Source organism: Lycium barbarum, chromosome 12 (genome assembly GCF_019175385.1).
Source record: "Lycium barbarum isolate Lr01 chromosome 12, ASM1917538v2, whole genome shotgun sequence".
In the NCBI taxonomy this organism is placed as follows: Eukaryota; Viridiplantae; Streptophyta; class Magnoliopsida; order Solanales; family Solanaceae; genus Lycium; species Lycium barbarum.
Genome location: NC_083348.1, coordinates 47,063,533 through 47,135,621, shown reverse-complemented (window position 1 = coordinate 47,135,621; position 72,089 = coordinate 47,063,533). Strand labels below are relative to the sequence as shown.

The 72,089-nt window shown below is 39.4% G+C and overlaps 1 protein-coding gene across 1 annotated transcript; it reads left to right on the top strand.

Moving 5' to 3' along the window:
- Positions 1–23,842: 23,842 nt before the first annotated feature.
- On the top strand, positions 23,843–47,200 carry LOC132624248 (TMV resistance protein N-like). Its single transcript, XM_060339053.1, has 5 exons — positions 23,843–23,897; positions 24,460–24,535; positions 25,735–25,924; positions 25,982–26,217; positions 46,393–47,200. Exons 1-5 carry the CDS (start codon positions 23,843–23,845, stop codon positions 47,198–47,200), a joined length of 1,365 nt encoding a protein of 454 aa, XP_060195036.1.
- Positions 47,201–72,089: the final 24,889 nt, after the last annotated feature.

Genomic DNA, 72,089 nt, shown 5'->3' with positions numbered 1-72,089 from the left:
ATAAAAAATCAAATACTGAGAGTTCAGAAAGGACAGTCACAGATGTCAGGGAGAGTGCAAGCAAAAAGAAGGATCCGGATGGCAAGAAGCAGGGTACAGAAGAACAAGAAGTATCTCAAACATCTGAGATACAAGCGAATGCCAATGTAAATGTTGAACTACAGGAGAAACTACCAATGAAACATCAAGTGGACAAAGTGATTCAAATACCTGAAGAGCCACCTGATGGAAGCAATAAGGGAGTGGAGAACAAGGGAGTGGGGGATGTTGCATCCTCTACACCCAATGTAGAACAAACCCAAAGTAATGGTCAGGAAGAAATCAATACACAACTAGAAGGGGGCATAGGGAAGGAAGAGAAGAACAACACTTTTGAAGTTGAAATTAAAGGAGATACCATAGACTCTACCTTATCAAATGTGCATGCTTTGAAGATTCCGGGGGATAGCAAGTCAGATGATGATGAAGTGGCCAATACCTGAAATTCAATAAATAGTGAGTTGGATAAGAATGTTGGTAACATATCACCAATAGAAGGTGTAAAAGTAAGGAAAGAGGGAAGATATGGCAAGCAAAACAAAGATAAAAGTGTTCCACCTAAAGCAACTGGTGGGGTACTGACAAGGAAAGCTTATGCTAAAGGTAGTGTGCAATGAATATCTCACTTATATGGAACATAAGGTCTGTAAATTCGCAACAGGCCATTGAAAGAGTAGTTCTTATGCACAGACAGAAGCAGTTCAATTATATTGCATTGATGGAACCTTTTTTAACACTACAGACACATTGACATGTATAAATTATGGCTGGGGATGGGAAAAGCTTGGCATAACATAAATGGCAAAATTTGGGTTTTTGTTCATGAGGATTTCCAGTTAGAAGTTACAAGGAATATTGATCAGCTCCTATCATTAAAGTTACCTCAAATTGACTCCAATGAAGAAAGCATAATTACTATGATTTATACTAGTACTGAAAGGGCAAATAGAGTCAGTTTATGGGATGACTTATATGATATATCAGTCAACATGAATGCTCCATGGATGGTGGGAGGAGATTTCTATGTGATTCTAGATGAAGCAGAAAAATATGGGGGTTTTCCAGTATATTTTCCTGAGGTGGAGGATTTTGCTCACTACTTGAACATCTGTCAATTAGAAGATATGGGTTTCATGGGAAGTATTTTCACATCGTGGAATGGTAGATCTGATGATGCATGCATTTTTAAGAGGATGGATAGATGTGTAGGGAATCAGGAATTCCAAGATGCCTTCCCAAACTTTGAACTGGAATACCTAATAAAACAAGGATCTGACCATTCCCTATTGTTATTATCCTATAAAACTGATACTAGAGTTGTCATGAAACCTTTTAGGTTTCTGAATTTCTGGATTGAGCATGAAAGTTTTTTGGAGACTGTTAAAGAAAATTGGAAGGGCTGGTACAGTCATGATCCTTTCTTCAACTTTCACAACAAGATGAAGCAAGTTAGTAAAGCTTTGACCAAATGGAGTAAAGACACATATGGGAATATTTTCAAACAAGTTGCCACTTTGGAAGAAGTTATAAAAGTGCATGAGGCTGAGTTTGAACAAAATCCATCACAGAGCAACAGAGCATGATTGCAGCAGGTCCAGGCTGAACTAATTAAATTCTATGCCCTTGAAGAACAATTCTGGAAGCAAAAGGCAGGATTACAATGGTTCAATGATGGGGATAGGAATACTAAATTTTTTCACGTTCATGTAAATAGAAAAAGGAAGATGTTGCAGATTAGGAGGATACAGAATCAACAGGGGATATGGTTAGAGCAAGAGCCTAATATTATTTAGGAGGCCATACGATTCTATGGGGCACAATTCACAGAGGAACAGATTCCAAGTGATTTTGCATTACTGGATCATATTCCTAATGTTATTTCATTAGAAGAAAATGAGAGGATCAATGAAATGCCTGAAGAAAAAGAAGTTAAAGGGGCAGTTTTTGGCTTGAATTCAGATATTGTAGAGGGACCTAATGGTTTTACTTTGAAATTCTTTCAATCATGTTGGGATATAATTGCAGAAGATATGGTGAGAATGGTGAAAGCTTTCTTTTATGGACATGAATTGCCCAGATACATTACATGTACAAATTTGGTTCTTATTCCAAAGAAGAAGGAGATCAACCAATTTTCAGAGCTAAGGCCTATCAGTCTTAGTAATTTCACTTGTAAGATATTTTCCAGGATCATTCATGAAAGATTGGTTCAGTTGCTTCCAAGATTAATATCTCCTCAACAAGCTGGCTTTGTAAAAGGTAGGAGTATTATGGAGAATGTCCTTCTAGTACAGGAGATAGTACATGATATGAGACTCAGGGGTAGACCAGCAAATGTTGTGATAAAGCTAGACATGACAAAGGCATATGATAGGGTCTCATATTTCTAACCAAGGTGTTAAGGAAAATGGGTTTTAGAGAAGTACTAATTGATATGGTTCACAGAATCATTTCCAATATTTGGTACTCCATTCTAATTAATGGTTAGCCTTGTGGTTTTTTCAAATCATCGAGAGGTATAAAACAAGGGGATCCCCTATCTCCAACTTTTTTCATACTGGCATCTGAATATATGTCCAGGGCTTTGAATGCTTTACACTCCAAAGAAAGGTTTAGGGGATTTGGTATGCCTAAGTGGAGTAATTATATTAATCATCTGGCATATGCTGATGATGCCATTATTTTCTCATCTACAGAGGAGGACTCACTAAGACTTATAATGGATACACTTACATCTTATGAAGCAGTAAGTGGACAAAAAATTAATAAAGGAAAGAGTGCAGTTTTTCTTCATCATAATGTGACTCAGGATGTTGAAGAAAAGGTATTCGACATAACCAGAATACCTAGGGAAGATTTCCCCTTTACGTAGGTCACGACCCAACCGAAGGGCTATATGACGGGCACCCGGTGCTAACCCATCCGGGCACCTCTTGTCGTACATCCACATTTACCTCTAGGTGGGCTACATAACATAATCATAATCTCTATCGGTCATTCATGCTAATCTTAGTGGGCAACGATACATTCATAACATCATTAACAACTATACCATATCAATGTACATAAGCCGACGAGGCTATCAAAATAATATACAAAATATAATCCAACAAGGCTTCAAGACATCTAACCATATCCAATTGTCTAAGAGCCTCTAAGATGAGTAGGTAACATAATATAGGCGGGACAGGACCCCGCCGTGCCCATGTATGTACACAAAAGAATAATACCAAAAGCTGTAGCTCCGGATGAAATAGAGCTCCTCTGTGTAGTCCCTGAATAAGAAAGCTACGTATCAAGCCTGTCTCCCTGGGCACCTGCGGGCATGACACAGCGTCCACAAACAAAAGGACATCAGTACGAATAATGTACTGAGTATGTAAAGCATAATCAACATCATAATAGAAGCATAAGAGACAGCATGAGAATTAGCATAAGATGGGAGATAGTGGAGCCATCATCATAATTACTTACTTGGCTTTCATAGGAACCTTCCATTTCTAATGCCTACTCGTGTACACACATATATACATATACATATGTCTACATCCGTATCCATATTCGTATCCGTATTCATATACATATTCATATCCATAGCATACCCGACCATGGAGGTTCGGTGGTTTCACATACCCGGCCATGACAATGCTCGGTGATTATACATACCTGACCCTACCAAGGCTCAGTGTCATCCGTACCCATCTGCAGTGTTGTGTGCGCAATAGGTATCATACCTGGCCATATAAGCTCGGTGTTACATAATAGTCATACATACTTAGACACGTATACTTAAGAGTCCATAAGTATCATCAACATCATTACCATTATCATTTTTGTTATGTCTATCCTTGGAGGATCAACTATCATATAAAGGATTCAATGGAATAGTGAAAGTATCGAGGATCATGAGCTTTAGTAGCGTTAGAGATAGAATCATTTGGAGGGCATTGTAGAACTCATGAAAGGATATACATATAGCCAAGAAACCATGGCTTATTGAAAGAAGGGATAGCCTTACATACCTCTTTGTCTTCTTAACTATCTAACGTTCACCGTTAAAGCTTGAATAATCTACATTTAGAAGGATTCATACCATGGTTAACCCTTAATGATACTCTAAAATTCAAACTAGAATAATTCATAATCTAAGGAAAATTGGGAAGCATTTCCCCGATACTTCCACCATATCACAAAACAACTCCCAACAGCCACAATAACATCCATAATATGCTCACATTACACTAAGCCTTCAATAGTCACCCCCATGTTCAACTCATACTAGCAATTTCATACCCATTTTAGCATATTTACATATGATGCCTCTTCATTAACATTATTACCTCAAATAACAAGATCATATCCATATTATACTAGTAATCATGACTCAAGTTAGCTCACTACTTTAAAACATCACCAAAGTTACATTTAGACTTCCTTTTCTACTTACTTCTTCTACCCAAGTCTTTCAACCTCTCCATAGTCCAAATAACATGAAATGATTATAAAACTTACCTTTGATTGTGTAGGAATAACCTTTGGATGGAAATACTTCACTTGAAGAAAAACCCTAGCTTCAATCCATAAAGTTTTCTTGACTTTAGCAACCCCTAAGAGCTTCCTTATACTTGATTCCCTTGGATTAATGATATGAGCCTTTGATTCCCCTTTAATTCTTGTATATGAAATGTGTGGAATGTTCTAGAGCCTTGGAGAGACGTGGAGAAGTGTGGAAAATGAAAATAATGAAGTGGGATCACATTTATATACTTGAAAATAACTCAGCCCATCGGGTGTTATACGGTCCGTATAAGTTACCGTGGTTCACCATCATGGAAACATCTTCCTATTGGGTGTTATACGGACCGTATAAGCGGTCGTATAACCCCACCTCTCGAAAATTGTTTCTGTTGTTCGTTTGATCTCCAATCCTTATGGAACCTTCTTGAGACTTGTTTAACACATCATTACCAATCTAAGGAGAGTTACAACTCTTCTTTAAGACATCATTAAGTGAACATTAGCTCGGTACTTTACGGAATTTTTCCAAAACACAACATATACTTTGCCCTTCTTAAGGAACTTTCTCCCCTTACTTCCAACATCTTTGAAATATTAACTAGGATCGTTAAATAACCTTTCTTACTTATAGAAACATCGTATTCATCTCCCCCTGCATTAGTCTATCTATCATATGATGACATGAATATGTTTTTTCCGAGGTGTAACATTCTTCCCCCCTTAAGAACATGCGTCCTCGAATGTTAGGTTCTCGGGGATTCTATAAAAATTTTAAAAGAGTTTCCCCTATAATATGGCACTACCATCCTACGCAGCAACCCAAAATACATCGCCTCACTGGGCTACAACAACAACGACAAACACCATGGCCACACACGACCAAGAAAACATCAAGAAAAGCATTACATACTTGAGGATAATGGCATCTCTGCCTGAGTCTCCTCTGAGGGTTAAAAAAAAATTGGGTATCGGAATTTCATGTCTTCTTCAGCTTCCCAAGTCATTTCATCTCTATTATTATTCTTCCATAAAACTTTAACTGAAGCTACCTCTTTGGTTCTGAGCTTTCGTACTTGCCTATCTAAAATGGCAATGGGGACTTCCTCATAAGACAATTGTTTGGTGACTTGGACATCATCTATTGGTACAATTCTAGAAGGATCTCTAATGCACTTACGAACCATCGATAGCTGAAAAACTGGGTAAACTGACTCCAAATCAGGAGGTAGATCCAATTTGTAAGCCACTTTGCCTACCTTGCGCATAATCTCATAAGGTCCAATGTACCGGGAACTAAGCTTCCCCTTTTTGTCAAATCTCATAACACCCTTCATTGGCGATACCTTTATGAACACCCAATCTTTCACTTGGAACTCTAAGTGTCTTTGACGATTATCTGCATAGGACTTTTGACGACTCTGAGCTGTTAATAATCGATCATGTATAAGCTTGACTTTCTCTATAGCTTGTTGGACCAAGTCTAGCCCTATCAATTTGGTCTCTCCTACTTCGAACCACCTAATTGGGTATCTACACTTTCGCCCATATAAAGCCTCATACGGAGCCATTTGGGTGCTAGAATGATAACTATTATTATAAGCAAATTCAATAAGTGGTAAATGATCATCCCAATTACCTCCAAAATCCAATATACTTGCCCGTAGCATATCCTCAAGAGTCTGGATGGTACGTTCAGCTTGCCTATCTGTCTGTGGGTGAAATGTCGTGCTAAGGCTCACATAAGTCCCCAAACCTTCTTGGAAGGATTTCCAAAAATTAGCGGTAAACTGAGTCCCTCTATCGGAGATAATAGATACTGGGACACCGTGAAGTCGCACTATCTCTTTAACATAAAGCTTTGCATAATCTTCTGCTACATATGTAGTTCTGACCGGTAAGAAATGAGATGACTTCGTAAGTCTATCCACAATCACCCATGTAGAATCATACTTACGTCGGGAACGGGGTAAGCCTATAATAAAGTCCATGTTAATTACTTCCCATTTCCAAGTTGGAATTTCTATAGCTTGCAACAATCCGCCCGGCTTTTGGTGCTCGATTTTCACTTGCTGACAGTTGGGACATTGAGCTACAAATTCCACTATATCATTCTTCATCCCATTCCACCAATATATAAATTTAAGATCATGATACATTTTCGTTGCTCCGGGGTGGACAGAATAACGAGAACAATGGGCTTCTTTCAATATTTTTATGCGTAGTCCTGCAACATCGGGAACACATAACCTGCCTCGGCATCAGAGAACTCCATCTCCAGAAATCTCAAATGATGACTTCTTCTTCTAAGGGAGTGTATTTCTATAATGAATTAGCATGGGATCTTCATATTGTCGTTCTTTCACTTCCACTACTAACGACAAAACCGCTGAATTTTGAATGACAACTCCCATACTACCTGAGTCCACTACTCGAACTCCTAGGCTAGCTAACTGTTGGAGATCACGAGCGATCTCTCTTTTCTCTGGCTGCACATCGCATAAACTTCTCATGGATCTATGACTAAGAGCATCAGCCACAACATTTGCCTTTCCAGGATGATACAGGATGTCAACATCATAGTCTTTCAATAATTCCAACCACCGCCGTTGCAGCAAATTCAATTCTTTCTGCTTGAAGATATACTAAAATCCCTTATGATCTGTACAAATATCCACATGGACACCATACATGTTACACCTCGAAAAATTTCCCGTTGGTACGCAAGTAAACGAACTAGTGATATGTGCGAGGAGTGTGAGTGTATAATGTTTCATGAGCAATGTGCGTATATGGACGAGAATGATTAGAATGAAAAGTCGAGAAATGTGAAAAGTTGAAAGTTGGCAAAACTGCCCAGTGGTCGTAAAGTGCAAAATACGAAACGTAAAATGGAATACGGTCCGTAAATTGGCAGTCATAAATTTCCATGCAAGGTTTCAACTTTCTTCCCAGTTGAGAAGTGGTAAAATACGACCAGGAGGACGGACCGTAAAGTGATTTACGGCCCATAAACCATGGTCGTAAATCACCATGCATGCAGCTGAAGTTTCTGGTTCTGCTTAGGGTTAACGACGACCACGAGGGACGGTCCGTAAACTGGAATACGGACCGTAAACCTCCATGGACGACCACTGTACACCTCAGCACAGATTTTAATTCATTAAATATGAGGACCAAGACTTGATTTATTTCATTTCTACATTACACCACTTCTCTCTAGAATCATCTCTCTACATTTATTTCATAAGTTTTAAAGGATTATGAGTCACCAACAACATAAACAAGTGAACAAAGTGTAAGCAAGCCATTAAATACCATTCAAGTCAAGAAATGCAAATGGAGAAAAACTAGGGTTTTTGTCAAAGTGAAGTATTATCAACCAAAGCTTGTCCTTTCATCATCTAAGGTAAGATTCATGATATTTATATGTTGGTTAACATATTGGGGAGTTGAAATACTTGGATGGTAGAAGTATATACTAAAATGGTCAATGGAGGGTAAAATGAGGAATGTGGGTAATGTGAATGACTAATGGCTATTGTTATTATATTAATGAAGGTAGAAACTTGAGCATCGAAGGAGTACGCGCAAGTGTAGAATAGTTCGACGAAGAGGTATGTAAGGCTAACCCTTCTTTCATAAGGCATGGTTCCTTGGCCAAACTCTTAAATCCTCTATATGAGTATGTTGTATTCAAGTGATTGACACTCCGAGCTCATAAGCTGACGATCCTCGATACGTGCTACGATTGTACTACGCACCCCATTTGACGAGTAAGCATAAGATAGAGATGTAGCGAAAATGATGATGATAGTGATGATGATGATAATAACAATGATGCTAAAGGTGTCTACGGGCTATTATATTTACATGTGCCTATGAAGGGCTATAATGACACCCCGAGCTTATAACGCCGGGTAGGATATATGTATATGAATATGTATAAAGTATGTATACGATTACGAAAAGCGCGCACACATCTGCAGATGGTACGGATAACCCTGAAGCCTTGGTAGGGCCAGGTATAAGTAACCTTGAGCCTTGGTTGGCCAAGTATGTATGAAACACCAATCCTATGAGGTCGGGTATGCTATGTAAAGGCTATGTATATGAAATGACTATGTATATAATATGAATATGAATGTGATAAGACTATGTATAAGAATACGAATAAGGACATGTATACGAATATGAGCACAAGTATGGTATGAGTACTATTATGGAATACGGATGATGACGTAAGTGTACTAATACGTATTAAAAATTGAAAGTCCTACGAAAGGCAGGTAAGTACTATGACGATGATATTATTGTCTCCCCTCCTATGCTATTTCATATGTTGTTCATAATGCTTGTATATCGATATTGATCATGCTTTACATACTCAGTACATTCTTCGTACTGACGTCCTTTTGTTTGTGGACGCTGCGTCACAAGGAGACAGACTTGATCCATAGCTGCCTATTCGGAGGTTTCATAGAGAGCTCCATTTCCTTCGGAGCCATATCTATTGGGTACTCATTCTTTTGTGTATATAATTATGGGCATAGCGGGGTCCTGTCCCACTAATGTGATATGTTATACTCTTAGAGGCTCGTAGACATGTGTGTGTGTGTGTGTGGGTAGATGTGTTTGGCCTTGTCGGCTTATGTTTTGTATATCATTTTGTCGGCCACGTCGGCCCATGTACAGTGATGTGACATAGATGCCTATGATGATATAAATGTGTTGTTGTCCAAATGGAACTAGTTGACGAATGAATGGAAATGCATGTATAATTATTTGGCTTACCTAGATGAAATCCTAAGAGTAAGCTAAGAGGGCGCCCGGGTGAGCTAGAACCGGGTGCTCGTCGCGGCCCCGAGTCGGGTCGTGACAAAAGTGGTATCAAAGCAGTTCAGTCCTAGGGTGTGTCTACGAGCCGTGTCTAGTAGAGTCTTGGTTATGGGTGTGTTGCGCGCCACACTTATAAACAAGAAGCTGCGGACATTTTAGGAATAAATGACCTTCTTTCTTCATAAGAATCGTGTGATAGAGCTATGGTGTAGGAAGTTCTTGCTCCTAAATCGTGTGTTGTGTATTTCAGAGATGCCTAAAAAGGGAAAGGCTACGGCAGCCCAAAAGGGCAAGACGGTGGCAGAGAAGCGGGCTAAGAAAGCACCGCCATCGGTAGTAGAGGAAAGTGAGTCCTAGAGTGCGGCTCAATCTCAGTCCTCCCAGATAGTGCCTATTACTGAGGAGCGTGAGGGAGCCTCAGCCCCCGCTCCAGCATCTCCAGCTCCTCCACCGAATGCTTCTGGCCAAGATGTGAAAGAGACCATTAATTTGTTGACCCAGTTGGTTGCTGCCCAGGCTCAGAGGCAAAGTTCAGGGTATGGTGATAGGGCTGTTAGTGCAAGGGCCCGTGATTTCATTACTTTGAACCCTCCGGAATTATTTTGGTCAAAGCCGGAGGAGGATCCCAGGACTTTATTGATGGAATGCTAAGGACGCTACGGTTGATACATGCTTCAGACACCGAGTTAGTGGAGTTAGCGTCATATAGATTGAGAGATGTCTCGATTCAGTGGTATATGGTATGGATGGCTTCACGGGGAGCAAATGCACCTCCCGGTATGGCAAGAGTTTGTTAATGCTTTTCTCCGTCACTATATGCCTCCAGAAGTTCGGCGAGCAAGGGCCGATAAATTCTTAAATTTGAGGCAAGGTAGTATGAGTGCCCTAGAGTATAGCCTCTGCTTTAACTCCTTGGCTAGGTATGCTTCGGCCATGGTGGCAGATATGGGCGACAGGGTACACCGATTCGTAAAGGGCCTAGGGCCACACTTGATGGATAAATGCTTGACTGCGTCCCTTCAGGACGGTATGGATATTGCACGCATTCAGGCGCATGCTCAGAACTTAGAAGAAAACCTACAGCAGCGGAGAAGTGAGCGCGAGCAAGATAGGGGTCATAGCAAGAGGGCCAGATCTTCGGGCCCAATAAGTGAGTCCAGAGGCGGACACAGGCAACAGTTCCCTAGACATTCGGGCTATTCCATGACCAGTGCACCTCCACGGTTTTCAGGCCAGAGCCTTGATAGATCTACTCATCCTGGGCCGAGTCAGAGTTATTCGGGGTCCCAGTTTAGAGGTGATTCAGGCCAGTCAAGGCCACCTATACCACGATGTTCCTAGTGTAGGAAGTCGCATTGGGGTCAATGTCGATTGGGTTCAGATGGTTGCTATTCATGTGGTCGACCGGGCCATATTATGTGTGATTTCCCCTCAGTACATGGTAGAGGTAGGACCCAACCATCAGGGTCGGTAGCCGGATCTTCGGCATCTGTACGCCCTACGGGGCCAGGTTCACATGCGCCAGTCGGCCATCGTAGAGGTAGAGGCAGAGCTCCCAGTACTAGCGGTCCTCAGGACCATATTTATGCTTTGGCTGGACGCCAAGATTTTGAGTCTTCTCCTGACATGGTCACAGGTATATTATCGGTATTCTCTCATGATGTATATGCTTTGATTGATCCGGGCTCTACATTATCATATGTTACTCCATATATTACGGGTCGATTTATAATTGAGCCGGAGTCTATCAAACCTTTTGAGGTGTCTACACCCGTGGGTGAATCGGTAATAGCTAGCCGAGTATATAGGAATTGTGTGATTGTGATTTGTGATCGTCGTACTATGATTGATTTGCATGAGCTAGAAATGGTGGATTTTGATGTTATTATGGGCATGGACTGGTTGTCTTCTTGTTATGCCAATGTTGATTGCCGGATGAAGGTGGTTCGTTTCCAGTTTCCGGGAGAACTAGTCTTAGAATGGAAAGGGAATGCGGCATCACCAAAAGGTAAGTTTATTTCCTATCTAAAGGCAAGGAAAATGATCACAAAAGGGTGCATTTATCATCTAGTACGAGTTCAAGATGTAGAAGCTGAGTCGCCGACTCTACAGTCCGTTCCAGTGGTGAACGAATTTCCGGATGTGTTATCGGAAGAGCTTCTAGGCCTTCCTCCCGAACGGGAAATTGATTTTACCATTGATGTGTTGCTAGGCACCATACCTATATCTATTCCTCCATATAGAATGGCACCCGCGGAATTGAAAGAGTTGAAGGAGAAATTGAGGGACTTGCTTGATAAAGGCTTCATTAGGCCTAGTTCATCCCCATGGGGAGCACCCGTATTGTTCGTCTGAAAGAAAGATGGCTCCTTGAGAATGTGCATTTATTATCGGCAATTGAATAAAGTGACGATTAAAAACAAGTATCCTGTTCCGAGGATCGATGATTTATTTGATCAATTGCAAGGTGCCAAATGGTTTTCAAACATTGATTTGAGGTCCGGGTACCACCAAGTATGAGTTAGGGAGAAAGATATCCCTAAGACAGCTTTCAGAACAAGATATGGCCATTTCGAGTTCCGAGTACTGTCGTTTGGGTTAACTAATGCACCGGCAGCATTTATGGACTTAATGAATAATGTATTCAGACCTTTTTCTGGATCTATTCGTGATTGTATTCATCGACGATATCCTGGTGTATTCTAGATCCGAGGCAGATCATGTGGAGCATCTGCGTATTGTCCTTGGGGTTCTGCGAGCTCGAGAGTTGTTTGCAAAATTCTCCAAGTGTGAGTTTTGGTTGAACACAGTATCATTTCTGGGCCATATTGTTGCAGCTGATGGTATTCGGGTGGATAGCCAAAAGATTGGGGCCGTGAAGACTTGGCCAAGTCCCACGACTCCTACGGAGGTTCATAGCTTTTTAGGCTTAGCAGGTTATGACAGAAGATTTGTTGAGGGTTTCTCTTCTATTTCTGCACCGCTCACAAAGTTGACTCAGAAGTTAACTAAGTTTCAATAGACAGATGCCTGCGAGCGTAGCTTCCAAGAGTTGAAAGATAGATTGAATTCTGCCCCAGTCTTGACACTTCCAGAGGGATATGAAGGGTATGTTGTTTATTGCGATGCTTCAGGCGTCGGGCTAGGTTGTGTACTGATGCAACACGGTAAGGTGATTGCGTACGCTTCTAGGCAATTGCGGAAACATGAACAGAATTACCCGACCCATGATTTAGAATTAGCCGCAGTGGTCCATGTATTAAAGATATGGCGACATTATTTATATGGTGTCCATGTGGAAGTTTATACAGATCATAAGAGCCTTTAGTATATCTTCAAGCAGAAAGAGTTGAATTTGCGGCAACGACGATGGTTGGAGTTGCTAAAGGATTATGATGTTGATATCTTGTATCACCCCGGAAAGGCTAACGTTGTGGCTGACGCTCTTAGCCGCAAATCCATGGGAAGTCTAAGTGATGTACGACCAGAAAAGAAAGAGATGGCCCGTGAGCTTCAACAGTTAGCTAGCCTGGAGTCCGAGTAGTGGACTCAGGTAGCAGCGGAGCTACTATTCAGAATTCAGCAGTTCCATCGCTAATAGCGGAAGTAAAAGAGCGACAATATGAGGATCCCATGCTAATGCAGTACAGAGATACACTCTCTCAAAAAGAGGGGTCATCATTTGATATTTCGGGAGACGGAGTTCTCCGATGTCGAGGCAGGTTATGTGTTCCCGATGTGGTAGGCCTACGTCACCAAATATTGAGGGAAGCTCATTGTTCCCGTTACTCCGTACACCCCGGAGCGACGAAAATGTATCATGATCTTAATTCTATATACTGGTGGAATGGAATGAAGAAAGATATAGCGGAATTCGTAGCTCAGTGTCCTAATTGCCAACAAGTGAAGATTGAATACCAAAAGCCGGGTGGATTATTGCAAGCTATAGAAATCCCAACTAGGAAGTGGGAAGTGATTAATATAGATTTCATTACAGGGTTACCCCATTCTCGACATAAGCATGATTCCATATGGGTGATTGTGGATAGACTCACAAAGTCAGCTCATTTCTAACCGGTCAGGATGACCTATGTGGCATAAGATTATGCGAAGCTTTATCTTAAAGAGATAGTGAAACTCCATGGCATTCCAGTATCTATTATCTCCGATAGAGGGACTCAGTTTACAGCTATGTTTTTGGGATCGTTCCAAGAGGGTCTAGGGACCCAAGTGCGCCTAAGAATGGCATTTCACCCACAGACCGATGGGCAAGCTGAACGCACTATTCAGATTCTCGAGGATATGTTACGAGCATGTATGATAGACCTTGGAGGAAATTAGGATGACCATTTGCCACTCATTGAGTTTGCTTACAATAACAGTTATCATTCTAGCATTCAAATGGCACCGTATGAGGCTTTATATGGGCGGAAGTGTAGATCCCCGATTGGGTGGTTTGAAACTGGAGAGGCTAAGTTCATAGGGCCATATTTGGTCCAGCAAGCTATAGAGAAAGTCAAGCTCATACAAGATCGGTTGTTAGCGGCTCAAAGTCGCCAGAAGTCCTATGCGGAGAATCGTCGAAGGGACTTAGAGTTCCAAGTTAAGGATTGGGTATTCTTGAAAGTGTCGCCAATGAAAGGCGTTATGAGATTTGGAAAAAAGGGGAAGCTTAGTCCCCGGTATATTGGACCATATGAGATTGTTCGCAAAATAGGCAAAGTGGCCTATGAGTTAGATCTACCTCCGAAATTGGAGTCAGTCCATCCAGTATTTCATGTCTCGATGCTTCGAAAATGTGTTGGAGATCCCACTAGGATTGTCCCGGTAAATGATGTGCAAATGACAGAGAAATTGACTTATGAAGAGGTACCCATTGCCATATTAGACAGGCAAGTACGGAGGCTTAGGAACAAGGAAGTGGCCTCAATTAATGTTCTGTGGAGGAATAGCAATCGAGAGGAGATGACATGGGAAGCAGAAGAAAGTATACGATCTAAATACCCACATTTATTTCAGCCCGTGGAAGAAGCCCAAGATGAGACGTCAAGATCATAAGGTATGTATATTTCCTTTTATGCTTTTGGGTCATGTGTGGCCAAAATTCTTATGTTGTTACGTTGTGGACCTGTGTGGCATCGATATTATGGGTTGTTGTGGCAGGATGGTAGCGCCATATCATAAAGGGAACTCTGGCGAAATTTTTGTAGAATTCCCCGAGACTTTAACATTCTAGGACGAATGTTCCTAAGGGGGGAAGAATGTTACACCTCAAAAAGTTTCCCGTTGGTACGCAAGTAAATGAACTAGTGATGTGTGCGAGGAGTGCGAGTGTATAATGTTTCATGAGCAATGTGCGTATATGGACGAGAATGATTAGAATGAAAAGTCGAGAAATGTGAAAAGTTGAAAGTTGGCAAAACTGCCCAGTGGTCGTAAAGTGCAAAATATGGACCGTAAAATGGAATACGGTCCGTAAACTGGCAGTCGTAAATTGCCATGCAAGGTTTCAACTTTCTGCCCAGTTGAGAAGTGGTAAAATACTACCAGGAGGACGGACCGTAAAGTGATTTACGGCCCGTAAACCATGGTCGTAAATCACCATGCATGCAGCCGAAGTTTCTGGTTCTGCTTAGGGTTAAAGACTACCACGAGGGACGGTCCGTAAACTGGAATACGGACCGTAAACCTCCATGGACGACCACTGTACACCTCAGCACAGATTTTCAATTCATTAAATATGAGGTCCAAGACTTGATTTATTTCATTTCTACATTACACCACTTCTCTCTAGAATCATCTCTCTACATTTATTTCATAAGTTTTCAAGGATTATGAGTCACCAACAACATAAACAAGTGAACCAAGTGTAAGCAAGTCATTAAATACCATTCAAGTCAAGAACTGCAAATGGAGAAAAACTAGGGTTTTGCTCAAAGTGAAGTATTATCAACCAAAGCTTGTCCCTACATCATCTAAGGTAAGATTCATGATATTTATATGTTGGTTAACATATTGGGGAGTTGAAATACTTGGATGGTAGAAGTATATACTAAAATGGTCAATGGAGGGTAAAATGAGGAATGTGGGTAATGTGAATGACTAATGGCTATTGTTATTATATTAATGAAGGTAGAAACTTGAGCATCGAAGGAGTACGCGCAAGTGTAGAATAGTTCGACGAAGAGGTATGTAAAGCTAAACCTTCTATCATAAGGCATGGTTCCTTGGCCAAACTCTTAAATCCTCTATATGAGTATGTTCTATTCAAGTGATTGACACTCCGAGCTCATAAGCTCACGATCCTCGATACGTGCTACGATTGTACTACGCACCCCATTTGACGAGTAAGCATAAGATAGAGATGTAGCGAAAATGATAATGATAGTGATGACGATGATAATAATAATGCTGCTAAAGGTGCCTACGGGCTATTATATTTACATGTGCCTATGAAGGGCTATAATGACACCCCGAGCTTATAACGCCGGGTAGGATATATGTATATGAATATGTATAAAGTATGTATACGATTACGAAAAGCGCGCACACATCTGCAGATGGTACGGATAACCATGAAGCCTTGGTAGGGCCAGGTATGAGTAACCTTGAGCCTTGGTTGGCCAAGTATGTATGAAACACCGATCCTATGAGGTCGGGTATGCTATGTAAAGGCTATGTATATGAAATGACTATGTATATAATATGAATATGAATGTGATAAGACTATGTATAAGAATACGAATAAGGACATGTATACGAATATGAGCACAAGTATGGTACGAGTACTATTATGGAATACGGATGATGACGTAGGTGTACTAATACGTATGAAAAATGGAAAGTCCTACGAAAGGCAGGTAAGTACTATGACGATGATATTATTGTCTCCCCTCCTATGCTATTTCATATGTTGTTCATTATGCTTGTATATCGATGTTGATCATGCTTTACATACTCAGTACATTCTTCGTACTGACGTCCTTTTGTTTGTGAACGCTGCGTCATGCCCGCAGGTGCACAGGGAGACGGACTTAATCCATAGCTGCCTATTCGGAGATTTCATAGAGAGCTCCATTTCCTTCGGAGCCATATATTTTGGGTACTCATTCTTTTGTGTATATAATTATGGGCATAGCGGGGTCCTGTCCCACTAATGTGATATGCTATACTCTTAGAGGCTCGTAGACATGTGTGTGTGTGGGGGGGTAGATGTGTTTGGCCTTGTCGTCTTATGTTTTGTATATCATTTTGTCGGCCACGTCGGCCCATGTACAGTGATGTGACATAGATGCCTACGATGATATAAATGTGCTATTGTCCAAATGGGACTAGTTGACGAATGAATGGAAATGCATGTATAATTATGTGGCTCACCTAGATGAAAGCCTAAGAGTAAGCTAAGAGGGCGCCCGGGTGGGCTAGCACCGGGTGCTCGTCGCTGTCCCGAGTCGGGTCGTGACAATACAAATAATGTCTCCACATCTTTAATGCATGAATCACTGCAGCCAATTCAAGATCATGGGTTGGATAATTCTTCCATGTTTTCATAACTGTCTTGAAGCATACGCAATCACCCTACCATGTTGCATCAACACACAGCCTAGCCCAACGCCTGAAGCGTTGTAACAACATAACCTCCCAATCCCTCTAGAAGTGTCAGGACTTGGGAAGAAGTTAATCTATCCTTTAGCTCTTCGAAACTACGTTCACAAGCATCTGTCTATTGAAACTTAGCTGCTTTCTGGGTTAACTTCGTGAGCGGTGCAGAAATAGAAGAAAAGCCTTCTACAAACCTCCTGTAATAACCTGATAAGCCCAAAAACCTACGAACCTCCGTAGGTGTTATGGGCCTTAGCCAAGTTTTCACGGCCTCAATCTTCTGGGTATCTACCCGAATACCATCGACTGAAATAATATGCCCCAGAAAGGTCACTGAGTTCAACTAAAACTCACACTTAGAAAATTTGGCAAATAATTCTCGAGTTTGAAGAACTCTAAGAACGGTATGCAAATGATCCGTGTGTTCTGCCTCGGACTTAGAATACACCAAGATATCGTCGATGAATACAATCACAAATAAATCTAGGAAGGGCCTGAACACATTGTTCGTCAAATCCATAAATACCGCCGGTGCATTAGTTAGCCCAAACCACATTACCCGGAATTCAAAATGGTCGTATCTTGTTCTGAAGGCTGTCTTAGGAATATCTTTCACCCTAACTCGCACCTGATGATACCCGAATCTAAAATCTATGTTTGAAAATCATTTGGCGCCTTGTAATTGATCAAATAAATCATCAATCCTCGGAAGGGGATATTTGTTCTTGATCGTCACCTTATTCAGTTGTTGATAGTCAATACACATTCGCAAGGAGCCATCTTTCTTTCGTACAAACAACACTGGTGCTCCCCACGGGGATGAACTAGGCCTAATAAAGCCTTTCTCAAGCAAGTCCTTCAATATCTCCTTCAACTCTTTCAACTCTACGAGAGCCATTCTATAAGGAGGGATAGATATGGGATTTGTATTCGGTAGCACATCTATAGCAAAATCAATCTCCCGCTCCGGAGGGAGGCCTGGAAGCTCTTCCGGGAACACATCCGGAAACTCATTCACTACGGGGACAGACTGAAGAGTTGGCGATTTAGCTTCTACATCTTGAACCCGAACTAGATGGTAAACACACCCTTTTGTGATCATTTTCCTTGCCTTGAGATAGGAAATAAACCTACCTTTTGGTGACGCAGTATTCCATTTCCATTCTAAAACTGATTCTCACAGAAACTGGAAGTGAACCATTTTCATTCTACAATCAACATTGGCATAGTAAGAAGCCAGCCAATCCATGCCCATGATAACATCAAAATCCACCATTTTTAACTCATGTAAGTCAACCATAGTACAATGGTCACAAATCACAACTACACAATTTCTTTATACCCGACTAGCTATTACCGGTTCACCAACAGGTCTAGATACCTAAAAAGGTTTGATCGACTCCGGTTTGACCCTAAATCGACCCGTAATGTATGGAGTAACATATGACAATGTGGAACCTAGATCTATCAAAGCATAAACAGCATGAGAAAACACCAATAATATACCTGTGACAACATCAGGAGAAGACTCTAGATCTTGGCATCCAGCCAAAGCATAAATATTGTGCTGAGGATCGCTAGAACTGGGGGCTCTCCCCCTACCTCTACCATGGCTGACTGGCGCATGTGAACCTGGCCCCGTAGGGCGTATAGATGATGAAGACCCAGCTATCGATCCTGAAGGCTGGGTCCTATCTCTACCACCAACCGAGGGGCAATCGCACATAATATGGCCTAGACAACCACATGCATAGCAAACCTCTGAGCCTAGTCGACACTGACCCCAATGTAACTTCCCAAACTGGGAACATCGTAGCACGGGTGGCCTTGCATGACCCGAATCACCCCTGAACTGAGAACCTGAAGCCCTGAAACTCTGACTCAATCTAGAATAAGTAGGTCTATCAAATCTCTGGCCTGTAAACCATGGAGGCACACTAGTCATAGCATGGCCTGAATGCCTAGAAATTTACTGTCTCGGCCTGCCTCTATACTCACTCGTCGGACCCGAAGATCTATCCCTCTTGTTATACCCTCTATCATGCTTACGCTCACTTCTTTGTTGTTGTTGGATTTTTTTTCAAATTCTAGGTGCGGGCTTGAATGCGTGAAATATCCATATTGTCCTGAAAGGACGCAGTCAAGCACCTATCCATCAAATGTGGCCCTAGGCCTCTCACAAATCGGTGCACTAGGTCACCCATATCCGCTACCATGGCCGAAGCATACCTAGCCAAAGAATTGAAGCGGAGACTATATTCCAAAGCACTCATACTCCCTTGCCTAAGATTCAGGAATTTATTAGCTCTAGCCTGCCGAACCTCTGGAGGCAAGTAATATTGGAGGAAGGCATCCACAAATTCTTGCCATACTGGAGAGGTGCATTGGCTCCACATGAAGCCATCCAAACTGTATACCAATGAACCGCAACATCCCTCAATCTATAGGATGCTAACTCCACCGATTTAACGTCTTAAGCATGCATTAACCGAAGTGTCCTCAACATTCCACCAATAAAATTCTGAGGGTCCTCATCCGGCATTAACCCGAAGAATTTTGGAGGGTTTAAGCTAATAAAATAACGGGCCCTTACACTAACAACCCTTTCACCTTGCCTTGTACCTTGCCGCTGATTCTAGGACTCACTTTCCTCTACAACTGTGACTTTATTAGCTTGAACCAGCGCTCCTCAGAAAAAGGCACTGAATGAGAGGATTGAGATTGAGCCGCATTCTGGCACTCACTTTCCTCTATAACCGTTGGCAGTGCTCTTTCAGCCCGCTTTCCTGCCACTGTCTTGCCCTTTTGGGCTGCCGTAGCCTTTCTCTTTACAGGTAACTCTGAAATACACAATACACAGTTAAGGAAAGAGAAATCCTTATATCATGCCTCTATCGCATGATCTTATGAAGAAAGAAGGTCATTCATTCTTAAAATACCCGCAGCCTTCTGTTTATAAGCGTGGCGCGCAACACACCCATAAACAAAACACTACTGGACACAGCTCATAGGCACAACCTAGGATAGAACTGCTCTGATACCACTTTTGTCACGACCCAACAGGAGGGCTATAATGGGCACCCGGTGCTAACCCATCCGGGCACCTCTTGTCGTACATCCACATTTACCTCTAGGTGGGCTGCATAACTTAATCATAATCTCTATCGGTCATTCATGCGAATCTTAGTGGGCAACGATACATTCATGACATCATTAACAGCTATACCCTTATAATTGTACATAAGCTGACAAGGCTATCAAAATAATATATAAAATATAAGCCGACAAGGCTTCAAGACATCTAACCATATCCAACTATCTACGAACCTCTAAGATAAGTAGGTAACATCATATAGGTGGGACAGGACCCCGCCGTGCCCATGTATGTACACAAAAGAATAATACCAAAAGCTGTAGCTCCAGATGAAATGGAGCTCCTCTATGTAGTCCCTGAATAAGAAAGCTACGGATCAAGCCTGTCTCCCTGGCCACCTGTGGGCATGACGCAGCGTCCACAAACAAAAGGACATCAGTACGAATAATATACTGAGTATGTAAAGCACAATCAACATCATAATAGGAGCATCAGAGACAACATGAGAATTAGCATAAAATGGGAGATAGTGGAGCCATCATCATAATTACTTACTTGTCTTTCATAGGGACTTTCCATTTCTAATGCCTGCTCGTGTACACACATATATACATATACATATGTCTACATTCGTATCCATATTCGTATCCGTATTCGTATACATATTCATATCAATAGCATACCCGACCATGGAGGTTCGGTGGTTTCACATGCCCGGCCATGACAAGGCTCGGTGATTATACATACCTAGCCCTACCAAGGCTCAGTGTTATCCGTACCCATCTGCAGTGGTGTGCGCGCAATAGGTATCAGACCGGCCATATAAGCTCGGTGTTACATAACAGTCATACATACTTAGACATGTATACTTAAGAGTCCATAAGTATCATCAACATCATTATCATTATCGTTTTTGTTATGCCTATCCTTGGAGGATCAACTATCATATAAAGGATTCAATGGAATCGTGAAAGTATCGAAGATCATGAACTTTAGTAGCGTTAGAGATAGAATCATTTGGAGGTCATTATAGAACTCATGAAAGGATATATATATATATATATATATATATATATAGTCAAGAAACCATGCCTTATTGAAACAAGGGTTAGCCTTACATACCTCTTTGTCTTCTTAACTATCTAACGTTCACCGTTAAAGCTTGAATAATCTACATTTAGAAGGATTCATACCATGGTTAACCCTTAATGCTACTCTTAAATTCAAACTAGAATAATTCATAGTCTAAGGAAAATTGGGCAGCATTTCCCCTATACTTCCACCATATCACAAAACAACTCCCAACAACCACAATAACATCCATAATACACTCATAATATCCAATCAAGCAATCACATTACACTAAGCCTTCAATATTCACCCCCATTTCAACTCATACTAGCAAATTCATACCCATTTTAGCACATTTACATATGATGCTTCTTCATTAACAATACTACCTCCCATAACAAAATCATATCCATATTATACTAGTAATCGTGACACAAGTTAGCTCACTACTTAAAAACATCACCAAAGTTACATTTAGACTTCCTTCTTCTACCCAAGTCATTCAACCTCTCCATAGTCCAAATAACATGAAATGATTATAAAACTTACCTTTGATTGCGTAGGAATAACCTTTGGATTGAAATACTTCACTTGAAGAAAAACACTAGCTTCAATCCATAAAGTTTTCTTGACTCTACGAACCCCTAAGAGCTTCCTTATACTTGATTCCCTTGGATTAATGATATGATCCTTTGATTCCCCTTGGATTCTTGTATATGAAATGTGTGGAATGTTCTAGAGCCTTGGAGAGAAGTGGAGAAGTGTGGAAAATGAAAATAATGAAGTGGGATCACATTTATATACTTGAAAATAACTCAGCCCGTCGGGTGTTATACGGTCCGTGTAAGTGACTGTGGTTCACCATCATGGAAAACATCTTCCTATTGGGTGTTATACGGACCCTTATACGGACCGTATAATGTTATATGGACTGTATAAGCGGTCGTATAACCACACCTCTCGAAAATTGTTTCCGTCGGTCGTTCGATCTCCAATCCTTATGGAACCTTCTTGACACTTGTTTAACACATCATTACCAATCTAAGGAGAGTTACAACTCTTCTTTAAGATATCATTAAGTCAACATTAGCTCGGTACTTTACGAAATTTTTCCAAAACACAACATATACTTTGCCCTTCTTAAGGAACTTTCTCCCCTTACTTCCAACATCTTTGAAATCTTAACTAGGATCGTTAAATAACCTTTCTTACTTATAGAAACATCGTATTCATCTCACCCTACATTAGTCTGTCTATCATATGACGACATGAATTTTTTTTCGAGGTGTAACAACTTATCTAGGAGTACCTATTTATTACGGGAGAAGATTGATTTCACACTATAAGGAGATTATAGATAAGTTTTTTAACAGACTTAACTCTTGGACAGGGAAGCTTTTATCTATTGGGGGAAGGGTTACTCTTATCCAGCATGTATTACAGAGTATGCCTATTCATATTTTATCTGCTTGTGACCCCCCTGCTGGAGTGTTTGTTCAAATTCACAGAATGTTTGCTAAATTCCTTTGGAGTAATTTAGTTGGCAACTCTAGCAAACATTGGGTGTCTTGGACTACTCTATGTTACCCTCAGGAAGACGGAGGTTTAGGTTTCAGAAGTGTTCAAGATGTTTCTAAGGCACTCTTCTCCAAATTGTGGTGGAATTTCAGGACAAAACAATCATTATGGAAGATGTATATCAGCAACAAATACCTAAAGAAGGATCATGCAGTGACTGTACAGTAGAAAAGAGGAACTTATATTTGGAAGAAAATGCTCCAATGCAGAGATATAGGGGAAAACGAAATTTTGTGGCAAGTGAAACAAGGTGATTCTTACTTCTGGCTAGATAATTAGACAGGATTAGGGGCACTATGTCAAATACTACCTCCTGGTTTCAATATGGATAGAACAGTGGTATTAATCAAAGAATTGAAGAGTGATGAAGGATGGGATGAAGAAAGGTTGAGAGAGATCTTGCTTGGTACTATTGTAGAACATATTATGCAGAGAATAAGGCCTCCTATAGGTACTGAACATGATAAGCATTTTTGGAAGCCAGATACTAGAGGGAAATTTTATGTGAAGACTGCTTTTCAACTAATCAACCAGAGAGGGGAACAAAGTATGCTTGACAGAAAATTCTAGATTAAAGGTTTGCCAGTGAAGATTTCTTTCTTCATATGTAGACTGTGGCAAGCCAAGGTGCCACTGGATGATGTGGTGAGGAAATGGGGTATTCAATTTCTATCTAGATGTTATTGTTGTGAAGACCCAAAGGTGGAGACTATCTCACATGTTTTCTTACTTTCTCCTACTGCTCAGTATATATGGAAGTGTTTTTGCAGGCCAATGGGCATAAACATAAAAAACTTATAATTGAGCCAAGTAATTAATCAGTGGTGGGATACTCCAGTAAACAGTCATGTAAAGTATATCTTTCAGGAAAGACCTTCAATTATTGTCTGGGAACTTTGGAAAAGGAGAAATGCAATTAAACATGGGGGAAAGATGTCTAAGGTGAAAGTTATGTATCAAATTATGCATACTATTATCATGTTTATGAAAGTGAGAAGGGGAAATATTAATTATGCCTCTTACAATTGGAATACACTGGTACAATCATTACAGAGGTACATTCCTAGAACATAGGTAATCGAGCTGAATTGGAGACCACCAGAAATGGGATGGATCAAATGCAATACAGATGGTGCAGCTAGAGGTAATCCTGGAAGAGGTTCTTAGGGTTTTGTGTGAGGAATGAGAATGGGGACCTGATCGCTGCAAAGGCTAAAGAGTTAACCAATTCTGGATGCACTAATACACAGGTCGAGGCTACTGCTATTTTACAGGCTATAAGATATGTAGGGGAGAAATAATTTCAGCAAGTGATTTTAGAAACTGATTCTTTACTGCTGATGAATTGTATTCTTAAAATCTGGGAAGTACCTTGGCTAATTATTAATGAGGTGTAAGAGATTTGGAAGAGAATGAGAAATATGACAATCAGACTTACCCATATCCTAAGAGAAGGAGACCAGTTGGCAAATCATCTTGCCAATTTAGCTCTACATGATGGAGAAGTAAATACTGAGTCGTTTCAGGAATTGGGATGCAAAGGAAGAAGGCTAATTAATAGTGATAAACTGAATCTGCCTTATTTGAGATTAAGATCATGTAGGAGATAGGTGGATGCGAGAAAGGAGGGAAGAACAATATTGTTTTTCATGTTCAAATGCCCTTAGGGCAGGAGAACAAGGAAAACAAGTTTTTAACTAATCTTGTTTACTTTTTTGCAGGACAACAACATAAACTAAGCAGGAGGTGTTTCCCAACAATTTCCAGGAATCTACTGAAGATCACTATCTTACTGATGTATTGTAGAATCATTCATGAAGGCTATAGAAGAGAAACTTTCACTTGGTTCAGCTCAATAAAAGTGATTCAATGTGTGGTATTAGCATCTTATGATGCTCATTCCGTTGAATCACTAATATTGAGCTATCATATGAAGGTTTTCTCGGATACTGGGTCAAAACAGTGCCACATTATTGTCCTAAATTTCTATAAACATCAACACAAAGGAAACAAGCAGCTAATGAGGGAGTATCAACTAAGAACAACATCTAGCTCACAACATCAAACACAAAAGCAAAACATAAGCAGAATCATAGCTAAACAACACCAGCTCAAATGGAATCACAATTGTTACAATGGCAGAGACACATATGGTTTGCACCGGAAAACATATGTATTTGGGGTTATAGTGAGTAGAAGGGTGATTGATCAAGGTGTGGTATCAACATCTTTGGGTGCTCATTCTATTACTCAAAGACCTTTCTATTTCAGTATAAGCTCAAATCATGTGCGTCTATTCAACAAAACATGCCACAGATCAAGAAGGGGAAAACAACAACAAAGAGAAATAAATGATGATGGAAACTACATACCACAAGGAAATCAACGACTAAGAATGATGCATCTTCGATTCAGGACGAAAAGTGCAAATTACAGCTACAACGGAGCAGCAACATAAAAGATCTGAAGTAAAAAGGTCACCAAATCAATAGAGGAAAGTAGAGGAACGGAAGAAAAATCAAGATTCTAAGAAAAGGCACCTTCGATCAATGAAAAATGATGACAAATTCCAGAGCGATCTTGGTCAGTGAAGCTCAATATTTGAAGAAGAGGGATCGTCACCTGAACTTTACTTTCCTATTTCATATTTTATTCTGGATCTTTCTTTCCTTTTGCTGCTTTACTTTAGTATTTGTTGAACTTATTTCCATTGAGATATTATTAATAAAATAAATAAGTGGGGACACTTCACTGTTCATGCTTTTAAAAAAACATTTAATATAATCCACCACCTCTTAAAGCACAGGACAATCAAAACAATTAATTAATTGTCCTAAAATTTAATATCATTTTCAATAGACCTCTGTCGTTGACATGACCTGACTCCGATCTCCAACTATTTGACTTGGAAACAATTATGCAGAGAAACTCACAATTTACCCAAGCTGATTTACCCTTCGATTCACTCCAACTTGTTTTTACATATTTATCTCCAGCTACATGTCAATGGAGCAACCTTTGAATCAATCATCTTCAACCCATCAAGTGTTGTTGAGTTTTAGAGCACAAGACACTTGCCTGGCTTTCACTGATCACCTTTACAGTGCATTAGTTCAAGCTGGCATTCAAACACTCAAAGACACAACAAGAATAGAGCAAATCCACAAAGCAAGTCGAGAATCGAAGGTTTCACAGATTGTCTTATCCCAAGGATATGCCTTGTCTCAATCATGTCTTGACTAGCTTGATGTGATTAGGAAGCATAAGGAGAAATTGGATCGTACAGTTGTACCAGTGTTCTATGATGTGGATCCTTCTCATGTTAGGAAACACAAGGGAAGGATTGGGGAAGCATTAGCTTTGCATGAAAAAGACTTGAAACTAGAAAGCAGTGGAAGGGAAAGGGTTGAAAGATGGAGAGAAGCACTTGCTAAAGTTGCTGACTTGGGGGGAATGGTCTTAGAGAATCAAGATGATGGGTATATTGATCTTAGAGAATCAAGATGAGGGGTATATTTCTTTCTTCTTCTTGGTCAGATCTTGCTCTTCTTTTTTTCTCTTTTTACTATTTTAATTTTGCTCTTTCTGGAACCCCTTAAACAAGGAAAGAGAAATCCCAGGAAACACTATAAAGTCAAAAATTGAAGTTGAGAAAAGTATGTTATACAAAACATCTATGAGATGACACCTTTATTTTTTTATTTGGTTCAATACTTCGGTTAAATTGTTAGAGAGGACACCTCTTCTAAAAATATTTAGAACTTACTGGTCTGACTAATTAGGATTCATATTGCATAGAGCCCATTAAGTGAGAACTCCCTACCAAGAGGTTATCCATTACCAGGCCTCAAACTCGAAACCTCTCCTTACGGAGGGAGGAATCGCATCCATCCAATACATTCCTTTGGTGGGAGAAGACCAGAGGCTGATCTCGTGAAGGAGCTATGTGTTCATCATTTGAGAAACTTTCTTTTACTATGTTCTAGAATGATTTTTATTAGTATTAATTATAAAGTTTATTTGTTTCTTGGGGGAAAATCAAGATTTTCGCAGTTTTTGTCCTTAATGGTCTTTCACATAAATTTTTGTGTTTATCTCTTTTTTATGTTGTTGTTATTTTCCAAATATTATTCATGTTTTTGTTTCGGTTAAGAAGATGCTTATATAACTTAAGTAATCTCCGAATTGTAACTATTACAATAGGGGATTCTCCCTTTTAAGGAAAATTCTAATAATTCAAATAACAAAGTTAATCAATAGGAGGAGGGCAAAACCATAGTAGGTTTGGCTTAGATTCTATATATGTGTTAATAAAAACCATTAAATAAGTACAAAAAATAGAATTTGGACCCAATAAATTTGAGGGATGTAGTAGAATTTCGAATCCGAACTCACAAAGTTAAAATCCTGGATCCACCTCAGTAGAAGACACCTTTGTTAGTTATAAAAGGTTTCCAACCAATGGCGGATCTAGAATTTATAAGTCGTGGGTGCTCCACTAATTTTAGTATAAGTTGATAGTGCTAATAAAAATCAAACATGGGTGCTCATAGTACTTTATAGAGTTTTTAAAGGATTATTTATGCAAAAATAAACTAATTTGGCCAAACTCTAGGTCCACCACTACTTGCAACATGCACCTACATGTGACCATTTCATCTAATAGTTTGAATTATTAGATATATATGAGACAATTTATCAATTTAATGCGGGTCTCAAAGCACCCTAGACGTGCAGCTAAAGTCTCCTGACCAAACATGTGGAAACATTTTTATTGATGGGCGGGGTGAGAGTTGAACGAGGATGATCTCTATGTGCTTTGGTGCTATATTGAATTATGTGAACCACCTCATCTACGATCTTAATGTTAGGGAAGGAACTCTCTTATTTGCTAGTTTAACGTTAAAACCAAAGAGAAAAATGGGAAGAATAAATAGTATGAGCAATTGGAACACTCTTTCAGAAGCCTTCTATTTATTACTATTATTTATGTAATCTCATTTTCCTTATATTGACATTTTATGAACATATGCTTTATACATCTCGATTATCATAGTAATGGCTGCACAACCTCTTTGATGATAAATTAACTGTATGTTTGACAATTCATGTATGCTATATATGTTTCAATCAAGATGTGCTTAGCTGAACCATATTGATGATTTCCCTATTACCTTCTGCTCTGATCGAAAAGAGTATATTGCATAATAAGGAACCTAGCTGAGTCATCATTCGTGGACTGAAGTATTTTATATGCAATTCAGTTCTACCTCACTTTTCTTGTTTATTGTCATTGAAATGTACAAGCATGAGTCGAAATCTATTTGAAAGATTGTTAATTGTCACACCCCAACCTTACTAGGGTGTGATGGGCACCCGACCCCATACTCGGAGCCGAGCGAACCCGCTGACTCTTATTACATACTTAATCTCTTTAGATTCTTACACCAATAAGAAATGAAAAACATAGTTAAGCCTCCAGAATCTTTCTTTTGTTGTTCTCAAGTCAAACAAAATTTGTGGTTACGTGGAGTCTATAACATAAAATATAAAGACACATCGGCTGGTGAAGCTGCTTTCAAGATTGACATACTACACCCACGACTCTGTCGGCAAAGTCTCTAACTTCGAACAAACATCATAGCATAGTACTCTGACCCGGCAGCACTCCAGAGCAAATGGAGCTTGCCAACTCCGCTGGAACATCTTCTATAATAGATTCTACTCATCTGGGTGTACCTGCGCGGCATGAAACGCATCCCCCGAAGAAAGGGGGTCAGTACGAGCAATGTACTGAGTATGTAAGGCATGAATAGTAACATAGCAAGAGATGTAATTATGAATAATAACAGAATGTAGATATAGAGCATATCATGGGGTAAAAGAGTAACCTGTACGTCTGAGTGCCTTTTAGGCGGGTACCATGCATGCTTAGTGCTGCGGAACATGTAGCCCAATTCATATATATATCATACTTTACTTTCTTTGAAAACATTTATTTTTCATATATATAGAAAATAGAAAATATCATATTGCCGAGGCGTCGGTAACCGATCCATTTAACCACATATATCCCGCGTCCGGGCATCCCGCGTCCGGGCATCCCGCGTCCGGGATGATATCATGTCATATAATACCAACTGATCAGGTGGATACGCGTATATAACGCTCTGGCCCTCTTTCCCATATACATATACATGTATCATGTTCATATATCAGCGTCTATAGCGCTCTGGCTCTTTTTCCCATATACATATACATGCATCATGTTCATATATCAGCGTCTATAGCGCTCTGGCCCTTTTTCCCATATTCCCCATATACATATACATATATCATATACATACATCATATAAGCAGCATGCAGGACAGCCCAAGAAATGCTATAAGTCTATCGGAGTGACGTAAGGTCGGTAACCTCCGATTATATTATGGAATAATCATCATGGATTTGTCTCACCTTGTGTCACACCCTAATCTCACTAGGGTGTGATGGTCACCCGACCCTTATTTAGGGCCGAGCGAACCCTCTGACTCTTCGTACACACATAATCGCTTTTGACTTTTAAATCAAATCAGGATGAAACACATAGTAAAGCCTTCAGAAATATTCTTTCTCATTGTTCTCAAATCAAACAAAATTTGTAATCATATAGAATTTATCACATAACACAGAATGACATGTCGGCTGATGGAGCCGCTTATAAAACTGACATCCTATACCCACGACTCTGTCTGCAAAGTCTCTAACATCAATCATAAATCATAACACATATACTCTGACTCGGCTACACTCCAGGATCAAATGGAGCTTGCCATCGCCGCTGGAACATCTTCTATAATAGCTTCAACTCATCTGGGTGTACCTGCGTGGCATGAAACGCAACCCCCGAACAAAAGGGGTCAGTACGGAATATGTACTGAGCATGTAAGGCATGGAATACAAAAAGGGAGATCATAACTGAAGCAGAGATTTACCAGAATCAAGTATGACCTTTTAAAACATCAAAGCACTTGCCTTTTTATATGAAAATCATGCATATGCACATCATATATCATATATACAGATAACGTGTCCCGGCCCTCCAGTGAGGGACTCGGTGGAGAAAATCATACATGTCCACATCACATATCATATATGTGTAACGTGTCCCGGCCCTCAAGTGAGGGACTCGGTGGATAAGATCATGCATGTCAAAATCATATATCATGTATACATATAAAGTGTCCCGGCCCTCTATTGAGGGACTCGGTGGATAGAATCATGCATGTCAGCATCATGTCTCATATATACATAACGTGTCCCGGCCCTCTATTGCGGGTCGCGGTGAATAAAGTCATCATATGCCATCCTGGCCGCCATCCCCGTATAATCATATCATCATAGACATATACATATAACGTGTCCCGGCCCGCAAGTGAGAGGGACTCGGTGAACAATGCAGAGAAGTGTGCACGATAACATACCCGGCGCGAGACTCGGTGAATAGACATATTGACACTTTCACGAACAGAGTAGTGCAAAACCACATGCACATAAATCAAGACTCGATAGATACGTACACTTACCGACATCTGAAGGCTAAGAAACAAGTTTCGGGTCAATCCGACTTAGTATATGAAAGTTATAAGTGTTTGAAGTACAGAACTTTCTACGAACGTTTCAGAAGCCATTTTTTGAAAATCAAAGCAACAATCATATCAAGTACCTTTCGGATATCGTTATGGATCAAATCAAATAGAGCTTTTGGAACCATATGTACGTATCAAAATATATCGAAGACTCAATGGAATAATCGAACGTGTTAGCATTTGAAGATCAAAACTTATTTCATATCAATTATCTTTCGAATGCCATTCAGAAACATATCAAACGGAACTACGGACATCATGGATACGCATCAAAACCATATGAAACAGCTTATGGAAATCAAGAACGTTAGCTATCCTAGTGGCTCTAAGAATAGGAATTTCTTTGGAATCATATACATATCGTCTGTTCATTTCACAAAGACCATGCCAAAAAGAAAGAAAGGGTAAGCCTTACATACCTGTTCCACGTCCTATTAGCTACGCTTAATTGTCCAAGCTTGCTAGTCTACATTCAAGAGAATCGACAAAATCATTAGACTCATCGTCATATACTTGTCTTAATCCTTCAAATGAATTCATTTATAATCTGCCAAAATTTCGGCAACATCTCCCCTGTAAATACACCATCCCCGAGAATCTAACTCGGCCCATTTATCAACAATAAACCCGAGAATTCAACTCGGCCAAATTATCAACAATAAGACCAACAATCATACTAACAACTTCAACAATCAATCCAAAATATATTCTAACATTAACAACTTTTGTCTCACAATTCACGGCATTTCATTTATATTCAATTTAATCACATATATTCAAGCTAACACCAATGATCCCAAATTCAAATATTAATCCGAAATCATTCTAACATAATTCAAGAATACTTCAAACAATTCTCATAATATTTAAAACAATCCAATCAACATACTACTTCACCCGAAACCTTCCAAATTCCACAAAAACGATAGCGACACATTTCCTTCCTTCAAATTAAACCACAACAACCAAACTTACAATCTTCCAAATACATGTCTCGCTTCCAAATTCATGAATTATATCAACAACCCATGCACTAACAAATTTATTATTACAAATATAAGAAACCACACTAATGTCACATTAACTTCTTCAATAATCCACAAACGATTACAAATTCATTTCAAGCCGCCAAACCTTCATTTTACATCATGGAATCCACAACACAACAATCAAACTACTAAATAAAATCATTTAATCTTTTCTACACAACACAACCCTATTCGGCCATGACCTCCACACCCATATTTCATGAATTTCATCCGTTTCTACATACTACAATATTCACAAATCACCCATAACACATGTAAAAGAAGATTAAACACATACCTTTCTCCACACATCTCTTCACTTGGCTAGGGGTGTATGCTTGCACAAATAAATGGTTTGCTTGCTTCAACAACCACTCCATGTTGTTAAGGACGTTCCATTTGGTAGAAAAGCTAGAAGAAAATAATTTTTGGATCAACTTCTCCATGGGTTGGCCAAACACCCCTTTTTTTTTTCAAGTTTTGCTAAGTTATGAATAAAGATGAAAATGTCTAGATTTTTCTCCCTTATATATATATATATATATATAGTTCCTTCCAATATCAAGTAGACACATGGCCCTTCTCCCTTTTTCTTGAAACTTCTTAAAACAAGAATGAATTAATTGTGTCTTGCTATGTAAGCTTTAATCCATATATATAATTACATAGCTCAAAAAGGGTGGGACCCACACACACCACCACACGGCCAACTTGGCTTGTTGTGGTTCATGAAAAATAATTTTTTTCCAATTCCAAATTTGCCCTTAACCTTCCTTAATATTTCCACACAAATAATATTCATAAACAACTTGTGTATTAAACAAGATCAAAATATAACCTTGCCCTTCTTGTCGCGATTATCTTGAGATATCCGAATGTACAAAATACGGGGTATAACATCCTCCCCCCCTTTAGAACATTCGTCCTCGAATGTTCAACTGGTCTCATGGGGTGTTATAATGCTTCGGGAGGGTCCCTCTTATAGTTACTCTTTTCTTCATGTCCATTCCTTATCTTTCACCCTATTTTCCTTACAATCGAACTCCTCGGTCGCTACATGAGTCCTTATTCTGTGTCATGGGTTTTATAATCCACTGCACCGACTCATTATCCTTGTCCTTCCCAGGTCATCTCTTCTCTGTTACTATTTCATCACAATACCTTAATAGAAGCCATGTCTTTGGCGCGCAATCTTCACTTGACGATCCAATATGGCCACAGGCTGTTCCTTGCCCTCATATTCCTCAACACAAGTATACTTGTCTTTGATTTCTTTGTATTGGCGCTCGTTTCGGGGATCGTTATTCCTTGTTGGCCCTCCGACGTGAACTTCTTAAAATCATAATTGGATATAGTTTCACGTTGATGGTTCATATAATTCCATAGCGTATATTCTCGTGTTTCGTATAACTAATGGTCCATGAACTATTTTCTAGTATCCGGTGAACTCTTTTATTTCATTCATAGAGACTGCGTTCTTTCTTTCTTCCCATAATTCCCAGACTACCAATTGTTGATTCTCTTATTATAGTAGTCGTTCCTGTCCGAAATATCCTTTGAATCTTATCATTTTCTCCATTATCCCTTGTGCACTTAGCTCGTAGCCATTTTCTTACTCTTTTTATTACTCTTCACAACATGTCGCTGCATACTTAGGCATGGCGCCAATTTGCCCGATGTGAGGAATTCAAATCATGGCATAAACATATCATAATTCATGTTGGCATAAAGCACTCTCTCTTAAGGTGTCTTCCATTCTTTCTCTTCATATCGGCCTCATGGTACCCTCATTGTCAATTCATTTCTACTTCTTTCATGTATTCTCCTGATATACCAATAGGTTTTGAACTCTGGCCCCGAGCTAATAAATTTCCTTTTCTGGCGCTTGAAAATGTTGTGATTCCTTTTTAAGCCTAATATAATATGGTCCCCCCCCCCCCCCCCCTTTTTAAGGGGCTCCTTATGTGCCAACATTCAATTTGTAAAGTCTTCGTTTGTACCTTACTCCTCATCTTTCTTTCCAACTCTGTGCATAACATATCGAAACTTTTTACCATAAGTCTTTCTTTTCATTTTGCGCCTATATCATCATTCTTGTCAATATTCCCATATCTTCCTATCCACTATTGGTCCCTTTCACCCATTTAGCTCACTTGCCCGTAGTTCTCCTTTAACTACGCGTTTGTGTTGCAGCTATGCGTCCATATTTTTCGATCGTCCCGCTACTTTTGCTCGCAGCACAGAATCCTTACAGTTACACTCTCTCTATCCTCGCTCATCGGACCTTTAACTATATTTATGATGTTATGACCGAGCGGCCTCCCATGTGCGTTCCTTTCAGGAAAACACTTCCGTGTCCGAAGCGACCACATTAATGCGGCTGCACATTTATTCCTTTATATACCTTTCGAGAGCCTAAATCTCCTAACATTGTCACAAGGCTTTATCATGCTTTTTCTTGCTTCACATCCCTCGTCATAGTCACTATTCCTTTAGCCTCACTTATTGAAATTTGTTCTCGAACCTCACACACTCCTCTTTTGTTCCATATGACCGCACTTTATCCTTTTCACATGCCTACCTTTGAAGTTTTACCTAAATCGTCTCGTGCTTTTGCCGGTAGTTTCTCTCGGGGGTTTCACTCACCGAGGTTTCTTACCTCTCACCTTCTTCCGACATTTTGGTCTCTTTGCCTTCCATTTACTCACTTTCTTTCTTTTCCAAATATCGTTGTATTAGAATTTAACCTGTAGTGAAAATAACATCAGCTTACCTTGTAGCACTTGTACCATCTATTTTTGTTGTCACTTGAACTTCGGTACCCTTGCTCGATTGATGCCTCCCATATCGTAGCACCGGTTGCTGGGACATACAGCACATGCCCGCTGATACAATCACATATGAGATATCATACGCATTTATATATATATAATTACTACCAACTTGCCCACAAAATACTTCCAAACGCTATTCAAGCCTATCCAAATTCCATAGTTGTAACGCACTCTCTGTCTTTTCACTAGTCCAGTCTGCCTCGTCCTACACGACCTCTTATGGTCTCCAACCATCCCGTATATTCTAGTTTCCCTTAGGCTACTCTAGCTTCTCATTTGTCTCTTAAGTCTAAATCCATAGAATTTCTTGCACACTTCCCAGGGGGTCACCCATCCTAAGATTTCTCCCACCTTAGCACGCTTAACCTCGAAACTTCGATGGAATCCGGTGCCTTAATGCTGATATAATCGCGTCCACTTCCTCACATGACCTTTATTACATGATCTGGAGCAAGTCGAAGTCTTACAGATTCCGAGAAATTTTCGCAACAGGTCCTTCCTTTTACAATTACTATTTTACCCTTTTCAATTCCCAATGTTCACCTTCCACCTGTGTGTATGACTACTTCCTGTCCTAGATTCCCAGATTCCTAATTGTGGAGAATATACCTTTATCACCGTTACTTTTGAACTAAACACTCGGTTATCAGTCTGTTCGGATTTCCACTCACTATCCTTACATAATAATCTACTGCAAAACTGATTGTCGCCTATCTCTGAATCCTCCAACAGATCTTGCTCCTGTTAAGCCTCGAATGTTATCCATTTTAATCCTTCAGACTGTTAATCGTCTTTCTCACAATTGTTCTTCAAACCATGCCGAATCCATAACCCTTTTGAAATAATGCATCCCACTTATCGTCTGTTTACGATATTTCCTTCCCACGCTCTTCCTATTAGGTGTTCCAGATCAAATAACCTGATTTTGAAAAATTCTGACCGAATCTCCTTTACAAATTCTTACCATTCAAATGTGTACGCAACAAATACCAACAATGCCTTACAGAGCATACGACTATATGACACATTCCAGCCATCCAAAGCTTCTAGTTTCAGGTAACAGAACAAATATATCAATACTTACCCCTGTGACTTTCCATATCGCCCCTCACTTCTTCCGTCGTATGTAAGGCTTATATGAGGAATTTCATTTCCTATGACTTGGCTCTATTGCATGATCTAAGACAGAAAGAAGGTCAACAATCCCTAGATGCCCCGTAACCTCCTGTTTATAAATGTGGCTGGCTTCACACCATAAACAGGACTCTACTGGACACGACTTTGCAAACAACTCCTAGGAAAACCTGCTCTGAGACCACTTTGTCACACCCTAATCTCACTAGGGTGTGATGGGCACCCGACCTTTATTTAGGGCCGAGCGAACCCTCTGACTCTTCGTACACACATAATCCCTTTGGACTTTTAAATCAAATAAGGATGAAACACATAGTAAAGCCTTCAGAAATATTCTTTCTCGTTGTTCTCAATTCAAACAAAATCTGTAATCATATAGAATTTATCACATAACAGAGAATGATATGTCGGCTAATGGAGCCGCTTACAAAACTGACATCCTGTACCCACGACTCTGTCTGCAAAGTCTCTAACGTCAATCAGAAATCATAGCACATATACTCTGACTCGGCTACACTCCAGGAGCAAATGGAGATTTCCATCTCCGCTGGAACATCTTCTATAATAGCATCAACTCATCTGGGTATACCTGCGTGGCATAAAACACAGCCCCCGAAGAAAGGGGGTCAGTACGGAATATGTACTGAGCATGTAAGGCATGGAATACAAAAAGGGAGATCATAGCTGAAGCAGAGATTTACCAGAATCAAATATGACCTTTTAAAACATCAAAGCACTTGCCTTTTTACATGAAAATCATGCATATGCACATCATATATAATATATAAAGATAACGTGTCCCGACCCTCCAGTGAGGGACTCGGTTGATAAAATCATACATGTCCACATCATATATCATATATGTGTAACGTGTCCCGGCCCTCAAGTGAGGGACTCGGTGGATAAGATCATGCATGTCAACATCATATATCATGTATACATATAACGTGTCCCGGCCCTCTATTGAGGGACTCGGTGGATAGAAACATGCATGTCAGAATCATGTCTCATATATACATAACGTGTCCCGGCCCTCTATTGCGGGTCGCGGTGAATAAAGTCATCATATGCCATCCTGGCCGCCATCCCCGTATAATCATATCATCATAGACATATACATATAACGTGTCCCGGCCCGCAAGTGAGAGGGACTCGGTGAACAATGCAGAGGAGTGCGCACGATAACATACCCGGCCCGGGACTCGGTGAATAGACATATTGATACTTGCACGAACAGAGTAGTGCAAAACCACATGCACATAAATCAAGACTCGATAGATACGCACACTTACCGACATCTGAAGGCTCAGAAACAAGTTTCGGGTCAATCCGACTTAGTATAAGAAAGTTATGAGTGTTTGAAGTACAAAACTTTCTACGAACGTTTCAGAAGCCATTTTTGGAAAATCAAAGAAACAATCATATCAAGTACCTTTCGGATATCGTTATGGATCAAATCAAATAGAGCTTTTGGAACCATATGTACGTATCAAAATATATCGAAGACTCAATGGAATAATCGAACGTGTTAGCATTTGAAGATCAAAACATTAATCTTATCAATTATCTTTCGAATGCCATTCGGAAACATATCAAACGGAACTTCGGACATCATGGATATGCATCAAAACCATCTGAAACAGCTTATGGAAATCAAGAACGTTAACCATCCTAGTGGCTCTAAGAATAGGAATTTATTTGGAATCATATACATATCGTGTGTTCATTTCACAAAGACCATGCAAAAAAGAATGAAAGGGTAAGCCTTACATACTTGGTCCATGCCCTATTAGCTACGCTTAATTGTCCAAGCTTGCTAGTCTACATTCAAGAGAATCGACAAAATCATTAGACTCATCGTCATATACTTGTCTTAATCCTTCAAATGAATTCATTTATAATCTGCCGAAATTTCGGCAGCATCTCCCCTGTAAATACACCATCCCCGAGAATCTAACTCGGCCAATTTATCAACAACAAACCCGAGAATTCAACTCGGCCAAATTATCAACAACAAGACCAACAATCATACTAACAACTTCAACAATCAATCCAAAATATATTTTAACATTAACAACTTTTGTCTCACAATTCACGGCATTTCATTTATATTCAATTTAATCACATATATTCAAGCTAACACCAATGATCCGATTCAAATATTAATCCGAAATCATTCTAACATAATTCAAGAATACTTCAAACAATTCTCATAATATTCAAAACAACCCAATCAATATACGACTTCACCCGAAACCTTCCAAATTCCACAAATACGATAGCGACACATTTCCTTCCTTCAAATTCAACCACAACAACCAAACTTACAATCTTCCAAATACATGTCTCGCTTCAAAATTCATGAATTATATCAACAACCCATGCACTAACAAATTTATTCTTACAAATATAAGAAAACCACACTAATGTCACATTAACTTCTTCAATAATCCACAAACGATTACAAATTCATTTCAAGCCGCCAAACCTTCATTTTACATCATGGAATCCACAACACAACAATCAAACTACTAAATAAAATCATTTAATCTTTTCTACACAACACAACCCTATTCGGCCATGACCTCCACACCCATATTTCATGAATTTCATCCATTTCTACATACTACAATATTCATAAATCACCCATAACACATGTAAAAGAAGATTAAACACATACCTTTCTCCACACATCTCTTCACTTGGCTAGGGGTGTATGCTTGCACAAATAAATGGTTTGCTTGCTCCAACAACCACTCCATGTTGTTAAGGACGTTCCATTTGGTAGAAAAGCTAGAAGAAAATAATTTTTGGATCAACTTCTCCATGGCTTCAAGTTCGGCCAACCATGGCCGAACACCCCTCTTTTTTTCATGTTTTGCTAAGTTATGAATAAAGATGAAAATGTCTAGATTTTTCTCCCTTATTCACACACACACACACACACATATATATATATATATATATATATATATATATATATATATATATATATATATATAGTTCCTTCCAATATCAAGTAGACACATGGCCCTTCTCCCTTTTCCTTGAAACTTCTTAAAACAAGGATGAATTAATTGTGTCTTGCTATGTAAGCTTTAATCCATATATATAATTACATAGCTCCAAAAGGGTGGGACCCACACACACCACCACACGGCCAACTTGGCTTGTTGTGGTTCATGAAAAATAATTTTTTTCCAATTCCAAATATGCTCTTAACCTTCCTTAATATTTCCACACCAATAATATTCATAAACAACTTGTGTATTAAACAAGATCAAAATATAACCTTGCCCTTAACTTGTCGCGATTATCTTGAGATATCCGAATGTACAAAATACGGGGTATAACACCTTGAAGGAACAATTACTATAAGATGAGACTAGCAACGAATAACAGCATACATAAACCGACACCTAAAGGCTCAGAAACGAGTTTCAGGTCAATCCGACTTAGTATAAAGAAGTTATAAGCGTTTGAAGTACAGAACCTTCTATGAACGTTTCGGAAGCTATTTTTGGGAAAATCAAAGCAATAATCATATCAAGTACCTTTAAACATGAAATCATTCTTATCATAGTCATCATAGAAATATTCTCATCCTCGACATCATCAATATCATTGTAAAACGTATCCATCGTTATTGTCATAAGATCTTACAGAATCACAAACCTCTATTTTGGTAGAATACAGACACTTTGGAAAAACATTTACGAGTTATCAGGAAGAAAATCATGCCTTGGTATCATGAACATCTAACTTTTGAAAAACAAGCAAGATGTGGAAACAATTATGAAATCATAACATCAGAATCATGCCTTTGAAAGAAAGGGACGAGCCTTAACATACCTGCTCCACGTCCTATTAGCTACGCTTAATTGTCCATGCTCGCTATCGCTAGTCTACATTCAATAAGATTGACACAATCATTAGACTCATCATCATATACTTGTCTTAATCCTTCAAATGAATTCAGTTATAATCTGCCGAAATTTCGGCAGCATCTCCCCTGTAAATACACCATCCCCGAGAATCTAACTCGTCCAAATCATCAATCAACAATCCAAGAATTCAACCAACAACATCAATAATCAATTCAAGACGAATTCTAACATTAACAACCTTTGTCGCACAATTCAACGACATTTCATTTATATTCAATTCCATCACATATAGTCAAGCCAACATCAATGCTTACACATTCAAATACTTGCCCAAGACTTTACAAACACAATTCAAGAATACCTCAAGCAAGTCATACAATATTTCAAACAATCTAGCCAATATGCCATTTCACCCGAAACCTTCCAAATGCAACAAGAACTATAACAACACACTTCCTTCTTTCAAATTCAATTACAACAACCCAACTTACAATCTTCCAAACACATGTCCCATTTCTAAATTCATGAAGTATATTTACAACCTACACATTAGAACCTCTATTCTTATAATTATAAGGAACCATCCTAATGTGACATTAACTTCTTCCATAATCCACAAACGATTACAACTTCATTTCCAACCATTAAATCCTCATTTTACATCATAGAATCCACAACAACAACAACCAAAACACTAGATAAAACTGACTCATTCTCTTCTATATCACAATAACCACACGGCCACACTACTATATTCATATTTTCATGAATTTCACCCATTTCTACATACCACAACATACACAACCATTCATAACATATAAAAGAAGATTAATTCTTACCTTTTTCCACTTACTTCTCACTTGGATAAGATTTGTAGCTTGCAAGAATAAATGTTTTTCTTGCTCCAATGACCATTTCACTTTGCCAGGGACCTTCCAATTGGTTGTTTGGCTAGAAGAAAATATTTTTTTTTTATCAAAATTTCCAAGGTCTTGTTTGGGAAGCTATGGCCGAATGGCCTCCTCTTTTTTTTCTTTTCTCTCTAAGTTTCTTGAATCTTCTAAAGATGAAGATGATAATATGGAAATTATGACATCTTTTCTCTTATTTATTAAACTTCTATGTGGGCCTAAGCCCATTCCATGTTGCACGGCCCACTTGGCCTTTTTGTGCAAGACTATTATTTTTGTATTTTGTCTTGCAATTCATGAAAAACTATTTTCTAAATTTCGAATTCGCCCTTAGCTTTTCCTCAATATTACCATGAACCACCTTGTGAAATTCCCTTTTTTCCCCTAGCCTTTCTTAACATTTCCACACTAAAAAACAACTTGTATATTAAAAAAAAATATGGAACATAGTCCTTCCCTTAACCTACCATGACCACCTTGAAATATCCGAATGTATAAAATACGGGATATAACATCCTCCCCCCCCCCCTTTAGAACATTCGTCCTCGAATGTTCAACTGATCTTATGGGGTGTCATAATACTTCGGAAGGGTCCCTTTTATAGTCGTTCTTCTCTTTACGCCCATTCCTTATCCCTTACCCTATTCTCCTTATACTTGAACTCCTGGGTCTTTACACGAGTCCTCATTCCACGTCATGGGTTTCCTAATCCACTGTGCCATCTCATTATCCTTGTCCTTCCCAGGTCATTTCTTGACACAAGTATATTTGTCTTTGATTTCTTTGTATTGGCGCTCGTTTCGTCCATCGCTATTTCTTGTTGGCTCTCCGGTGTGGATCCCCTACAAACATGATTGAGTATCACTTCACGTCGATGATTCATACAATTCCATAGCGTACATTCTCATGCTCCGTACAATTAATGGTCCATGAGCTATTTTCTAGTGTCCGATGAACTCTTTTATTTCATTCATAGGTACTGCGTTCTTTCTTTCTTTCAAAAATTCTCAGACTTCCAATTGTTGATACTTTCGTTATAATAGTCATCGTCGTTCGAAACATTCTTTACTTACATCCGATGTACCGACATGTTTTAAACTTTGGCCCCGAGCTAATAAGTTTCCTTTTCTGGTGCTTGAAAATATTGTCATCCCTTTTTGGCCTAATATAATATGGTCTCCCCCCCCCCCTTTAAGGGGCTCCTTATATGCCAACAGTCCTTTCATGAAGTCTTCGTTTATACCTTATTCCTCATCTTCCTTCCAACTCCGTGCCTAACATATCGAAAACTTCTTATCCTAAGTTTTTTTTTACTTCCTGCCTATGTCATCATTTTGTCCACATTTCCATACCCTTCCATCCACTATTCGTCCTTTCACTTGCTTAGCTTACTCGCTCGTAATTCTTCTTTAACTGCGCGTTTGTGCTGTAGCTGTGCGTCCATATTTCTCAAGCATTCTGCTACTTTTGTTCTTAGCACAGAATCCTTACAATTTTTCACTCTCCCTATCCTTGTTCGTCGAACCTTTAACTATATTAATATAGCTACACATCTATTCTTTTATATATCCCTCACCTTAACATCATCGCAAGGCCTAAGCATTCTTTCTCTTACTTCACATCCCCCTATCCTAGTCACTATTCCTTTAGCCCTACTTATTGGAATCGATCCTCGAACTTCATACACTCCTCTTCTGTTTCCTTTTACCACACTCTATCCTTTTTCACATACCTACTTTGAGTTCTTACCCAAATAGTCTTGTGCCTATCCTTGAATCTTTACCCAAGTAATCCCATGTTTTGCTGGTAGTTCCTCTCGGGGCTTCCCCCACAAGGTTTCTTACCTTTCATCTCTTTCCGACATTTTGATCTCCCTGCCTTCCATTAACTCACACTCTTTCTTTTCCAAATATCGTTACACTAGAATTTCCAATCTTAACCTATAATAAAAATAATAGCAGCTTACCCTGCAACACTTGTACCATTTATTCTTGGTGTCACTCGAACTTCGGTACCCTTACTTGATTAATACCTTCTATACCGTAGCTTCGGTTGGTGGGACTCACATGTCCATCGATACAGTCACATATGAGATATCATACGCATTCATATATCTATATATAATTACTATCAACTAGCCCACAAAGTACTTCCCAAACGCTATTCAAGCCTATCCTAATTCCAAAGCTGTGATGCACTTTCTGTCTCTTCACCAGTCTAGTCTGCCTCATCTTGCGCGACCTCTTAAGGCTTCCAGCCACTCCGTATACCCTGGTTTCCCTTAGGTTACTCTAGCTTCTCATTTGTCTCTTATGTCTGGATTATATAGAATTTCTTGCATACTTCCCAGGGGGTCACCCATCATAAAATTGCTCCCACCTTAACACGCTTAACCTCGAAACTTTGATGGAATCCGGTACCTTAATGCTGATATAATCGCGTCCGCTTCCTCACATGACCTTTATTACATGATCTCGAGCAAATTGAAGTCTTACAGGTTCTGAGACATTTTCGTAACACGTCCTTTCTTTTACAATTACTATTTTACCCTTTTCAATTCCCAATGTTCACCTCCCACCTGTGTGTATGACTACTTCCTGTCCTGGGCTTCCAGATTCTCGATGGTGGTGATCGCACCTTCATCGCCATGCCAAATGCATAACCTTTCTGAAACAACGCATCTCACTTATTGCCTATTTACAGTATTTCCTTTCCACGCTTCTTCCTGTTAGGCGTATCAATTCTGGCAGAATCTCCTTTACCATTCCTACTTTTCAAAATCTGTACGTAGCAAATATCGACAATACCTCACAGAACATACGGCTATATAACATACGGCTATATAACACATTCCAGTCATCCAGGGCTTCCAGTTCCAGGTAACAGAACGATTATCAGTACTTACCCCTGTGTGTTTCCATATCGCCGCTCATCTTCTTCCGTCATACGTAAGGCTTATATAAGGAATCTCATTTTCCTATGACTTGGCTCTATCGCACGATCTAAGACAGAAAGAAGGTCAACAATTCCTAGATGCCCCGCAGCCTCCTGTTTATAAATGTGGCCGGCTTCACACCCATAAACAGGACTCTACTGGACACGACTTTGCAGACAACCCCTAGGACGACCTGCTCTGATACCACTTTGTCACACCCCAACCTCACTAGGGTGTGATGGGCACCCGACCCCATACTCGGAGCCGAGCGAACCCGCTGACTCTTATTACATACTTAATCTCTTTAGATTCTTACACCAATAAGAAATGAAAAACATAGTTAAGCCTCCAGAATCTTTCTTTCGTTGTTCTCAAGTCAAACAAAATCTGTAGTTACGTGGAGTCTGTAACATAAAATATAAAGACACATCGGCTGGTGAAGCCGCTTTCAAGATTGACATACTACACCCACGACTCTGTCTGCAAAGTCTCTAACTTCGAACAAAACATCATAGCATAGTACTCTGACCCGGCAGCACTCCAGAGCAAATGGAGCTTGCCAACTCTGCTGGAACATCTTCTATAATAGCTTCTACTCATCTAGGTGTACCTGCACGGCATGAAACGCAGCCCCCGAAGTAAGGGGGTCAGTACGAGCAATGTACTGAGTATGTAAGGCATGAATAGTAACATAGCAAGAGATGTAATTAAGAATAATAACAGACTGGAGATATAGAGCATATCATGGGGTAAAAGAGTAACCTGTACGTCTGAGTGCCTTTTAGGCAGGTACCATGCATGCTTAGTGCTGCGGAACATGCAGCCCAATTCATATATATATATATCATACTTTACTTTCTTAGAAAACATTTCTTTTTCATATATATAGAAAATAGAACATATCACATTGCTGAGGCGTCGGTAACCGATCCATTTAACCACATATATCCCGCGTCCGGGCATCCCGCGTCTGGGATGATATCATGTCATATAATACCAACTGATCAGGTGGATACCCGTATATAACGCTCTGGCCCTCTTTCCCATATACATATACATGTATCATGTTCATATATCAGCGTCTATAGCTCTCTGGCCCTTTTTCCAATATACATATACATGAATCATGTTCATATATCAGCGTCTATAGCGCTCTGGCCCTTTTTCCCATATTCCCCATATACATATACATATACATATATCATATACATACATCATATAAGCAGCATGTAGGAGAGCCCAAGAAATGCTGTAAGTCTATCGGAGTGACGTAAGGTCGGTAACCTCCGATTTTATTATGGAATAATCATCATGGCTTTGTCTCACCTTGAAGGAACAATTACTATAAGATGAGACTAGCAACGAATAACAGCGTACATAAATCGACACCTGAAGGCTCAGAAACGAGTTTCGGGTCAATCCGACTTAGTATAAAGAAGTTATGAGCGTTTGAAGTACAAAACCTTCTATGAACGTTTCGGAAGCTATTTTTGGGAAAATCAAAGAAATAATCATATCAAGTACCTTTGAACATGAAATCATTCTTATGATAGTCATCATAGAAATATTCTCATCCTCGACATCATCAATATCATTGTAAAACGTATCCATCGTTATTGTCATAAGATCTTACAGAATCACAAACCTCTGTTTTGGTAGAATACGGACACTTTGGAAAAACATTTACGAATTATCGGGAAGAAAATCATGCCTTGGAATCATGAACATCTAACTTTTAAAAAACAAGCAAGATATGGAAACAATTATGAAATCATAACATCGGAATCATGCCTTTGAAAGAAAGGGACGAGCCTTAACATACCTGCTCCACGTCCTATTAGCTACGCTTAATTGTCCAAGCTCGCTATCGCTAGTCTACATTCAAGAAGATTGACACAATCATTAGACTCATCATCATATACTTGTCTTAATCCTTCAAATGAATTCATTTATAATCTGCCGAAATTTCGGCAGCATCTCCCCTGTAAATACATCATCCCCGAGAATCTAACTCGGCCAAATCATCAATCAACAATCCAAGAATTCAACCAACAACATCAACAATCAATTCAAGACGAATTCTAACATTAACAACCTTTGTCGCATAATTCAACCGCATTTCATTTATATTCAATTCCATCACATATAGTCAAGCCAACATCAATGCTTACACATTCAAATACTTGCCCAAGACTTTACAAACACAATTCAAGAATACCTCAAGCAAGTCATACAATATTTCAAACAATCTAGCCAATATGCCATTTCACCCGAAACCTTCCAAATGCAACAAGAACTATAACAACACACTTCCTTCTTTCAAATTCAATTACAACAACCCAACTTACAATCTTCCAAACACATGTCTCATTTCAAAATTCATGAAGTATATTTACAACCTACACATTAGCAACTCTATTCTTATAATTATAAGGAACCATGCTAATGTCACATTAACTTCTTCCATAATCCACAAACGATTACACACGGCCACACTACTATATTCATATTTTCATGAATTTCACCCATTTCTACATACCACAACATACACAACCATTCATAACATATAAAAGAAGATTAATTCTTACCTTTTTCCACTTACTTCTCACTTGGCTAAGATTTGTAGCTTGCAAGAATAAATGTTTTTCTTGCTCCAATGACCACTTCACTTTGCCAGGGACCTTCCAATTGGTTGTTTGGCTAGAAGAAAATAATTTGTTTTGATCAAAATTTCCAAGGTCTTGTTTGGGAAGCTATGGCCGAATGGCCTCCTCTTTTTTTTCTTTTCTCTCTAAGTTTCTTGAGTCTTCTAAAGATGAAGATGATAATATGGAAATTATGACATCTTTTCTCTTATTTATTAAACTTCTATGTGGGCCAAAGCCAATTCCATGTTGCACGACCCACTTTGCCTTTTTGTGCAAGACTATTATTTTTGTATTTTGTCTTGCAATTCATGAAAAAATATTTTCCAAATTCCGAATTCGCCCTTAGCTTTTCCTCAATATGACCATGAACCACCTTGTGAAATTCCCTTTTTGACCCTAGCCTTTCTTAACATTTCCACACTGATAAACAACTTGTATATTAAAAACAAATTGGAACATAGTCTTGCCCTTAACCTACCACGACCACCTTGAAATATCCGAATGTATAAAATACGGGATATAACATTAATGTGGTCACAAATAGAATAAGTCGGCCAGATTTGTATCTTGCACCTCACCTAATTGGCATAGAACGCTGGGTTGAACATATTAACTCGTGGCTGCAAGATGGATCAAGTGATGTAGGCCTATTGGTTATTTGCGGGATGGGTGGCATAGGGAAGACCACCCTGGCCAATTCATCTATAGGTCAAACTTTCATGTTTTTGAAGGCAGCAGTTGTGTTCTTAACATTAAAGAAGTTTCCAAGCAACCTAATGGTTTAGTTAAGTTGCAGAAGCAAATACTTTCTGACATTCTAAAAAGAGAGAAGGGAAGAGTATCATGTGTTGATGAAGGAATTGTAAAGATTTCGGATGTCGTAAGTGGAAATAGAGTCCTACTTGTTCTTGATGATCTGGATGACTCTGATCAAGTAAATGCAGTTTTCAGGATGAAAATTTCATTTTACCTAGGAAGTAAAATAATCATAACAACCCGACAGGAGCGTATTCTAACTCCTCGCCTAGTTGACAAGGTTTATAGCTTTGCGACACTAAGCAGTAATGAATCATTAGATCTCTTCAGTTGGTATACCTTCGGAAAACCACATCCTGTAGAGGGTTTTCTTAAGTATTCAAATGAAGTAGTGAAACGGTGTGGAGGAATTCCACTTGCACTGAGAGTTTTGGGTTCTTCCCTGGCAGGACAAAATCTTGATGTATGGCAAAGTACAATAGAAAAGTTGAAAGTTGTTCCTAATAATTGGATTATTGAACTGCTCAAAATCAGTTATGAATCTCTAGAAGATGATGATAGGAGTCTATTCCTTCATATAGCTTGTTTCTTTGTCTGGGAGGATAAAGATTTTCCTGTCAAAATACTAGAAAAATGTGAACTTTTCACTATAGTGGGGATCCAGAACCTTATGGTCACGCCCCAAAACCCACCCTAGACGTGACCGGCATCTGATGTCATGAACAATATCGGAAGAACCTCAGTCACACAATAATAACACTTGAACCCGCCAGGTTCAATATTCGCCTCCAACAGTTTATAAAATAAATGTAATAAATCATGAATATATGAATTAAATCAGTGGAAGTCTTTATAATTTAAATAATTCACCCAAAATATGATAGTGTGCCCAAAAGAATTAAACGACAACTCTTCTTTTACCCACATTCGAATGTATACTAAGGAGCTTCTAAGAATAAGGAGTAAATGTCTAACCCATCGGGACGCAGCCTGAAAACTAAAATAAATAAATGGAATTAAATAAATAGAGTGTCCCACGAATGAATGTGTGGGCTCACCAAATCAGCAGCAACAACAAGTCCTTCTTAAACGCCTGGAGTATCAAGAACCTACTCTTCTCCGTTACCTAACATACCATAAAAAACAACAATGGTATGCCTGAGTACTTCGTACTCAGTGGGTGCCTCGAGGACAATAAGAAATAAGAAAATAGAGTACATAATACATAAACAAATTAGTCTTGCCAGTCATGTGAGAGCAATGTAAGAACATTTATTCAGTTTATGTATCTCAATAATAAGTATTAAAACCGATTATAAAGCCTCTTGTCAAGTTACAACTTCAAATATGCCATTTAAATCAATTAAGATAGTCATCAACAATTCCATAAGAGAATAAGAATGTCACACATGCCGATACAGGCCCAAGAATCAAGCGTACCGCGCATAGCGCACCACATCGGAACATATAATTCTCAGTGGCTATCCTTCCTCCCGAATAGCTAGGCATAAATCACACCCCGGGTAGCGAACCCAGTGGTGGCCACTCTTCCTCCCGAATGGCTAGGCAATGACACAGTAGGATCCATAGTGGCTACCCTTCCTCCCGAGTAGCTAGGCCAAACACAACAACAAAGTTCATAACATAGAAGCCGATTCACAATTTGTCTCAAAGTAGTCACACCATCAAATAGCATTAAAGCTCATTATGCCATTACAAAAATCCATAATTTCATAGATAATCATGAAAACGTTTCCACTTCTTTAAACAAGATTACTTTGTCATAGTTCCTTTGTAAAATCATCAATACCCACAATTAACCATCATCACTAAGCATCCCTCATAGAGGAAAACATTCATAATATCTTTTACATATATAGGGTTTGTTACAATCTAGGTTTAATGTGGGCTCGTCCCCTCACGCACATTAACCATTAATTAAAGCATGTAATAGATTTCAAGAATGTAAAACCAATTCATCATATCATTCAAAACATGCTTTTATAAAGAATCAATCTTTCAAGAGAGTTTGTAAAAGAGACATATGAATTACCTTTATATTCAAAAAGGATTTTATTTTTTTAAAGAGACATACCTTAATCCCGCTAAAAAGCTACTAAATTGAATTCCCAAGGTTCAACAATCACAGAAGAATTCCACACGCCCGTATCTTCTTCTTCTTGAAAATACAAGAACTTAGGGTTTTAAAGAGATGATTTGCTATCAAGAGGGGATGGATATGGTATGGGAATGATCAATATTGAGTAAGAACTCACCTTAGGTTAGAGAGACTTTTCTAGGGCAATAAGAAATAAGAAAATAGAGTACATAATACATAAACAAATTAGTCTTGCCAGTCATGTGGGAAATAACACAATGATTTAGGACATAAAGGAAATTCAAAATCAGAAAATAATTCCTGATCTGTGCTGAGTCTGCGTCACGGGTTCAGCACCTAATCAGAAAATAATTCCCGATCCGTGCTGAGTCGCGTCGCGGGTTCAGCACCTTATCATGTTTTGATTTTGGTCCGTAGCTGAACTCTTCCGTGCTGGGTCCGCCACGCGGACCCAACACATTTTTTTCTTTTTCAACAATTGACCTTCGCTCAGTAAAATGATCATAACCTTTTGTACAGAACTTTCCTTGGGCTGGGCGACCTACCAGTGGAAGGCTATTTCACAGACCTACAATCTTGATTAAGGAAGTGTTTCCAAATTCTCAACAAATTTTTATGAAAATCGCCCAGAAGACAGACCTACCAAAAACTTAAGCGAATTTAAGAACCCTTAAGAACTTCAATTGTTGGTTTGACTTCAAAACGACCATCTCCCACCCGAATTCATCTAGAATGGGTTCATATAGGTATAATATCATCTTTACACTAGATTTTTATACATTCACACCTAACTCGGATTTACGGGATGTTACATTATCCCCCCCTTAAGATCATTCGTCCCCGAATGAAAGTCATGGCCTAGGATTCTTTACTAAACCTCAAATTTCAGAATTTCAAGAGTTCTTCTAGCAAGGTGAAACATCCTCAGAGATAACATACGACTAAACATATAACGAATGCATCGTTCAAGCCTAAACACAATTGTGAGATTTATACTTCACTCTAAACTTTCACAGGAAAATACATCCGAAAGGTTCAACACATACCTGTAGTAGGGAACAAGTGAGGATATATTATCTTCATGTCCTCCTCCGCTTCCCACGTAGCTTCCTCAGTGTTATGGTTTCGCCATAACACTTTAACCGACGCTACATCCTTTGTTCTCAACCTTCTAACTTAACGATCTAAAACCTGAACTGGCTCTTCTTCATAAGACAATGCCTCATTAATTTCAATCTGTTCATGATTCAACACATGGGAAGGATCAGGTTTGTACAATCTCAACATCGAAATGTGAAACACCGGATCAACCAAGGACATCTCAGCCGGTAATCTCAACACGTACGCTACCTTCCCAACCCTTTTCGTAATCTCGTAAGGACCAATATAATGAGGACTAAGCTTGCCCTTTCTGCAAAAACACATTACCCCCTTCATAGGTGACACTTTCAAGAAAACCTTGTCACCAACAGCAAATTCCAATTCCCTACGCCTCATGTCCGTATAAGACTTTTGTCTACTCTGTGCGGTCTTCAGTTGCTGCACAATAAGATTTACCTTCTCGATCGCCTCATGAACTGAATCAGGGCCCAACAACTCTACTTCTGTTGGTTCAAACCAACCAATTGGAGACAGACAACACCTCCTATAAAGAGCCTTATAAAAATCCATCTGAATACTCGCTTGATAGCTATTATTGTAAGCAAATTCCACCAAAGGTAGGTGTTCATCCCAACTTCCTCCAAAATCGATTGCATAGGCTCGTAGCATATCTTCCAAAGTCTGAATAGTTTTCTCCGCCTACCCGTCAGTTTGAGAGTGAAAGGCAGTGCTCAATTTCACTCTAGTTCCCAACCCTTCCTGAAAGGATGTCCAAAACTGAGCAGTAAATTGCGTACCTCTGTCAGATATAATCGATGTCGGAACACCATGCAATGTAACTATCTTTTTGAGATATAACTTGGCATAGTCTGCTGCTGTATATGACGTCTTCACAGGGAGAAAATGCACAGACTTTGTGAGTCTATCCACGATAACCCAAATCGAGTCAAACTTGGCATTTGTGTGGGGTAACCCCACAACGAAATCCATGTTGATCTCCTCCCACTTCCACTACAGAATCTCAATATTCTGAGCCAGGCCTCCAGGCCTTTGATGTTCAGCCTTCATCTGTTGACAGTTCAAACACTTAGCCACATAGTTAGAAATATCAACCTTCATGCTCTTCCACCATTAGTGTTGTTTCAAATCCTTATACATTTTGGTGGATCTCGGATGAACCAAATACTTGGAACTATGAGCTTCCATCATTAATTCTTGTCGAAGACAATCAACATCAAGAACACAATCGTCCTTGCAACCGCAGAACACTATCACCAGTACCCACAGTAAAGGAAGTGTACTCACCCCTTTCCACTCCATCTCTCAGCTTTGCCAAAAGTTTATCATCATATTGCTTGGATTTAATCCTTTCTACAATGTCAGACCGTGATGGAGTGATTCCCACTAATTCTCCATCTTAAGTTTCATCAGGCCTAACCCCAAGACTGGCTAGCTTTCGAATCTCTTTCCTCATGGGCATGTCATGAGCACACAAATAAGCCAACGTGCCCATAGATTTTCTACTCAAAGCATCAGCAACCACGTTAGCCTTACCAGGATGATACAAGATATTCAAGTCCTAATATTTTAACAACTCCAACCACCTCCTCTGTCTGAGATTCAACTCTCGCTATTTGAAGATGTATTGCAAGCTTTTATGGTCAGTAAAAACATCACAATGCTCACCATACAAATAATGATGCCAAATTTTTAAGGCAAATACAACAGCAGCCAACTCCAAGTCATGAGTCGGATAATTCTTCTCATTTTTCTTCAACTGTCGCGAAGCATAAGCAATCACCTTACCGTTTTGCATTAATACACAACCCAAACCAATTCTGGAAGCATCACAATACACCACATATCCACCAGACCCAGAAGGTAAAGTCAAAATAGGAGTCGAAGTCAACCTTGTCTTAAGCTCTTGGAAACTCTTTTCACAAGCTTCAGACCACTGAAACTTAGCAGTCTTCTGTGTCAATTTATTCAATGGAGAGGCTATTGTCGAGAAGCCTTCCACAAACTTTCTGTAATAATTTGTCAAACACAAGAAACTACGAATTTCAGTCGCACTAGTTGATCTAGGCCAATCCTTAACCGCTAAAATTTTCTGAGGGTTTACTTTAATGCCGTCACCAGTCACCACATGACCCAAGAAATCCACAGACTCAAGCCAGAATTCACACTTAGAGAATTTTGCATAAAGCTCGTTCTCCTCAAGTGTTGTCAGAGTTATCCTTAAATGATTTGCCAGATCCTCACGACTTTTAGAATACGCCAAATTATCATCAATAAACACAATAATGAAGCGGTCTAGATAAGGCTTAAACAAGCGATTCATCAAATCCATAAATGCAGCAAGTGCATTAGTCAACCCAAAGGACATGACTAGAAACTCAAAGTGTCCATAACGAGTACGGAAAGCGATTTTTGGGATATCCTTTTCCTTAATCTTCAATTGGTGATACCCAGACCTCAGGTCAATCTTTTAAAAGTACTTAGCACCCTGAAGTTGATCAAATAAATCATCTATCCTAGGCAAAGGATATTTATTCTTAATGGTCACTTTATTAAGTTGACGGTAATCAACGCACATCCTAAGGGAACCATCTTTCTTTCTAACAAAAAATATTGGAGCACCCCAAGGTGAGGAACTTGGCCGGATGAAACCCTTATCCAACAAGTCCTTTAACTGATCCTTTAATTCCCTTAGCTCCACTAGAGCCATATGATAAATTGGAATAGAAATAGATTGGGTGTCAGGAATAACATTAATCCCAAAATCAATAACCCTATTAGGAGGAATACCAGGGAGATCTTCGGGAAACACTTTGGGATAATCACTAACTATGGGAACAGATGCAAATTCAGGTACTACGGCTTTTGTATCATTAATAGCAACCAAATGGTAAATACACCCTTTAGTATTCATCTTATGAGCCTTAAGATAGGAAATAAATCTACCCCTTGGCTTATCAATTTCACCCTCCCACACAATAACAGGCTCCTTGGGAAAGGCAAAGCGAACTAACTTATGGCCACAATCCACATTAGCATAACATGCGGACAACCAGTCCATCCCCATAATTACATCAAAATCCACCATCTCAAGTTCATACAAATCAGCCATGGTCTCACGTCCCTTGATAACAACAACACAATTTCTATACACTCTAGGTGCAATAACAGGAACACTAGAAAGTGTATCAATAGCAAAAGGTTCACACAAAGGTTCGGGTTTCATTCCCAAATCAAGAGCAAAATAAGGGGTCACATAGGACAAATTTGAACTCGGATCAATCAATGCGTAAGCATCATCAAAACAGATGGTAAGGATACCTGTAACCATAGCATCAGAATCCTCAGCTGCCTCTCTACGGGTTAGCCCATAAAGTTGAGTTGTCCCTCCACCAGAAGTATTAGCAAATTCCTTTCCCTTGTCGTTGTTATGAGCATTCTGATTATAATTGTTAGCATTACCAGCAGGTTGATTTTTAGCAAATGCAGAAGTAGGCGAATCATTCTTTTGGTTATTCATAGCAGCCATCTCACGTAGCCACTTTCTGCATTCCCTCTTGATGTGGCCTCTAATCCTACAATGATAGCAAATACGCTCTTCTCACACTAGCGGACGACTACTTCCCTGTGAAAACATACTATTATTATTATTATTATTATTATTATTTTTCTGGCCTTGCCTACCAGAAGGCACACTAGCATGGGAATAAGCGCCAGACTAATCAGTTGTAGAATACCCTTTACTCTGCCCTCCCTTATAATTATTACCACTGAAACCACCCGAATGGGCCTTCTTGTTCTGATCTCGATCCACCCTCTCCTCATTTTTCCAACTCTCTTGTTGCTCAGCAAACCCAACCAAAGATGAGAAAGTACAAGTAGGAGACATAGCAACAGCAGCACATGTAGACTTGATACGTAGTACCAAGCCTTTCACAAAAAGAGTCAACTTATGCTTTTCAGTCGGAATCATGTATAAAGCATAATTTGACAGACGGGTGAACTCCCAACTATACTCATGAACTGACTTGTAACCCTGCTCTAGCTTTTCAAACTTCGTAGCCATAGCAATTATTTCCTCATGAGACAAGAAACTTTCCATGAACGCCTCAAATTCAGCCCACGTCGGTGCTAAAGGAGCGTCACCCCTCTCAGATTCCCACATCTCAAACCATACGTGAGCAACATCCTTCAACTGATAAGAAGCAAGCCTTACAGCTTCGGAATCCCGGGCATCTATTGCCCTCAATGCCTTGAAGGTCTCATCTAAAAAATGTTGGGGGTCATCCATCTCTCGTGACCCAAAGAACTCTAGTGACTTCAAGTCGAGGAATTTCTTAAGTCTGCATCCACTATGAGGTCCCACACCTCCACGCTGCTGCTGAGAAACAACAAATGCAGTCAACATTTGAATAGCCGTTTCCATAGTACCAATCTTAGGTACACCCGCAACAGGAACAGCAGGAGAAGGCAGTGCTAGAGGTGGTGCTTGATTTCCATCATCATTTCCATTACCAGCATTCGCGCCTCCAAGATTTCGGTTAACTCCCGTGGGACGTCCTTGGTTATCATTTTTTGGTCGCGTCAGAGCCATTTCTGCACGGCACGAATTAACGAATGAATTAGAACAATCCTAAAAGAACTTTAAGCTCTATAGCACAATCTAGAATCAAGAAAAATAGGAAACACGTATAAATGTCTTGGGAGTTTCTCGGTCATGCAAGTGATCAAGCTGCACAAGGAAAACTTCACTAGACACAGCTCCACAGACACCGACAACAATCCTAGGACGTATTTAAACCTAGGCTCTGATACCAAGCTTGTCACGTCCATAACCCACTGCGGACGTGACCGGCCTCCGACATCATGAACAACATCGGAAGAACCTCAATGACACAATAACAACACTTGAACCCGCCAGGTTTAATATTCGCCTCCAACAGTTTATAAAATAAATGTAACAAATCATGAATATATGAATTAAATCAGCGGAAGTATTTATAATTTAAATAATTCACCCAAAATATGATAGTGTGCCCAAAAGAGTTAAACAACAACTCTTCTTCTACCCACATTCGAATGTATACTAAGGAGCTTCTAAGAATAAGGAGTAAATGTCTAAACCATCGGGACGCAGCCCGAAAACTAAAATAAATAAATGGAATTAAAAAAATAAAGTATCCCACGAATGAATGTGTGGGCTTACCAAATCAGCAGCAACAGCAAGTCCTTCCTAAACCCCTGGAGTATCAAGAACCTGCTCTTCTCGTTACCTAACATACCATCAAAAACAACAATGGTATGCTTGAGTACTTCGTACTCAGTGAGTGCCTCGGGGAAAATAAGTAATAAGAAAATAGAGTACATAATACATAAACAAATTAGTCTTGCCAGTCATGCGAGAGCAATGTAAGAATAGTTATTCAGTTTATGTATCTCAATAATAAGTATTAAAACTGATTATAAAGCCTTTTGTCAAGTTACAACTTCAAATATGCCTTTTAAATCAATTAAGATAGTCATCAACAATTCCATAAGAGAATAAGAATGTCACACATGCCAATACAGGCCCAAGAATCAAGCATACCGCGCATAGCGCACCACACCGGAACATATAATTCTCGGTGGCTATCCTTCCTCCCGAATAGCTAGGCATAAATCACACCCCGTGTAGCGAACCCAGCGGTGTCCACTCTTCCTCCCGAATGGCTAGGAAATGACACACTATGATCCATCGTGGCTACCTTTCCTTTCGAGTAGCTAGGCCAAACACAACAACAAAGTTCATAGCATAGAAGCCGATTCACAATTTGTCTCAAAGTAGTCACACCATCAAATAGCATTAAAGCTCATTATGCAATTACGAAAATCCATAATTTCATAAATAATCATGAAAACGTTTCCACTTCTTTAAACAAGATTACTTTGTCATAGTTCCTTTGTAAAATCATCAAAACCAACAATTAACCATCATCACTAAGCATCCCTCATAGAGGAAAACATTCATAATATCTTTTACATATTTAGGGTTTGTTACAATCTAGGTTTAATGTGGGCTCGTCCCCTCACGCACATTAACCATTAATTAAAGAATGTAATAGATTTCAAGAATGTAAAACCAATTCATCATATCATTCAAAACATGCTTTTATAAAGAATCAATCTTTCAAGAGAGTTTGTAAAAGAGACATATGAATTACCTTTATATTCAAAAAGGATTTTATTTTTTTAAAGAGACATACCTTAATCCGGCTAAAAAGCTACTAAATTGAATTCCCAAGGTTCAACAATCACAGAAGAATTCCATACGCCCGTATCTTCTTCTTCTTGAAAATACAAGAACTTAGGGTTTTAGAGAGATGATTTGCTATCAAGAGGGGATGGATATGGTGTAGGAATGATCAATATTGAGTGAGAACTCACCTTAGGGTTAGAGAGACTTTTCTAGGGTTCTTTTCCTCAGAAATATTGATTTGAAACGAAGTGGAAAATAACACAATGAATTAGGACTTAAAGGAAATTCGAAATCAGAAAATAATTCCCGATCCGTGCTGAGTCCGCGTCACGTTTTTAGCACCTGATCATGTTTTTATTTTGGTCTGCAGCTGAATTCTTCCGTGCTGGGTCCGCCACGAGAGCCCAGCATATTTTTTTCTTTTTCGACAATTGACCTTTGCTCAGTAAAATGATCATAACGTTTTGTACATAACTATTCTTGGGCTGGGTGATCTACCATTGGAAAGATATTTCAAAGAACTACAACTTTAGTTAAGGAAGTTTTTCCAAATTGGCAAACATTTTTATGAAAATCGCCCAGAAGACCGACCTACCAAAAACTTTGGCGAATTTAAGAACCCTTAATAACTTCAATTGTTGGTTTGACTTCAAAACGATCATCTCCCACCCGAATTCATTAATAATGGGTTCATATAGGTATAATATCATCTTAACACTAGATATTTACACATTCACACCTAACTCGGATTTACGGGATGTTACACTTATTGATAGAGATATCTTGTCACTTTCGGGTAAGCTTGTCATGCATCAATTGATTCAAGTTATGGGTACAGAAATTGTTCGCCATGAATTATTTGAGGATCCAGGGAGGTGGAGTAGACTGTGGTGTCATAGAGAATCTATATACGTATTGAAAAACAAAACTGTAAGAATCTTAATCACTAGTTTCTTTCTTTAAACCATGTGTACACTTTTCTCGTAGATGTGTTTTTCGTTTTCTATTAGGATACAGAAACAATTGAAGGCATCATTCTTGACAGAAATATGCTTAAACATCAGGAGAAAATCCGGATAATAGCTAATGAAATTTATGGCAAAAAATGTAAGCTGGAAGAATTTCTGAATAATTCTCTAAGATGTCGGCCGGAACAAAGTTGGATGTCCATTTTCTCAAATCATACCATGGACACCGCTAAAGTTCCAAATGAAGATTTGGTAACTGATGCATTCATACAAATGCGCAAGCTAAGATTTCTATTGCTTAGCAACATACAACTTTGTGGATGTTAAGAGAAATTTCCCAAGAAGTTAAGATGTTTGTCTTGGCAATGCCTCCAGTCAGAATCCCTACCAAGTGACATTCCATTAGAAATCCTTGTCGCATTACATCTTCCATACAGCAGCTTGAAACATCTTTGGAAAGGACCAAAGGTACTTTATCCGATCACTTTGTAATCATCTATTCTAGCATTGGTTTTGAAGTCATCAATTGGCATCTAACATATATTTTCATTTCTTTGTTCCAATTACTCATATGTCTAATGTTTCTCAATCTCAGCCACTTTTATCAGCTTAGAAGATCACCTAATTTTTCATAACTGCCCAATCTTGAACAATTAATCCTCAAATACTGTACAAATCCAATAGAGATAGACGACTCTATCGGCTATGTAGAGGGACTCACTCTGTTGAACCTTAATGGCTGTACAAAGTTGAGGAGGATTCCAGAAAGTGTTTGCATGTTAAATTTTCTAGAGACCCTTGATATTTCTGGTTGCTCTAATCTTGAATATGCGGCCATGGATTTTCCAGGCGAGCTTTCTGACGGAATCGGAACAAACCAAATAATAACTACCAAACATGTCCGACCATGGCATACCATCTTCTGGTCCTGGCTGAGGAAGGAGAAAGTATGTTGTAGAATTTCCCAAATCATTTTTCCAGCCTCTCTAGTTACTTTGAGAATTTCTGACTGCAATCTAGGTGATAATGCATTTCTCCATATTGATTTTAGCATGCTCAACTTTTTGAAAGACCTGAATTTGAGCCAAAATCCAATTTCCTATCCCCCAGAGAGCATCATGTATCTTAGCAAGCTTCAAAACCTTTCACTAACTTCGTGTACAAGGCTAAAATCAATCAGTGAAATTCCAAATGATGTTGACATAGTGGATGCAACTAATTGTATATCCTTGGAGAGAGTATGTGGCCTACCTAGTTCATGTGGTGTGCTTTACCTAAATTGTGCTAATCTGGTTCAGATGGATCCTTATTTCAAGTTAGAACCTCTTGAAAATGTTAATGAAAAAATTCTCAGATATTTGAATCTGTCAAACTTGGAACTGATTAGAAATGTTGCTTTTAGATTAAGATTCGACATTGAGAAATTGCATTCAAATGCAATGGGATTTCCAAAATTCGTCCAAAATGATATGGCTAAAATACAACGTCTCCTACCTAAGAGGCTTCCAGCTCATGTACTCTTATTTGTTTCTATGTAAACTGTAGCATATATTATGTGGATATGCTAATAATGCAACTGCTTAAATTTTATTATCTCAGCGATTTTACTGCAATGGCATCTTCTCATCAATCTTGTTCAGTGAACACATGCCAAGTTGGTTTAACACTAAGTTAAGTATTCCTTTCCATACATCATTTAGGGTGACTAATCTTGATAATCATCGAGTTCGTGGCTTAAGCTTTTGCTTGGTGTATACATGTTTGGAGAGTAAGGAAATTGTAACCGAGGTATTAAGGAAATTGTAACTGAGGTATTTTTACCGGGCATTTCAATCAATAAATTGTCGCGAAGAATGAAATAGAGACAAGATCCTTTGTTCCTAGGTATTCTTGAAGGTGAAGAGCAGATGATGTGGTTAAGTTATTGGGATATTTGAGATTCATTGCAACCCGGTGATATTATTGAGGTTTCAGCCAGTGTGGGAGATGATAAAAAACGTTTCAGTATCAAGGAGGTTGGGATGAGAACTATATTCCTGGATGAACAACAATACTAGAATAAAGAATCAACTTTTGAAATTGAAGAGTTTCCAAGGTCAAGTCATCAGAATTTGCTCCTTGTCAGAGTCTTCCCAAAATGATGCGAAAGCTAAGTAAATTAGTAAGACGTTAGAATAATGTTGCGGTGTCTGATTTCAACTTCTTAATATTTGTTCATATTGCACTTAGTAGAAAGAATAATAGCATTTGGTCTCTTCACTTGACAGTGAGATGGAAGTGCTGATTTTTTCCTACTTTTGTTAACATAATACAACCTCTTCTTAAGCATAGGAATCAAAAACAAAAAATGGAAGAAGAAGAAGAAGAAGAAGAGAAAAATAAAGAGCTAAGAGTTCTGAAACATGCTATAAGGAAGCACAGTTTTTGAATTTGTTTGTCCTCTTTTTCCATTTTGTGCTAAATGATCACCTTCTTATAGTGCAAAAGTATTGCTCTTATACTTCCTCACTTCTGAAACAATGAATCTTTAAGAGGCTCGATGCTATTACCATTATACTTTTGTTACAACTTAATTCTCATTCTCTTTTACTCTTTGAACGTTCTCAACAATTTAATCTTCAAAGATTCATAGGACTAATTCTTTGTTAGAAAGCACTTGCACATGCATCGAAGTTAGTTAATTTAAATTTTGGCTAGAGAATTATTCACGAATTGAGGTGAGTTAAGTTTGTTTCCTTTTCTTTTTCTTACATTAATATTGAATCTTTACTATGAATTTCGAAGGGTTTTATTCTAATATTTGATGTTTCTTATTTTTCACGCTTTTAGGAATGACTTGTAATGCCACCATGTTTACATGCGAAGTAGTAAACCATCTTAGATATTTATTTAAACATATGATTCAAGTGATAAAAGTTTATGATAAAAGTTTATGTAAACATAATAACACATGTTCTGGACTTATTTTTTGGTGCATGCATCGGGTGGGCAACTATTACTTTTTGAAGGTAATTTGATTATTGAATTTAGATGACTTGAATATTGGTGTTCTTTTCAAACAGGAACAAAAATTACCCTATTTACCAAAAAAAATATTACTCTGTGTTTCGTTTATATTTAACAATGCTGCATTTAAACTTCTAAACATATCTATCGCTTAGAAATGAAAATTGTTGCAGGATCTATGGGTGTTGCCTAATGCCTAAGGAGCAGTCTTTGTGATATTTAAAACTTTCAAGTATTTGTTTTTCTGTATGTTAACAAATTTGAGGAGTGTTATGGAGTTCATAGAGAAAAAATTGACCTACTTTAGTTAAGGACTTGAAGGTTCCAAGGGGCAGTATAAGGATATTTTGAACAAGTATCAAGTTCAAACTTGCATTTATCAGATGTAAGAGTACATAGCAATGGAGAATCTATTTGATTATTTTTTCAATAGAATTGTAACGACTCGTTTGGTCGTTTTAGTGTACGTTTGACCCTTCCCCGAGCTTTTTTAGCTCACGTTTGATCCGAGGAGACCATTGGCACGCTTCTCGAGGTATTTAGATATAATTTGGGTGACTTTTTAGAAAATTCGGGCTTAAAGCGAATAAAAGTTAACTTTCGGGAAAACGGACCTTTTTCGAGAATCCGTCGATTCTGAGAGGTCCGGATGGTCTTTTATAACTTGTATATATTAGCTTCGGTTCCCAATGTGCTCAGGTGAATTTTGGGACTTGGGGTGGGAAGTTGATTTTGGAGGTATCGGGGACTGACTCGGTCAACGAGACCTTCGTTGGGAATTTCGAGGCCACAAGCGCGTTCGTAGTGTGTTTTTATGTATGTATGCATCTATGGTATGTGAGAAAATGGCCTCGGGTGATAGTCGGGATTTCAGGTTGAGATTGTGAAACTTTGGGGAATTGTCGTGTCTGGTGCCGGCTATGGCGGAACCAGTGCCGCGGCAACGATACTGCTTAAGCGGTTACCCTGCCGTTGTAGCGCCCAAGTGTAATTTGAGGCAGGAGCACTGTAGCAGTCAAGGGATCGTCACTGCGGCACTGCTGAAGCGGTGGAGTGTGAGTGGAAGCGGTGTCGGGCAGTTAGATTCATTAAATAAGTGTTAAATCCCTAAGTTCCTCATTCATTACTATTCTGAAAACTGAGTTATTGGGAGCATTTCAAGGCATTTCTTGGGGGAAAATCATTGTGGTAAGGCATTCTAATCAACTTTGTGAAACTGAGTTATTCGGGCTCAAAGTTAACTTTCGAGAAAAAGTTGACTCAATGAGTTCTTCATTTTAGGCTATTAAATCTTCATTTATTGATTGGGTTAGCTTCATTAAGCATGGAATTGATGATTAGAATCTATTATTGTATGATTCCTTCCTAATTAGTATCTAATTTATGGAATTAGAAGTTAGGGTGCATACTCAAATTTGGGGGTTTTACCTAGAATCCGAATTTAAGGGAATTGTTAGTTCTGCTAGCTTATAATTGATGGGAATTGATCATCTAGAACATTAATTTCATGTTGAGACCAATAGATTCCTTATCTCATCTTTCTAGTTCATAAACCCCATTCCATGGGTTGGGATTTGGGTCTTGAATAGAACTAAGGTTTGAATGATGTTCTTCTTGATTCTAATTTCATGATTCCAATATGTTTAGACTTCCATTATCTTGAAGCTCAATGGAAGGGAAAGACTAAGGTTTGATTATTGGAGGATTTATTGTTTGACTCTCCAGGTAGGTTATGGTTTACCTTATGGTGAGACTTCGATTAGCGAAGCGTATATTTAGATGATATTGTTGGAGAATGCATGTAAACCTTTGAGTGTAAAGTTGGGTTGGATATTGTCTTGGGTTAGGCCTTGTTGTATGATTTGGGGGCTAGCCACCCCGTTGTGTTGGTTTACGTATCTTGTTCTAGTTATTTGTTGGCTGGTTGCGACGTTGAGACATTAGGAAATTGTGACTAGTGATAGATCATGACTATGATATTGCGGTACTTTATTTGATCGGCATTGAGATGAGATTGTGATTTCATTGTGACTTATTATTGATATTATTTATGTGCCCTGGGTGGTACTATTTGTGATTGAATTGGTTGTTGATATTACATTGCATTGTATTCATACTCATTTCCATGATTCATTTATATTGCATGGTTATGGTACTGATGATTGAAGTGAGGGAGTGTAGTCTCAGAGTTTTCTGCCGGAGAGTGTAAAAGAAAAAGGAGAGTCTGTGATTCGAGGTCATTTATAGGAGTAGACTGAGTGTACGTTTCCCGAGGTTTATTGCTAGGAATGAATGAGTGTATGATGCCCCAGGTTTCTTATCGGGATCGAGAGAGTGCTCGTGATCCGAGGTCACTTTTTGGAGCGAGTGGTACATGGACTTCATGGGTTCCCCATAGGCTGTGCTGCCGAGATGTGATGTTCCATCGTCGGAGTACATATGTACGGTGCATATGCATTGCATTCATCAAACATACATTATTGCATTGCATTGCATTGTACCTTTGATTTCTGGTGATATGTTGTGATATTATTGTGATAAACTGGTTCAGAATGATTGTACTGAGACTTGGCACAGTTGGGCTTAGTTGCTATAACATATGTGATGTACTGGTTCGGAATGATTGTACTGAGACTTGGAACAGCTGGGCTTAGATGCTATAACATAGGTGATGACTTGTTGTGATACTATTGTGATGTACCGGTTTGGATTGATTATACTGAGACTTGGCACAGTTGGTTTAGATGATATAACATAGGTGAAGACTTGTACTATGGATACAGATTCGTGTTGACTTGTGCTTATTGGTTTATGTGTTAATCCTGCTTTGTTATCTTTCTATGCGTTAGCTAGTCTTAGTCGGCCTATGATACTTACTAGGACTTGTTGTTTGTACTAACCTACATTTGCTGCATTCTTTTATGAATGCACAGTACTAGGTGGGATCGACTTTTACTCCTCGTGGCTGATCTTCGAGGTTGTTGATTCGACTCTTTCAGGGTGAGCACGAGGATGTTCGCTGCCCGAAGACTCTTCCTTTATTATGTCTTTATTTCCGTCCTGAGACATGATTTTTGAGACTATTGATGTATTACTATTATTCAGACTTGTAGTATTTAGTTAACGGCTCTTGTATGACCAGACCAGATACTGGGGTGTATTTGTCTTATTTCCGCATTTTCTTATATTATTATCGTGAGACTTACGTTATTCTATCTTCTTCCGCTTTATTTATGTTTTTATGATTGTTGGGATAAGGGTTCGCTTACGGAGGTGGGAATGATAGGTGCCTACACGACTTAGTGAAATTGGGTCGTGACAAGAATCTATTAGATATCAAATATCCTTATTTTAGCAACATTAATTTATTTTACACCCTACTATAATCTATGCTGCCATCAAATTCATTGTCTTGTTAGCCGGACCTATTGAACAATTTTTGCGACAATCATAGCTAAAATCTGGAAAAGTTGACATTTATGGCAGATCGAACTTGAACAATACCCATCAGAGTGAATCTGGAAACTTCTGGGGGGGAAAGTCTCGAAATGATGTTGAGAACTTTAAGAGTTTTAATGGTGGTACTGTAATAATTACAAATTAAAATAGTTCTTTTACTCTGGAATGTGTTCTTGGTGGAATTGGATCAGTTGTTGGCTCTCAAGCCTTGGAGATTCATTCAGAATACTGATATGTTGCTGTATGATGATAGATTGGTCACTGGTGAAGTGTTGAATATGAAGGGAAACTCAGAAAGAAATTCAGAGATTCTTCTGAGATTTACTGAAGCTAAGAGCGATTGTTGTGAGAGTATAGACAAAGATGGATTTTTCGCAAAAGCGAGGAATCAGGTAAGCGTCGTTCCAATTGAGTCATTGGTGTAGCAGCAGCTAGTGTAGGGAAATCCATTGAGTCATCATGTTGTTGACTGTCACAAATAGTTAAGATGCCTCACAGACTACTCATAGAAAGGAGAAAAACACCCTCTTTTTGCTGCTGAACCAGATTCGACTTTAGTTGTTTATATGGCCTTTCAACTTCTGTCTAAGTGTTGATCCATTATACACCAGTTGCCATTGAGCTGAGATATCTTGCTGGTGAAATGAAATGTTGTTACCAATGATGAAAAGGTGTTTGCACTTTCAATTCTATTGCAGAGACCACAATGTGCTCGAGGCTGAAAATCATCATACAAGGCAGTGATTTAGGGAGTCTATGCTCAGGAATATAGCTACAGGGTCTAAAGGGGATTCTTCAATGGAATACCATTAGTCTTAGATTTATACTATCCTCAAGTACACTAAATCGTTTGCATATAAGTTCATGGGATGATGCATTTGTTCAAATACCTGCATATGTAATGTTGGTTGCTAACTTTGATTGACTAGTTATATGCTTTTCCAGTGGATGGAAAAATTCGAGAGACATTGATGCCAAGCATGGGCGAGTAGATCAAAGAAACACAAAGCCTTTGTTGAACTCCTAAAATTGAAGCCCTAATTATATAATATGCTAATGCTTTATTATAATAACAATCCCAAGTGTCATAGCGTTCTGTTTAATAACTGGACTTCACAACCAAATTATATTGGATGGTACTCAATTGCAGTAGCAATTAGCTGTTTAAACTTTGGAATGTCTTCACATAATTACCCATCTTTATCTACAATCTCAGAAGTGAATCTCAACCATCCTTTTTATCTTTGTAATGTCTTCACTATCAAGGGCAACATGCTGGAGCTTTCTGTTGAAGGGCCTTATGGCCATTAGTCCACTATTTAAAGTATGTGAGAGGTGGCATATGAGTTTTCCATTTCATAGCTATATTTGGTAATATTCTCCAACTGATTAATGATAGCAAGCCATGTCTGCCTAGAAGTATTCTGATAGTGTGGCTTGTGCAGAAAGAAAAAAATATTAATGAAATTCCACTTCATGAGACAATGCACATGTTGGCAGTCTGTCCTTTTTCCTTGATTGGCAGTCTGTCCTTTCTCCTTGATTAACTGTATCTTGAGAATCCTAAAATCCTTCACTGATTTGCTCCATTTTCCTAGCTATTTTTTCATTAATCATTATGAATCTGTACTGTTTAACACTTCGTTTACAGTTGTTGAAATTAGTAGTATTTGTTTACTGAAGGAAGGTAATACATTAGCAAACTATAAGTTTTTGGTCCTTAAAAGAATTACTACTACTTTATTTTACATTCTTCTTTAGATTATTGTTAACTCATCAGGTGGAACAGTGGACAGATGTTAGAAATTCTCTATTTAGTGGACTCACATATTTAATATAATTGTACATAGATATGATATCAATTAAAGACACCCATTTTTCTGATCTAATAAAGTATTATTTTTATGGGCTATATATAAATATTATTTAACAATGTATAGGAATTAAATGTGTAGATACCCATTGAAACTTTTCAGAACTTTGGAATTGTATTTTGTTATACCTTCATGTTTCAAGTTTGTAACACCTCATAAACTTGAACTAGGTGTGAATATGTAAAAATCTAGTGTTAAGATGATATTTTATATATATGAATCCATTCGGGATGAATTCGGGTGGAAGGTAGTTGTTTTGAAGTCAAACCAACTAGTGAAGGTCTTAAGGGTTCTTAAACTCGCCTAAGTTTCGGTAGGTCTATCTTCTGGGCCATTTTGGTGAAAGTTTGTTAAGAATTTGAGAAAACTTAAAACTTGAAAGTTGTAGCCCTTTGAAATAGATTTCCAACGGTATATTGTAGAGCCCGAACAGAGCTTTGTACTAGAAGTTAAGCCTATGTTACTGAACAATGTCGACTGAGTGTAAAAGTGATAGGGGAGCTCGCTGAGCCCGCCCCAAAGAGAGACAAGGGTTCGCCTTGGACCGCGCTTAGTGAGGTAGGGGTCCAAAAGTGGGAAAAATTCATGAAAATCGCCAGAGTGTAAAATGGAAAAGGGAGCTCGCCGAGCTCGCCCCAAAGCGAGGCAGGGGCAAGCCATAGACCGCGCTCGGCGAGCCAGGGGGTCCAAAATGCCCCCATGCTATAAATTCAATACTTAACTCGAAATTTTAGTTATTAGACATTACAACTTCATTCTAAAGCCCTAAGCAGCCATTTTCCTCCTCTCCTCATCCTCCCACGTCAAGGTAAGATCACTCTAACGACTCCTAAGTAATTCCAACAATTATTCATGATTAGTAACATGATTCTTCGACAAAAACATAGGATTTCCAAGGTAAATCCTTCCCAAGTGATTCAAAGCGAGGGATTTGGGTGTTCTTCGCTAAGAAGGTGAATTGTTAAGATATGTAAAGCATAATTAAGGTATGTCTCTCTTTTGAAAGCTGGTTTTGGATGCATGTCTCCTTTTGAAACTAATCTTGGAAGTATAAATTTCATTCAAGGGCTTTTTATTGAATAAAAAGGTGAACATTTCATGATTTGAAACTCTATTTCCTACTTTGATTGTGGTTAATATGCGTGAGGGGACAAGCCCACATTAAACCAAGTTTGTATCATGCTCTACGTACATATATAAGTTTATAAATGTTTTTCCTCTATAAGAGATGATCAATAACTATGGCTAAGGGTTGGTAATAATGTTTTCATGTTGAAATATGACATTGAAATCTTGGTTAAAGAAGCGTAAATGTTTTCATTGTTACACCCCGGAACTTTGGGTTGTTGAGCAGTGAGGGGACTAATGCAAGTTAAGGTGTACATGATGTCCCTACAAGTAAGAAGGGATACTTAATAATCCTAATTAATATTCCAAAGAAGTTAGAGGCAAGGGAGAAAAGTTCGTTAAATGAAACTTCACTGCAGTTCTGCGAAAAGGGGGTTCGACGACCGTTCTTTGTACTGTCGGACGGGCCGACGATTCGTCGATTGTGCCGTAGAATCGAGCTAGAGCGAAGACCATTCGACGAAGAGATCGACGCTCCGTCGATCAGTTTGACGAACCGTCCTTCTCACCGTAGAATGAGAGGAAACGACAGATTGCTCACTGGAAATTTAATGACTTTGACGATCAGATCGACGCCCCATCGATCTGTTATATCCCGTATTTTTTGCGTATTCGGAAAATTCGAAATAATTTTGACTTGTAAGAAATAAGCATATTTGATTTCATTTAATATATGTGTGTTTTTCATGAAATATTAATGTGGAAATATCGAGGAACGCTAGGGGCAAAATTGGGAATTTCGGAAATTAGTTTCGGGAATTACAAAATAGGGCCCATAATTAATTGGGCTAGAAAGAGCAAAAAAAAAAAACAAGGCCCAAATTGTAGGGGGTGGCCGGCCATATGGCTATCCCAAGCCCATGGAAAAATTTACTCTAGGTGATAAATAAATAAAGGGCCATCCATCATTTTCATTAAGAAGTTTCAAGAAAAATTGAGAAGGAGAAAACAAAAAGAAGAAGAGCAAAACACAAGGCCATTCGGCCATGCCCTATAATTTTTGCCCCTTAAAATCTTGTCCCAGCAATTATTTTCTTGTGGTATTCCTACTAATTCAAGGGCCCTCTACAACGTGGTGTAGTTGTTTCGGAAGATAGGCCGCTTGTTTCGTCGATTTAGCACCTTGGTCAAGTGAAGAAGCTAGGAAGAAAAAGATTTTGGAGAGTTTGGAACTTGAATTTGGAGTAGCGTAAGAAGCGGAAAAGGTATGTAAAGCTTTGCCTTTCATTCTCTTGGCATGTCTTAGGTATAATAGGTTATGATTCGAGCCTCGGGGACGACTCTACTCCTAGAAATCCAAGCCAAATTTGACCCTTATTCATTCAATATAATTGAATTAAGCACTTTATGTTTTGTTGGAAAAGCAGCTTGAACCTTTGTAATTCTTACAAACGGAATCAAATTGTCCTAAAAATTCCATAGATGACTCTATAAAGTCTAATGTACGTAATTATGGAACGCCACCTCGACTTGACCCGATGTGGACCCACAATCCCCGAGATCTTTTCATATTTATCTAATTGACTTATTTTCGAGTGATATTCAAGGAAAACTTTGACTATTGTTCCGCTTACTAGAGAAGGTTCGTTTTGATTATTCCATTGAGTTCCATGGTATATTTAATATGTGCAAACGACCTCAGGAATTCTGCTTTGACGTAATCCGTTGTAACATCCGAAAGGTACGTACTATGATTTCCGTCCGATTGCTCTTCGCATGATCTGTCATTTGATTATTCTATCGAGTCTTGGTAATATATTATGATTCATATAGTTTCTCACTACTCTGCTCGTGCACGCCTTAGTATGTCCTTCACCGAGTCCCGGGTCGGGTATGTTATCGTGCGCATTTCGCTGCATTGTTCACCGAGTCCCTTACTAGAGGGCCGGGTACGGTATGTGTATATCTGATGATGATATGATGATGTGATGATGTGATGATGGGTTACGGCGGCCAGGAGGGCATATGATGATTCTATCCACCGAGTCCCTCACTAGAGGGCCGGGTACGGTATATATATATATATATATATGTGTGTGTGTGTGTGTACATGCATATGATATGACATACTTCTGCTACCGAGTCCCGTAATGGGCCGGGTACGATTTGTGATATTGACATACAACTATATGTGTACATGCATATGATTCTGATATACTTATGCCACCGAGTCCCGTAACGGGCCGGATACGTTCTATGACTATTATGCTCATACTCCACACTCATGATTTCAGTTATGATTCTGTTCACTGCGTTTCATGCTTTACATACTCGGTACATATTCCGTACTGACCCCCTGTTCTTCGGGGGCTGCGTTCCATGCCGCACAGGTACAGACGCTCGGTTTGCTGATCCGCCCGCCTAGGACATCTACTCTGCTGTTTGGAGTGCTCCTTGTTCGGAGCCCACAGTTTGGTATTGACTTCTTTTGTTATATATGTATATGTTTATTCAGGGGTACGGCGGGGCCCTGTCCCGTCAGCTGATTCAGTTATCTCTGTTAGAGGCCTGTAGACTTGTATATGGGTCATGGGTCGTTATCAGTCAGGTATGTCTGTGTGATTTGTCGCGTGTACCGCCCGTATGTTATGATAGCCTTAGCGGCTTATGTATATGTTTATGTATGTACAGGTTTTCGTGCGATCTGCCTTACAGCTGTATAAATCTGTGTACGCTAAATCTGGATTAGCTATTTGTGTGTCAACTCTGGTAGGTAGGTGTATGCAGGTGCCCAGCTCGGGCACAAGTCAGGCCCACGGGGTTGGGTCGTGACAAAAGTTGTATCAGAGCAGTTTGTCCTCGGAGTGTCTACAGGCTGTGTCCAGTAGAGTCTTGTTTATCGGTGTGTGGTGCACCACATCTATAAACAGAAGGCTACAGGACATTTAGGATGTTATCCCTTTCTTTGGATCTTAGATAGTACAATAGAGCTGTGCTATTACGATGATTCATTTCTGATCGATTGTTATGTTTACAGTGATGCCTCCGAAGAAGGCGACGGCTGCCCAGAAGGGCAAAGCAGTGGCTGAGGCAGGAGAGACTAGCCGGACTCAGAGAGTTACCAAAGCCCGTGCTCAGCTTCAGTCGGAGGACGTGCCCCCGTCAGCCGGTTCTGTTACACTGCCATTACCAGAGGAGATCGGAGCAGCAGCAACTGCTGATCAGGGGACGGCTCCACCACTAGCTCCCGGGGGTCCAGTGCCCGAGCCTCCAGCTCCACAGCCAGGGGCGGAGGATAGGGCCATGAGAGAGGTGGTCCAGCTGCTGACCATAGCGGTGGCGAAGCAGGGGCACAGATACAGATTAGGAGGTGATCAGGCGCACAAACATGATAGTTCGAGGGCCCGTGAGTTCTTGACGTGTAATCCTCCAGAGTTCTTCGGCACAAAACCCGAAGAGGATCCCCAGGAGTTTATCAGACAGATGCAGCGCACGTTACGGTTGATTAAGGCTTCAGCGACTGAGTCAGTCGAGTTGGCTTCATACCAGTTGCACGAGGTAGCTGCTAATTGGTATGAGTCCTGGGAGTTGTCCAGGGGTGACAGCGCTCCCTCAGCAGTGTGGGACGAGTTTACTCAGGCCTTTCTTGGCAACTTTCTGCCTCCGGAGCTGCGGCGCGCTAGGGTTGATAAGTTCTTACAGTTAAGGCAGGATGGTAGGAGCGTCCGAGAGTATAGCCCACAGTTCGGCTCATTGGCAAAATATGCACCCGCTATGGTAGCTAATATTACTGACAGGATGCACCGTTATATAATGGGGCTGGACCGATATTTGATTGACAGTTGTCTGGTGATGGCTGCTCAGCCCGGGATGGATATTGCCCGTATACAGGCGCACACCCAGGGTATGGAGGATCGACATAGGAGGAGACCGCCCGATAGGGATCCTGACAGGAGCCAGCCCAAGAGGGCCAGATCAGCTGGGTATTCTGAGGAGTTTCAGAGTAGGCCGTCTCAGTGGCAGGGTAGTAGGTATTCTACCCAGTCAGCACGGAGCACACCCCCACAGCCCTCGGGCCGGAGACCAGATTATGCAGGGTATTCAGGGGCAGGCCAGAGCTCCAAGGTTTCAGGCTCACAAGCGAGCAGAGGTCCCGGTCAGACGCGGCCACCCCTACCCCGATGTTCTCGTTGTGATAGGCCCCACTTCGGAGAATGTCGTTTTGCTACGGATGCTTGTTTTGCTTACGGTCGTCAAGGCCATATTATGAGGGAGTGCCCGTTTAGAGGTGATTCAGGTGGTTCAGCCCAGCCCACTGGGTCGGTTGCTGGCACATCTCCTCCTTCGGTAGCCATGCGCCCTGCGAGGAGGGGTACGTCGACATTAGCAGGCCGCGGCGAAGGTCATGGCGGAGCTCCCAGTTCTAGCAGTCCTTCGAACCGCATATATGCTTTGACTAGCCGGCAGGAGCCAGAGGCGTCACCAAACGTAGACCCAGGTATGTTGTTAATCTTTTCTCTAGAAGTATGTGCATTGATGGGCCTATACTCTATTTACCACATAATTTTCTCTTCTAGTTGTTAGTAGAAGTAAGGTAAAATCCGAATCAATTAAACCAATTGAGATAGCCATACAGGCTGGTAAAAGATGAATAATGCGGATTCTAAAAGATAACCGTACTCATAAGTGGAAGATAAATGTGGAAGATCAAAAAGGGGTAAAATAGTAATTGTACAAGAAAAGACATGTTGCGAACATGTCTCGGAATTTGTAAGTCTTCGACTCGCTCCAGGTCATGTAATAAAGGCCATACGAGGAAGTGGACACGATTATATCAGCATTAAGGCACCGAGTTCCACCAAAGTTTCGAGGTTAAGCGTGCTAAGGTGGGAGGATGGGTGACCCCCTGGGAAGTATGCAAGAATTCTATATATTCTGACATAAGAGACAAATGAAAAGTTAGAATAGCCTAAATGAAATTAGAGTATATGGGATGGTTGGAGACCATAAAAGCCACATAGTACGCGACAGGCTAGACCAGAGAAGAGACGGAAAGTGCGTCACGGCTTTGGAATTATGAGAGGCTTGAATAGTGTTTGGAGATATTTTGTAGGCAAGGTAGTAGCAATCATACATACATATATCAATGCATAGGATATCCTACATGTGCTTATATCGGTGGACATGTGTGTCCTAGCGACTGGTGCTACGATATGGAAGACACCAATTGAGTAAGGATACCGAAGTCCAAGTAACGACAAGGTGAATGGTACAGGTGTTACAAGATAAGATGTTATTATTTTCACTACAGGTCAAGGCTGGAAGTTTTAACACAATGATATTTGGAAAGAAAAGGTAAGTGCGTAGATGGAAGATAAAGAGATCAAAGTGCCGGAAAAAGGTGAAAGGCAAGAAACCTTGGTGAGTGAAAGGACTAATAGTGGATAAAAGGATATGGGAATGTCGACAAGAATGATGATACGGTCATAAGATAAAAGAAAAACTTATGACATGGAGTTTTCGACCTGTTATGCGTAGAGTTGGAAAGAAAGACGAGGAATGAGATATAACCGAAAACGAGGATACTCGAAGATTGTGACATAAGGGAACCCCTTATAAAGGGGGAGATAACATATTATAGTAGACTTAGAAAGGTATCACAACATTTTCAGGAGCCACGAAACGAAATTCATTAGCTCGGGGTCGGAGTTCAAGCGTATCGGCATATTAATTGATAA

Coding starts and splice junctions, on each gene's coding strand:
- LOC132624248 (XM_060339053.1), top strand. CDS start 23,843: ATGGGATGGATCAAATGCAATACAGATGGTGCAGCTAGAGGTAATCCT. Junction 24,536..25,734: donor AAGATCACTATCTTACTGAT/GTATTGTAGAAT, acceptor ATTTATCTCCAG/CTACATGTCAATGGAGCAAC. Junction 25,925..25,981: donor AAGCAAGTCGAGAATCGAAG/GTTTCACAGATT, acceptor TGTCTTGACTAG/CTTGATGTGATTAGGAAGCA.